This window comes from Sander vitreus, chromosome 17, assembly GCF_031162955.1.
Source record: "Sander vitreus isolate 19-12246 chromosome 17, sanVit1, whole genome shotgun sequence".
Lineage (NCBI taxonomy): Eukaryota > Metazoa > Chordata > Actinopteri > Perciformes > Percidae > Sander > Sander vitreus.
Genome location: NC_135871.1, coordinates 22,128,341 through 22,179,015, shown reverse-complemented (window position 1 = coordinate 22,179,015; position 50,675 = coordinate 22,128,341). Strand labels below are relative to the sequence as shown.

The 50,675-nt window shown below is 41.1% G+C and overlaps 2 protein-coding genes across 2 annotated transcripts; one reads left to right on the top strand and one right to left on the bottom strand.

Moving 5' to 3' along the window:
• Positions 1 to 17,552: 17,552 nt before the first annotated feature.
• adss2 (adenylosuccinate synthase 2) lies at positions 17,553 to 43,789 on the bottom strand. Its single transcript, XM_078272835.1, has 13 exons — positions 43,471 to 43,789; positions 35,230 to 35,332; positions 33,176 to 33,244; positions 33,034 to 33,084; positions 32,841 to 32,907; positions 27,448 to 27,555; positions 26,416 to 26,497; positions 26,204 to 26,330; positions 23,949 to 24,103; positions 23,161 to 23,285; positions 22,660 to 22,757; positions 22,276 to 22,425; positions 17,553 to 20,099 (listed from the first exon to the last, which is right to left on the bottom strand). Exons 1-13 carry the CDS (start codon positions 43,657 to 43,659, stop codon positions 20,047 to 20,049), a joined length of 1,377 nt encoding a protein of 458 aa, XP_078128961.1. The 5' UTR covers positions 43,660 to 43,789; the 3' UTR covers positions 17,553 to 20,046.
• Positions 43,790 to 46,693: 2,904 nt separating this feature from the next.
• Positions 46,694 to 50,198, top strand: LOC144532630 (uncharacterized). The gene is made up of 2 exons (XM_078273497.1): positions 46,694 to 46,974; positions 47,978 to 50,198. Exons 1-2 carry the CDS (start codon positions 46,794 to 46,796, stop codon positions 48,970 to 48,972), a joined length of 1,176 nt encoding a protein of 391 aa, XP_078129623.1. The 5' UTR covers positions 46,694 to 46,793; the 3' UTR covers positions 48,973 to 50,198.
• Positions 50,199 to 50,675: the final 477 nt, after the last annotated feature.

The window sequence follows — 50,675 nt, the reverse complement described above, 5'->3', positions numbered from 1 at the left end:
TGTTTACTTAAGGAAGGGGGACAAAGGGGCAGCTGCAGAACCATTTGGCTGTGCCCAAGGCAGGCCAGCTCAACATGTTGGGAGGCTGAGACCAGCTTGGGCTCCTGTCTGGGGGCCCGGGCCCCTTCACTCCGCTGCTTCGCGTGAGGGAGCGGCCTCTGCCAAGCTGCCAGTGAGGGCTCCCGTACCAGGAGAGGGAGGAAGGGGGGAGGGGGTGAGGAGATAAAGAGAAGAGTGTCATGTGGACTCAAAGTGTCCTGATGTTTGGCTGCTGTACCATGTTTTCAGACGAGTTTCCAGCTCGTGTCTCTGAACTGACATCGGCAGGTTTGGCTGAGAAAACAATCTCCATAACTTTGTTGCAACTTCTAAAACAGCTCAACACAGCTGTTTTCATCTAAAGCTCAGTTTTTAAAGAATACAGGACACACATTTTTATGTATTTAGCTTCTTGTAACAGTTTTTTGTGTGTATGATGTGTGAAACAATGCTCAAAGATTGTTGTTTTTTATGTTTCACCCAAATCTTTTTTTTTTTCGGTATGGATTTTCTTGTGCATAAAAAAAGATAGCTGGTCAAATGCACAGTAAGAACAAAGCTCGGTCACAAAGACCACAACAAACAAGACGGCCACTCCACAAAGCAATGCTAACAGTATTCATTCAAAGCTTGAACCGCAATGACGGGGAGAAAAGCCTTCTGTATCCTTTTCATGTCTGAGACTTGTTGATTCTCTGTGAAAAAAGGAAACACTCCCAGGCCAGGTCTAGCCATGGAAGAATTGACGGAGAGAGAAAGAGGAAAGCAGGGACAACCATGTGTGTGTGTGTGTGTGTGTGTGTGTGGTGGTGTGTGTGTGTGTGTGTGTGTGTGTGTGTGTGTGTGTGCGTGTGTGTGTGCGTGTGTGCAAGTGATCGAGGATTGTCTGCATATTTAAAAGAGCCCCTTTGTCAGGCACTCAGCACAGCAGGACAGAAGGCAAGCAACAAGCGGCCCGCCTGCAAGCAGACAATACAGTGGCACTACACTGGCTGGGAAGGGAGGGACGGAGGGGGGAGGCAAAGGGGGAATATTTTTTTGGGAAAATCGGGGGGCACAGTGTCCCAGCAAGCCATCCACCCGTCCAGTCATCCAGCCACCCACTACACCCTCCTCCCCTTGAAAACAAAAGGCGACGCAACTCGAACTTGAATATCTCTGTGTCTCTGTCTCTGTGAGAGGGGGGCCCCAAATACTACTTACCCATAACCCCCCTCTCTTCAACCCGCCTACACACCCTTTCTCATACACACACACACACACACATATATATATATATCAACGTACACTCATAAGAAAAACTCAGATAAGGGTGTCATTCAGCAATTCACATACTTGCAAGAGCGCACACACGCGAAGAACACCGGTTTGTATAACACACACACACACACACACACACACACACACACACACAACCACAAAAGCCTCCAGCTGGTCTGTCTTTAGGGCTGGGCTACGATGGGATTAAACAGTACTTGTCCTTTGTGTGATTCTTGTATGGAAGGAGAGCAGCCATGAACTCTCAACATAAGAGAGAGAGAGACGTAGAGAAGAGAAAGAAAAGAAAGAAAGAAGAGAGAACAGGATGAAGAAACATAAATCTTTCAACCTAAAGTATTCATTTGAAGAAGATGTGTCTGCGATAAACAGACAAATTAATTGGATTTAAGGTTCAAGCAACAATAAAGCCCTGCAGAAAGAAATGAAACCTCTTTTCATCCCATCCTTTCCCAGCTGTGTGTGTGTCCGTCAGATAAGGGGCATTACCAGGGCGTGTTCGGGGTGTTGTTGGAAACTGCTGGCACCGGGACACATGTGCACGACTCAGCACTTTATCATCGCCATGGTAACCTGACGGGTTCACACAGGGAGGGGTCCTTTAATGTCACCAACTCAGCTGTCTGCTGTGTAGATGTTAACGGCGTTACTGTATGTGTTGTGTTGTATTTGTTTGTGTGTGAGATGTGTGTGCTGGACTTCTGCTGCATCTGCCTGCTGAGTTGTACACATGTATAACACACACACACACACACACACACACACACACACACACATGATAAGCAGCAGTCCGCCAGCTGTGGTGTTGCGGAAGAGTCAAGTTCATTCTCCCCGTCATGTCTTTCCTCCTGCTGAAACACAGTGAAGAACTGATAAAAGAGACACACACACACACACACACACACATACAAACATACACAGTGTATTCTGGGTAATAGCTCATACTCTGTTAGCATCGTAAACTGTAAGCCATATCATTCGTAGTGTAACAAATCACAGAATATAGTGTCACAGTGCTGTCAAATAAGAAGCAGTATGTGTCCTACATCCATTTGTCAGTTTATAACAACCGTTAACTTGATTGAAGTTTAAGATTTGTAACTTTGGAGTGAAACATTAAGAGTTTTCCTGACCTATTTAGAGAAGTTTCTCAGCAGCATGAGACGTGGTGACAAAACCAGGTGACATCTTATCTCAACATCTGAACAAAAAGACTTGTGAATAAGTTGATTTGATTCTGTCATAAACAAAGAAAAGAAGAAACCCAAAACACAGACCAAATCTAAAATCAATAATAAAATGAAAATAATGAAACTGTAGACTGTAAATAGCATGTCACAGGATGAAAACAGTCTGACACAACAACATACGTTGATATGATGCAATGCGATATGATACAATACGGTTCAATATGGTGTCAGTTTGGGAGCAAAAGCAGCGTGTAAATTCTTCTTTTTAATTTAGTACAATAAAGTACAGATACGATAGTGAGATACAATACAATATGGGGCAATACGGTACGTTAACAATACAATCATTTATGACCTTATAAGAGGGACAATGTCAGATGACTGAGAATACTCTACTCTTTTGCATACTCAGATTAAAATCACTAGAGTTTGCTTATCATATATTTGCTTACATATTTTGATCCAGTCAAAGCACATTTAACAAAACAGCATATGATTGTTGCAGTTTTACTTCAAAGTGCTGTGCGTGTATGAAGACTCTTGTACTTTACTGTAAGTCATGTTGATCCCACTGACTTGCAATTTTGCAATGATCTTGATTTCTACGGTAGGAGAACATTGAAATTCTGAGATTCTGAAAGCATGAATTAGACTCAGCATACTGAAATATTATCTGAGCCCGCCAATGGAGAAATTGATTTCAAGAGCAGAAAATTAATTTATGTAAACAATATGTCAAAACATGTCCACTGCACCATCTATTTGTCTATTTATCATATGGTCGACGTTTTCTTGACACAAGGAAAGACATCGGAAACACTTCTGACAGCAGAGAGTGTGCATGAGGGGAGTTAGCTGGCGCACATGCATGTTTGAGTGCAGTTATGGTGTGTCTTGTGTGTGTTTGTGTGTTCTCTCACCCTGTGTTGCCAACCTCTCCGCTCCCTCCCAGCTCTGGCCAGGCACGACCCATCTGTCACATTCCTCCTTCCATCCCTTCTTCTATCCCTCCCCCATCCGTCGCATCCATCCCTCCCTCTGCGTACCCATCCTTCTTTTCCATCCCTCCTGTTTCTCTATCTGCCTCCATCCCTCTATCTCTTTCTGCCTCCGTCACCCTCCACCCACCCTCACTCTGTTCCTTCTTCTTTTTCCGCTCCTTCCTGCAAACACCAAACTCCTCTGTTCTCTATCTTTCCTCTTAAGAAATCCCCTTGCTCATCCTTTTTTCACTGCTTTCCTTCCACCTCTCTCTCTCTCTCTCTCTCTCTCTCTCTCTCTCTCTCTCTCTCTCTCTGTGTTTTTATTGTCTGTGTCAGCTCTTGTGTGTCTCTAGACGGCCAGGCTTAAAGTGATGAGAACGACAACATGTGGCCACTCCAGCTTGTGTAATAATAACAATTGTCATCATCAAAAGATAACACAATCAAGCCCAAGAGCTTTTTTCCATTGTAGCCCCAGCTACTTGAGGCCAACGTGGGACCCTGCAGGCCCATGTAGAGCCCTAAGGCCCAGTGTTACTGCTCCATGCTGAAACAAACTGATCCAATCTGGGCTAGAGAAACAGGGGTCCTGCCTAGGGAACTGGCACTGTCTCTGTGTATGTGTGTGTGAGTAGTGTAGCATTAGGGGTGTAGCCTGGGGTGTACTGGCATGGATGTGCATTGGATTATTGAAGGCAGCTTGGGACCATCTGTATGGTGGTGGGGAAGAAGTGAAGAAGGAGGAGAGGAGACTAACATAGCAAAAAAAAGAGTTTTCAGAAGAGATGCTGTCTATCTTTTTGCATCTTTGATTTTTTTCTGAAATAACCAGCCTCAGCTTCGTCACCCTGAATGTACTGTAGCCTATGTTGTCAGGTCTGCTCCTTACCGACAGAAGTTCCCGAATCTTGTCCTCTCCTCAGTTAGGTATTTTAGTTGGCGTCTTTGTGTAAATCACCCTTCTTCTTCACTTTCGGGTGTTTGTATTCTTCCGGTTTCGCATCAGAAAATATATGATAGAAAACGTCGGGGTAAAGTCGTGTCCGTTCCAACTGATTTAGACATTTGCGTTCTCATCTACAGCTCCTCTGAGTATTGTCTAGATAAGTTCAGGGTTGCACAACTATGGGCTAAGGCATGCTAATCAGTGACACAACATAATCAGATGTGATGTGAGTCTGTGGGGAAATTCTCACACAGGAAGGTTTTGAGGCTTGAAGGCTTTTGAGAATTCAGTGTTTTTCTATGTCTCCAGGGATGCACTGATCTGTTTTTCTCTCAGGTAAACATCTGTATTATTTTGTTCTAGAAGGTTACTAGTCGACAAATCAGTTCAATAGTTCATAAAGTCATGGCTAACTGTCATAATGGTAACAAAAAGTCTCTGAGGTAACCCAAGGAATCATCTCGATGACCTCTTTTTCTTTCCTCTGACATCGAAGCAATTACAGGGAATCAGGACATGGACTGGTGAAAGAAACCTGCAGTATAAAGCTTTCACACCACTTACTCACAGTCTTTACCTGGCAGCATGGAGCATTTCCCAGGACACATCAAGTGAGAGGTGGGGACAACCTGGACAGGTCACCAGTCTATCACAGAGTTGACACACAGACAAACAACCATTCACACTCAAACCTGTGGTTTCCAGTTCATCTAGCCTGCATGTCTTTGGACTGTGAAGAAACCAGAGCACAAGGAGAACATGCAAACTTGATTATGATGATCAAACCTTTTCTCTCCTGATACCAATTCTGATACTTCAGCTCAGGTCAATTACCACTGCATGGAACTTATTGGGATCATTTTCATGTAAGGTAACATGAGGCCAGAGATTGCTGTGGCACAAAAAGATTGACTTGATGGCCCACTGTGACGTAATGACTTAATGACTGTGACTTTAGTATGTATAATACATATAATATGAATATATAATCCTGATTTTCCATAGGCTAAGTACTATTTTTTTAAGATTATTTTTTTGGGGCTTTTGTCCCTTTATTTCAGAGTGACAGTTGATAGACAGGAAAGGTGGGAGAGAGATGGGGGATGACAAGCAGCAAAGGGCCAAAGCTCTTACTGGGTGAGCTAGAGGTCGCCCCTAATTGTACTATTTTGGTGTATTCTGTATTCACATAATCTATTGCATGTCTGTCCTGAAAGAGGGATCCCTCTTCTGTTTTTCTTTTTGTTTCCCGTTAAAAAGGTTACTGTTAGGGCGTTCCTTATCCGAATTGAAGGTCTAAGGACAGAGGGTGGTGTGCGGATTGTAAAGCACCTTGAGGTTTTGTGATATTTGGGCTATACAAATAACATTGACTTGGCTTGACACTGACAAAAAAACTGTATTTACTGTGGTTCATTTACATCAGCGCCAATACCGATCCTGTGTATCGGATCAAAGCATCGTCAAAATTCTTTAAGTTGACAGAAGACCAGCATGTTGTTCAAAAAGCTTTTACTGAAAATCTAAAGATGAAATCACTGTCCCTGCTTTAGAAAGTGTTTATTCATGTAAAAACTGAAAATTCCCCAAAAGTTTGAGCTTCTACCTCAGAAGGATGCAGATCAAAAACCCAAACAGCTGTGTATGTGTGTGTGTGTGTGTGTGTGTGTGTGTGTGTGTGTGTGTGTGTGTGTGTGTGTGTGTGTGTGTGTGCATATACTGTAGTAGGTCCTCCTTCTCCACCAGAATGTATTCTCAAGAAGGCAGACAGACAGCTGTGGTTTTAACTCTCTTTCTCACACACACAAACCCAGGCACCCACATGTGCATGCGCACTCTCTCTCTTACACACACACACACACACACACACACACACACACACACACACACACACACACACACACACACACACACACACACACACACACACACACACGAAACACAAGCTGTTGTTGCTTAACGACTGGGCTGCTCCGGAGCACATCTGCACTCTGCATTATCATTAGCTCTCTCCCGCATACACAGGATCGCTGACAAAGTGAACAATACCGACAATCACCCCATCAGCTGCGGCCATATGGGCGCCATCCATAGCCGTAGACCCCCCCCCTCCCACACACACACACACACACACACACACACACACACACACACACACACACATATACACTCTCCCCCCACCCCTCTGGTTGGGTGGGTGAAGGGGGTGAGGAGTAGAGTTGGTGGTGTTGGGGTGGGGGGGAAGCATAGCAGCAATTGTGCCAGCATCTGTTTGGCACTCACTTGCTCACTCGGCCATTTTGAAGATGAGTCGGGCCGAGCTGGCGATGAAGAAAGTTATTTTTTTTGCTGTTATCACAACAATCCTGATGTGTGTGTGTGTGTGTGTGTGTGTGTGTGTGTGTGTTATCTTTTGATCTAATTTTGTCGCTTTTCCCACCCATCTCATTTGTTACTCCTCCTTTGCCGACCCCCCCACTCCCACACACACACACACACACACACACACACACACACACACACACACACACACACACACACACACACACACTTTCTCCCTCCCTCTGCTCCCCTCTCTCACCCTCCCGTTTCCCTCCCCTGGACAGTTAAATGTATTGCCAGGTACGCTCCTGTCGGCTGCGTCTTGTAATTGCCACCACCTTACTCCTCCGTCCTAATGGGCTGAGAGGAGGAGGAGAACGGGAAGGAGTTGTGTGTGTGTGTGTGTGTGTGTGTGTGTGTGTGTGTGTGTGTGTGTGTGTGTGTGTGTGTGTGTGTGTGTGTGTGTGTGTGTGTGTGTGTGTGTGTGTGTGTATGTGTGTTTGTGGTGGGGGAGTCAGCCCAGATGGCACAACAAGGTGCGCTCCACCACTCTTCTGCTAGATCCCCAAATCTCTCCCTTCCTGTGGCCCTCTCTCTTTCCCTCTCTATCTTTTCTCCCTCCTGGACTTTGAACCCAGCTGGTGGAGGTGTTTTTTCTGGGATCAGCAGCAGAATCCTTCACTGCTGTTCTAATTATCTTTCAACTCCAAACCCCAACTGCATATAATTCTTTTATATCCACATTCCTCTCTTACTTCTCTCTCTTGCCCCCCTCCCTCTCTCTCTCTCTCTCTCTCTCTCTCTCTCTCTCTGATGGATCACAAGCAGGAGCTTCAGTCGCTCCTTGGAGATTTTTGGAAAAACAGTCACTTTACAAAAGCATGTGTCACCTTGAGATTAGTGTTTGTTGATGCATAGTTTTAGCCGACTGGTGTTTCCGCTGTTATTCTGGTGTAAAATATGAAAATGTTGACTACAGGTGAAGCTATTAATTGATTTATACTTGGAGCAACCTACTTTGCAGAATCAGAGGCAATCATAAATTCACTTTCAATTTTCTGCATCAGGAAAGGGTGAAAATGTGCACAAGCTGAAATACTGTTTACTGTACTGTTACTATAGGCTACTGACATAGCTTACTTCTAAGATCCATACTTACAGTTACCTACAGTAATACACACATACACATACACAATCAGGAACTTCCATAAATCCAAAGTTAATCTATTACTATACTAACTATACTACTATATAACTGAGCCAACTGGGAAAAAGCTATAAGTGGACTTTGTGTTACAGTAAGATTATTATTGTCATATCAGGAAGTATATTTCTACATTTATTTGGGTGATGTGAAATATTCTTTGACGCACTTTTTTGACCATCCGTGGCACTGGAACAAACTTTAAACACAACATTGTCTACACAACAACTATCACATCATAAAGTTGATATCGTGAACATGTTAGCTAACAGTGGTCTCCTTCTAGCTTTGTTTTGGTCTCCGCCAGTTCGTGAGAGAAAGAGCTGGCTCTTTGGCTGCTAAATGCTCCACTACGTTGAGCAGGTAGAGTTCAGTGGGTTTATTAAGACTTTCTTGTGGAAACAATACTGATGAGAACAATGAGATTGAACCGAAAACAGTAAAGTTTCAGCTTGTAAAAACCAAAACAAAGAGCTTGAAGGTGCTCAAGTGCCCCGTAGAGCTGAGGAGGACTGAGGTCAGGTGTTAATTCACTGTGGCTTCATCATTTAAAGCAACTCCTTTCATGTAGTCATTTGATCCAGTTAGGTAGTTGATACAAATATTGACTAATGTTACCTACGATGACTCAGACATTAGATATCTCAGCACACACTGAAGCGAGTGGACTTCACTACACGGAAAAGTTGAATGATAATTTGAAATTACTCAAATAGATTTGTTGCAGCTGCAAACAACATCCCAATTCTCTGAAGTTCCATCAGCTGTCAACTCCTGGTGTTTTTTCCCAGTTGCCAGCTGATCCCCATCAGGGGCCACAGATCAGTTGGTGAACTGTTTTCTTTCCCCCTGTTAGCTGGTAGTCTGCCTAATGTTGCTTTTATCCCAGTGAGACAAAAACAGGACAAACTAGCCTTCAACCTCCACCTATACAGGTGTGTGTGTGTGTGTGTGTGTGTGTGTGTGTGTGTGTGTGTGTGTGTGTGTGTGTGTGTGTGTGTGTGTGTACATGACCAGAGGTGCTCATATATATGTGCATATTGATATATAGAGAAAATGTTGTGTGTCAGGTTGTAAGCTAATCCTGCTCTTCTTCAACACCCCCTCCTCACTCCAAACAGAACATGCGCCTCCTGGGCAAATATTTAAAGTCAAAACAGGCTGAGCCCATAAAAAGCTGAGAGGTGGTGGTGGTGTGGCTACATCTGTCAGGGGGGAGGGAGAGATGAGAGGAAAGAACTGGGGGAGAAGAGGGGTGACAGCAGCTGCTGAAACGAGTCTGGACACTGCTGACGCCAACACCTGTCCATACTGGAGACACGCAGCGAGCAAATGTCCAGCCACAGCCCCTCAAACACACACACACAAGCACACACACACACACACACACACACACACACACACACACACACACACACACGCACAAAACATGCCTGAATCTATCTGTCTAATTGTGGAAAAAAAGATATTTGACAAACACCGTATCTGTGTGTTTGTCAAATATCTTCCACAATTAGACAGACACTCACAAAATACACACCTAACCCAGCCCTCTGTAGCCCACCACACCCTTTTCCTCTGGCTGACCCCCATCTGTTGCCTCCCTGGGGAGTGTGTGTGTGCATCTGTGTGTGTGTGTGTGTGTGTGTGTGTGTGTGTGTGTGTGTGTGTGTGTGTGTGTGTGTGTGTGTGTGTGTATGTGTAAGGGTAGGAGGTCAGGGGAGGGGACAGGCAGGCGTTGGCCCCGGCTGCCCATTGATCAACAGCTGCTAGGCTTCTCATGCTGGGCTGGACGGCTGGGAAGGCGACAGCAGCTGGGTTGGGGAGAAGGTAAAAGCTCAGGACCAGAGGCTGGGACACAGGGTTGGAGTTGAGGCCGGGGCCAAGGGTTGAAGTTTACAGGCTGGGATTGGGAGCAGGGTTAGAGCTGGGGCTTGAGTCGCGGTAAAGGCCAGACATGAGTGAGTTTTCAACTGAGGCAAGAGAAGCACTAGGGGCAACAGGCGAGGGATGGAGCTGCCAGGGATGGGCAGCAAGGCCCTGGACTGCAGCCAGATGCTGAGCAGGGGATGGATGCCAGAAAGAAACAATGAGGTTAGATAAAGTGGAGTTCAGGCTCAGTGTTGAAACAAACTAGTTAGCGTCATTAGGACACATCGAAAAGTGTTCCCAATGAAGACACTGCGATATAGAGACATAGAGACGTGCGAGACGCAATGAATCACACAAAAGGAGATAACGGTGTACACTTTCGGACAATCTGTCACTGCATGGTGTACCCATGAGAAGTGGTTCAGAGAGAAGTTTAAATCCTGCCTTCTCTTTCACCTCCACACAACTGGCCAATCGCTGCAGCAAGTTGGGATGAATGTTGGATTGTTGGTTTTGGAAAGTTACAAAACACTTCATTTGAAGCATTTGGACAAGATAGAGGAAAATAAATAATAATGCAAGTAATGCACTTTTTTTCAGGGAAGATCTGAAAAAAGGTTCCCGAGTAATATTGTAGAGCTTATAATGAGATCAAATAAAACACATTTGTGCGTTGTCATGCAACATGAGAAATGCAGTACATAATCTTAAAATCCACTCGTGGAAGAAGTACCCGTATTAGTATTAGTATTTACTACTAGTAAAAAATAGTTACTCTGTTTTAGTAAAGGTTTTCAAATATAAATATAATTATAAACATACTTAAAGTACAAAAAAGTGCAAAAAAGTAAAAAAGACTCATTATGCAGAACGGCCCAGTTCAGAATAATGTATATTACATTAATTATAATTATTGTTGCATTAATATGTACATCACTTTAATGTTGCAACTGGTAAAGGTGGAACTTATTTTTTTTACTGCTGGGTAGTTTGTGAATTTTACCAAGGGATCATGAAGTCTTATCTTTATCCATAATAATGCCTTATAATTTATTTGTTTATTTATTATTCGTGGATTTGATTGTATTTTGTATTATTAATCTCAATCCGAAAAAGTAACTGAAGTTATCAAATAAATGTAGTGGAGTAAAAAGTACAACATTTCCCTTTCAACTGTAGCTGAGTAGAAGTACAAAGTAGCAGAAAATACGAAGTAAGATACAAGGACCTAAACTACTCAAGTACCGTACTTGAGTAAATGTACTTAGTTACTTTTCACCAGAGCCAAGGTCCAAAAAAATACAACCTTGGGAACAATGACCATGGGAACTTGAACTCAGCAAATACAACCTGTTAATAAATCCATACAGATCAATTATTACACTCATTCATAGTTTTGTTTAATAGGAATGACAGAGTGACTAATTAATTATTGAATTGTCTTTGAAAGAGCTTCTCTTTTTCTTGAGTAGTTTCCAAAACAAGTAATCATGCTTTGACTTGGATAATATTTAAATCAAATAGGAGCTATTATGCTCTTTTACTCTCTTATTTTTATGACTTAATTCAAGATTTACTCAGGCTTTATCTGGTTGATAAAGAGAAAAGAAGGACTGGTGAGAGGGCAAATAAAATAAAAGGGTTTGCAAGACTGAATATGTATGTAGCTGCAGATGTTAAGGATATTATGTATTCAGGATATATAATTAGATTTAATCAAACTGAACCTCAGGACGCTAATGTATTTGTTTTCTAGATATCAAGGTGAATTCAGATTATTTCGTTTGCCTTTCCCTACAGGCAGGTTGAATTTCCCCCTTGAAATGTGTGCCACAACTGTTGGCGATCGTTGTGTGGAGTTTATATACTGCAGGTTGGTGTGTGGGGTTGAACAGAAGCTGATATAAGAGCTGACAGCTGTTCACAGTGTCGGCCGTCACACATCTGCTGCGTTTGGGGTCTTTTACAGAGTGGCCACAGTTCAGGAGCAGAGGAGAGGAGGGGGGCTGGAAAGAGGAGGAGAGAAGAATTGAAGCAGGTGAAGGAGGGTCAAGAGAGAAAGAGAGTAAAATTAACTTTACAGGCTTTTTACAGCCATGCATTCCACAGAGAGGTTAGAGTCACGGGTCAGCGGCAGAGCAGATCAGGTAGAGGTTTTCTGGGTTGCTCAAGAGCACTGTAGTGGTGCATGGCTGTCAACCACCCTTAAGTCCCTCTCATGAATACATTGAACCAACCCCTCTAATGCTACTGGCAGTGCTCGATTAGACATGAGGATAATGTGCTGAATTTCTTTCTTTTTTTTTTTTTTAAATCTGCTAGTTTCAGAGAGAATAAGCATGGCATTGACCTGACTGAATCTTCTCTTTGTTTCGCAGGAGTTATGACCTCAAGCAAAATGTTCCAAGCTCCAGTAAAAAGATAATATTTCAGAAGCTAAACTTTTATTTTCAACTCGCTTCGGGGTGGAATGTCCCTTTTAAATGTGAGACTGTATGAAAATGTGGCCTACACTCTCTCTGCCCCAAATAAAAACATTGGTGACAGCTAGCCTGGCTCTTATCAAAGGTGACAAATCTGCCTACCAGCACCTCTAAACCTTACTAAGTAACATGTTAAACCCGTTAACACGTTTGTTCAATCTACACAAGTTGTGGTTTTAGACTATTTCTTGGCTGAGAGCAGTGGAGGCCAGGCTATACTGTTTGCATTCTGTATGCTAAGCTAAACTAATGATCTCTGGCAGTAGCTTCATATTTAACATAATTATACAGGCACAACAGTGGCATTGGATTGCACGAGAAAGTGAATAAGCTCATTTCCCAAAATGTTGAACTATTCCTTTAACTTAATTTGTACACCTACTGAGAGATCCAAATCCCAGATAGCCACAGTTAATTGAACAATTAAATTAGTCGGAATTTAAAACATTGCTGCGGAAATTGTTCCCTCTTTTAGCTGCTGATGTTTTGGGGTATGCATTAGAATCTAGCTGTGTTTGGTTTCAACCAATTGATAGTTTTAGATTGGTATTTATTTTTAATTCATGGCTTTAGAACACTCTTAGGTCATCTTTAAACCTACATTGTGTAATTTTTGGAGTTGATTCTTAGCAAAAACCTCTTTGTTCTTTCACAAATGTGTGCTCATTCATGTGTAATTACTTCCACCAACTAATCAAAGTATTCTTGTAAGCGTATAATCTGCCATTCAGAATCATTCAGAATACATACGGGATGATGGACGGCATGTTGCGCCTCCATCTTTAAAATACATTAACCAAAGAGGGACATACCTCCGCATTTCGCCCTTTTACACTCAGTGGCACCCCGGACCGTGACGAATGCCAGGGGGAGATTACTTGCCAGGGAAGCGAAAAAGAGAATTAAAACGACAATGTGACAGGCAAAGCAACGAGACCAAAGTTGATTGATTGATAGATGGGAGAAATTCTTACACAATGTAGCTTTAAGGTGCCATCTTGTGATATTTAATATGATTTTCATATATTTTGGTGACTCTGATCTTGTGTTATATGTTATTTTCTATGTATGTAACTCGATTGATATCGCTGCTTATCTTGTGCGGACACTTCCTGAAAGATTAAAACTGTACTAATCAATATTTTATAATTTTATACAGTGGATAAAATGATTGAGTAATGTAAAAAGTTGTCACTTGTAGTGACGTACCTACTGATACACATCACCCAACTCAGCAGTACTGATTGTTTTAGGGCCTTTAAGCTCATTGATTTGGTTTTACAGCCCACACCTTTCCTGTTTCGGTTCACATTCACTGCTCTCGTCCAGCTGCAACAGGCAGCAGTTTTCAGTTAAAAGCTCACATATACTTGATTGTATGCTACCTGCCCAGCACCAAACGACAGACAAGTTAAACGAGTTAAAGTTAAAGTTTAACGAGTAGCTGGTAAACATAGTGGAGCATTTAGCAGCTAAAGAGCCAGCTATGTCCCCTCTGGAGCTTGTGGATACCAAAACAGCTACAGTAGAAGTAGAAGATGTATTGGACTTACAATCCTTAGGTGGCCAGAAACAAGACTGAATGGATGCTAATGTTACTCCATGTCTGCTGGGTGTGTAAATGAAGTAATTGTTTGCTACCCATTTGCCAAATCAGGTTATCACTTTATAAGGTGATAAAATGTCAAGGTTTACAGGTTACTGCGTTGCACTCAAGTGCCAAAAACATCAAATAATGCAGGTTTAAATATGACTTTACAAAATGTTTAAGAATTTCCTGGAATATGAAGGATCATATTAAAAAGCATTGCCTGCAGCAGAAGAGCTCAGAGACTGATGTAGGACATGATGGACACGATGATTTGTGAACACTCTGCTGTATGTCTTGGGTATTTCACTTTCATAAAGAGTCCTTTGTCTCCTGGTCAAAAGATCATGGTGGACACACAAAGGAAAGATATTCAGTTCAAGAAAATGTTTAAAGAGAAAGAAAGCTTCCTGAAGGGATGCATGTCTTTTTGTGTGTAAGTTTGTGTGTTGGTGCATGTAGGTGAGTGCATCAGAGCAAAACAGAGTGCAAATGTGTGTGTGTGTGTGTGTGTGTGTGTGTGTGTGTGTGTGTGTGTGTGTGTGTGTGTGTGTGTGTCCTAACACCAGGGTTGGCTGAAGGAGAAAACTCATTTGCTTGTCCATTTACTCTGCTTCCCTTTGCAGCACAATGCAGCAGCAGCCATTAGACAAAGAGGCCTCACTGTGGGATTCAAATAAAGGAGGGCGGAGGGGGAGCAGGGCACAGAAAGTATGAAGGGGTCGGGTAGTGGGGTACGAAGGTTGAGAGGGTTTGAATGAGTGGTACAAGAAGGGGGGAGGAGGTGATAGATGATGAGGGGTAAAGAGGAAGGAGGGGCGGCTGGTCACAAAATTAGCGCAGCCCCGACCCAAATCGTGGGGCAGCGGTGCCCTTCGGCCTGCTGTGACGCCGTCCAGCCTCTCATCAACATAGTCACACAATACTGAGGAAGGCCAGGCGTCATGCCAGATGCCACTGTGTGGTTTTTTGTGTGTGTGTGTGTGTGTGTGTGTGTGTGTGTGTGTGTGTGTGTGTGTGTGTGTGTGTGTGTGTGCGTGTGCTTCAAGGTGACACAGTTTGTTCAACAGGATGACCTCACTCTGGACAGCTGTGGAATTTGGTACACCAGGCAATAAATATCTTTATTAAAAAACCAGGCAAGATGTTTTTGCATTCATCTTGTTCTGAAAGCTGGACGCATCTGGGTGAATTCTTCACATTTGTGGGTTTTTTAGAGGTTGTTAGTGCATTCAGATGTAATCAAATAAAGAGAGGAAGCTGGGTGAAGGCAGGGAAATGAGATGCAGGTGAGGCTGTGGTCACAGCCAACCCCTGGTCACAAGTATTAATAGTAAACACTAACAGAGAGGAGGATTTTAGATGTGTTTGGTTGGTTTGGCTTTCAGTGGATTCATATATTAAATCATGTGTATCCTCTCTGTGTCTTTGACTTCATGATATTTTCCATAAAAAAATCCTGTGAAGAGAACAAGTCAGGTTGTTAGTTCCTTACACAAGTGTTTAGCATTCACTTCATTTACAGTCAAATGCCTCCCTCTAGTGCTCGTGAAGAAAACTAGTTTCTATATTCATATATGAGATTATTGCAAGGTGCTGTCCCTCAAAACAATCAAATACTGACCCTATTAAACTGAAAGAAAATAAACATGGTACAATTTTACTAAAGCAATTCATAAATATATGATTGATTTATGAATCAGTGAATGAAAATACTTACTGTAGTTTAGCACAAAGTAGCTACTAAAGTTTACTACACTGGACTGCTTCCTTCCATTTTTGGGAAGTTTATCTCAGCAGTACTTCAAACGAAAGGCAATTGCTGGCTTTTAATAGCCCCAATCAATACTATTGCAACTGTGGACATTTGTGTGGAAAATATAATCTGAAAAAAAACTGAACCACGACTCCAAACACAACCAAAGAACCATAACAGAAGACTAGGTTGTGTATGACTATGTTGCACTATTGTAGCCTACAGACAGTATGATCTTTAAAAATCAGCACTCAGTTTTCAGTCAGTATGTATTTGCAAATCATATAGTCGAGGAGTAAACAGGCCTCATTTATTGGAGCCATGAGGCCATGAGGCCATTCAAACATACTGATATAGTTTGTGGGCCAAATGGAATTAAATCTGCCCTCAAATTTGACAAAGAAATGAAGCGATTTGGCAGCTCACCTGGTAGAGCAGGTTCAAGTCCGACCTGCAGCCATTTGCTGCATGTCTTCCCCCCTCTCTCTACCCTTTCCTGTCTACAGCTGTCCTGTCTATTAAAGGCTAAAATGCCCAATGCCCAAAAATAATAATAAAATGTAGGCTATTCCAAGTTGATGGCCTTTCACACTTCCAGTCTTGTCTTAACATCTCTCTGGTTCTTCCTGAGACAAACATACTGTAAATACTAGACCAGACATGTTTGATTGAGGCCGTTTTCAAACAACAGCTCAACTTACTATAAGTAAAATAAAATGGGTTGAATGCATTACACAATTTGACCTTTTTGGTGTGAATGAAATCTCAATAAACTTTTGGTTTTGACATGTTACAGCAGGTGTAAATTATAAAAGAAATGATGGCTGCACTGTTATGACCGGAGCGCTTGAACAGAATGAAGCCATCGATTACAGTATCAGTAACACCTGGGCTTTTCCTGACAAGTCAAAATGTCTGCTGTGAAAAGGCCTATTATCAAAGAAAGAACTTATTTGAAGGTGCTGTGTGTTATCAGGGCCAAATGTATAACATATTGACCTGTGGAGTTTTATCAGCTAATGTGTGTTTTAACTGCTAAACACCACTTACATTACAAATTACTAAACATTAATAAACAGTTACAAACCAAACATTGTTCAGACCCATGGAACTTTATTTTAAATTCTAATGGAGATCCCAAAGTTTCCAAAGACGACAAATATGTCAGGATACATTTCAGGGAAATGTGATGATTTTTTACAACCTGAAAATTTAGTGGGGAAAAAAAAGGTGAAAACTGCATGTAAAGGGGGTTAAACAAAAGAGTGAACACAATAACTTATGTATTGAGGGTTTTAATTTGTGTACTGTGCGTACGTAGCCTAAAACATTCATTTAGTCTTAAAAAGATGTCAAGGTAGAAGTCTGCACTGAAAAAGTCAATGGGCTAAACAGTGAGTGAAGGAAGGACATGTTCATCATAAAAAGGGAAAGAAAAGAAAGACAGAAATGGACACTGCAGATTTTCAGGTTGTGAAAGGGCATTCAGTGAAAAGTTGGCAGTGTGAGCATGTAAAGGGGTAAATGTTCATTATAACACAGCAAAGAGAACAAATACAGTTCTGCTGAAACAAGGAGATACAGGGTCACAGATACCAAACTAACACACTTTTCACTAGAGCAGATGGAGATACAGTACATGACTGAATGATCCTGGTTACTGTTTCCCTTTTAACCCCCAGTAGGGAGGCAGACAGGAGCAACCGTGTGTCAATGAATCAGTACATAATAAGAACGACTTACTTTCTTTATCAATAGAAGCTGCTTTGCAAAACCATTGTTCAGGATTTAGAAAACAACACCATTTTAAAATTAAGATTTTTTTTTGAGATTATACATGTGGTTTTTCCCCACTGGTTTCAGCAGTTACAAACAAGACAAAACTAGCATAAGGAGTTATTACATTTTTAATCAATGTCCTGAGAAAAATGTTTCAGACTGAGAGGTCATTTTAGGTCACCAGAGAAAAACACGAGTTTTATACCAAAGTTACATATCAATAATCTGACTAAATGCTTCCCAGCAAAATTGACTTGATGACTCACGGCTTCTTTCAAAATACTGAATGCAAAATTGCTGCCATCAAACCCATTCATGTCATGGTATGCTTAGTTGTGTTGTGGAATTAAACGCTAAATGAAATGTGTAAAGTGCAACTGTCTTGCTGCCACTGCAAAACACGTTGAGTTTCTAATATCTGACATAAAAACAGTAACACATCCAATCACATCTGCAAATAATTGTGGTAATGAAAATAGAATATTTTAAGAATCTGTTGGGGCTTTCAAACTACCACGTTATGTTTTTAAAGTGGAAAGTATACTTAGTATGACAACTGTGTGAAAATATCTGTGATTTTCTTCCACTAAAGCTTGTTCAGCTTTACCAAGAGTTGTTTGGTTTTTGGTTCTCCTCCTCCAATCTAACAAGATGTTTATTAAAGGAGCATGCTAAAAATGTTACACAAAGTTGAGTTTACTCCTCACAAGGAGCATGTGAACAGATTATTGTCTTCTGTGGCTCTGGAGGAGCTTTCTAAAGTTTGGTCTAATGCCATATGACGTTATCGTAATAACAGTTTCCGGCGTGTAAATAATGTTCACGTCAACATCCAAGCATAGTGTGTTTATCCTCCTTTGCCAAAAAGACTCCTCCATGGGAATCTTTCCCGTCTCTATCTTCCATCCCATATGGCGTCATAAACATAGCATAATGACATTTGAGAAGCCTGACTCCAAACTATAGACTTAAAGTTAGGACATTTTGGCCTCTGCTGCTTCAATAAATAAAAAAAACAAACATTACCAGTAATTACCAGCAAGAGTCGTTGTAATTCCAAGTTGGATATCACCATCGAACCTTTAGCAAAACAGCTGGAAAGCCACAGTTGCTGGCATATCTAAATAAAAAACAATAACACTTATACAATTGATTCAGCAAATTTAAAGGGAGCTACACAGTTTATATGTATGTGGTTTCACTTGTTAACAAACTGCTACGAGTACGTAACACAGCAAAAGCAGCTTATTAAGGCTATTTAAATGATGTACATGACATGAACGCTCCCAAGTCAGAGTAATGGGAGATTTTCTTGTTCTTCCATTTTGCTGACATTGCATGAATGCAGCATAAGACACAATGCCATTTTTACCAGCAGGTAGCGCTAAATGGCTTATTTGGATGGGGACATTGAATTGGTGAAACAGGAAAGAGTACCAGCTTTTCTTTCTGAAGGCAAAATGCAACCCACAACTTTCTATTCAAGCCTTATTTTTCTGGTTTTAAAGACCTGTGTTATAACAATGGCAGAGGAGTGGACGAAAACAAAACGGAGAAAGATGAACAACTGTCTTATACAGCATTTATCAATCCATATTTACACGTTTCTTTGTGCAAAAGTTGTTACCAATTTCCTTTCTCTACACTTAAACAGAGCATTATACTGAGTGCAAAGAAAATCAGTGATAATAAGATAAACCATTACGAGAATGTGAGTGGAAATATGCTGCCCTCGTGAATTGATTTCCATTTGAAAAAGGGATAGTTACACTAGTTATAATCTCTGTATTGGTTCATGGAAAACTCAACTGCCAAGGTTAAAGTGAAAAACACGAGCCTTGCGATGCGATGCGTTCAGTGGAAGCAGTCGCTAGCTACAAGAAATTTAAAAGCAAATGTTTTGGTAGAATGACAAGGCAATATGAGAAGTCTTTGTCCGATGACAAAAACAAACAAACACAAAAAGACATGTTAAAAATATTAAAAGGATCCCTTTATAATGTCAGGAGGTGGTGTACACCTGGCAGAATAAAACATAAAGCAGATACAGTCCAAAGCATCTAAAGTGCAGAGGTTAAAACTGATTTACACCAGACTGGCACAGTACATTTAAAACACAGCATAGATCAACAAAAATACACTTGAACAAAAGTTTGACCAAGCAAACATCCGATGGAGTTGATCCGTGGAGTGATCACGTGTGTGTGTGTGTGTGTGTGTGTGTGTGTGTGTGTGTGTGTGTGTGTGCGTGTGTGTCTGTGTCTGTTGAGTCCATTCCCTCGTGTCATCTTTCAGACCTGATGGCAGCTGGTGTTGCTGAGTGTGTAGTATGTCTGGAATAAACAGTTACAATACAAACAGGAACAAATTAAAAGAGGGGACTGTGGAGCTGTTATGCTGAAGTTTAAAACTGTTAAAAATCCAGATGGAGAAGCTGGAAACCATTCGTTCATGGAGGTCAGTCTGATGGGAGTCTGATCCAGAGAGGTCCGGTCTGTAACATGGGACAGTCTGATGATTCAGAGGTAAAGCATTAAGGGTGTGTGTGTGTGTGTGTGTGGGGGGGGGCTGTGCATTCTCTTTGCTCGTGTTTCTCCTCCCTTCGTTTAGAACAGCTGGATCATGGACTCCCGAGACTTGCCCACTCCGATCCACTTGACTGAGGAAACAGAGAAGCAGAGGTAGGAGTTAACAGGGTCCTATTATATTGCCCCAGGTCTCGGGTCTGTGTGTCAATCCGTACGTGCAGGTCAGTCATCAGATTTCTCGCCTTCCCCTGACCTTATTTTGGAAGCATGGCTTCCTTGTTTTAACTGATAGATGCTGTGTTGGTCCTGACTTTTTTTTTTGAATACTTGTGTGAGGACTGACAGAATGAAAAAAATACTTAGAAACCTGGTTACACTTTTTATTCAGAAACAAAATATTGAATCTGTAATAACCTGTTCCAATTCTATAAGCACAGCAGACCAGTTGACGTAACAGTTAAGTATCTGAGAAGCAGTGTGTGGAAGTATTTTGGGTTTTACGCCATAAAGGGCAGATTTACCAACAAATAACTAATAAAATAGTATTATACTATTAAAATAATAAAATAATTGCGACCCTAACTCAGACCCTTTGAGGTTTACTAGGTGGAAGCTCCATTAATAGTCATTGAGAAAAACAAAACAAAAAATCATTGGGATTAAAAGTGATAACACTTTGGGTCCTATTTTAACAATCTAAGCGCACGGCGTGAAGCGCATGGCGTAGCTGCGTTTAGGGCGTGTCCAAATCCACTTTTGTTAGTTTGACGGCGGAAAAAAGGGTCTGTGCGCCGGGTGCATGGTTCAACCGGGTTGTACTTTGTGGCTTAATTAATCATAGGTGTGTTTTGGGCGTAACATGCAATAAGCCAATCAGAATGAGTCATCTCCCATTCTCTTTAAAAGCCAGGTGTGCTTGTACCTTGGCGCATTGCTGTTATGATGGCGGATTTGCTGAGCAGGAAGGAGAGAAGAAACGGTTTTACTCGTGCGTAAACTGAAAGCGCGCGAGCAGATCATATAATACTATTTCACATTGCAGTATTTTTATTTTTAATCTTTTCTTTGTGTGCTGCTCCGCGCCCCTGTGTGCGCGCCTAGGCTCGCGCTGTTAATATAACAATGAAATGCTGCGCTATTGACTTTAGACCAGGTTTTTGTTGGTCAATAATGCGATCACTTCCCGCTGCCTCATGATAGCAATACACCAAGAATTCACCTGAACACACCTCCCTGTAAGACCAGCATGCCCGTTGCACACAGGTGCATTTGCTATTTAAAGTGCTCATATTATTGTTTTTGGCTTTTCCCCTTTCCTTTATTGTGTTATATATCTTTTTGTGCACATTATAGGTTTACAAAGTGAAAAAGCCCAAAGTCCACTCCAAAGGGACTTACAATCTTCCAGAGAAAACACTGTTAACAAACTGCTCCAAACAGCTCTATTGTAGTCCAGCCTTTACTTCCGTGACGAACGTGTTTCACTTTGTAACACACGTTATAATGCTCGCCTAGCTGCTAGCGTGGCACTCCATCATGCTCTGCAAATGACTAGCTAGCAGTACTTACTGCGCATGTGCGACTCCCAACAAAGATGGTACACAAGTGAGATGTCTCACTCTGTAGCTAAAACAGAGAGCTCAACACACAGGGTGAAAAGAGGAGCTGCAGCAATGTGCAGTACAACAAAAATATGGTGTTTTCTGAAAATTAAACCACATAAACCTATTCTGGTACAACCTTTAAATACAATTAAGAACCTGAAAATGAGCATAATATGAGCACTTTAAACAACGTGGGCACTGGATGGTCTTAAAATAGCAAAGACACATGCGTCAGGCTTTGCGCCGGGTGCAACATAGGGCCCCATGTCTCAGAACCAAGCCGGACAACAAGAAATTAAGACAAGACTGCAAGAAAATATCACACACAGAATATAACACATACGTATTGTACTATAAAGTGCCCAAATGAACAATCGCTGTCTGGTGAAGAGTTTGGTTCTCAAACACAATAATAATTGAGGAGGTAAGTTTAATTTAGTTGACAAAGTATTTTTGATCAGCGAGACAGTTAAAATCATATAATCTATCAAATGAATCTTCTGTTCTATGCATTAATGTGTGTGTGTGTGTGTGTGTGTGTGTGTGTGTGTGTGTGTGTGTGTGTGTGTGTGTGTGTGTGTGTGTGTGTGTGTGTGTGTGTGTGTGTGTGTGTGTCTGTGTGTGTGTGTCTGTGTGCGTGCGCATGTCTGTGTCTGTGTGCGTACGTGTGTGCGTGCGTATGTGTGTGTGTGTACGATCGTACCAGGCACTCCAACATGCCCCTCAATGAAGTGGACATATTTCTGGGCGTTCTCAGGCAGCTCCTCAAAGCTTCTCACAGCCGAGGTGTCGCTGTTCCATCCCGGCAGTGTCTCATACTGGACCTCCACATGCTGCAACACCTCCTGATTGGCTGTCACAGAATCAATGTGAGCATGGGTTGGGGAGGAGGGGCGGGGGTAATATCACACCATTAGCTTTACAGGAGACCGCAATCAAACAGATCAATATGTTTCTGCCTTGAAATGAAGCTCTCCATAAATAACAGTATAGGGTAGAGGAAGAGGAAAAGCTGGAAACGATCGTTCAGACAATATCCACTGAAGGCAGAGATGCATCAACTCCAATTTTTCACACACAGGCTCACCTGGAAAGTAAGGTATAGTTTGGTTGTCGACTTTGTACGATACGCCCACTTTGATCTCTGCAAACACGTCAAGTATGTCCAGTTTGGTGAGTGCTAAACTGCGGGGACAAAGGGGACAGGAAGGTTAGAGGACAGCAGGGCTTCTTGCTGAATACATAGGTCGCTTTGCTAACCAACTGATAACCAAAGATTTCTTATGAATACAACAATAAAGTGTTGTAATCCATATGGAGTTTGGCATCTTGCGTTAAAATAAGTGAATAAGACGACAAAAACAACTACAACTCCTCTCTTGTTTGCAAATTCAGATGCAAAAGCTGCTTACATCTAATGAAACTTGGCAGCTTTAAGAAAAAATATAGCAATATGTAATATAAAAAAATAAATAAAACTAAATTGCTCACCTTTAACTCCCATGATTATCTACTAAATGCACTTCAGGGATCCTCGGATACACCCATACTACACAAATTAATACAAACACGTGCACACTGAACTTACGCAGTAAAGCCATTAATCATGTGTGCATATTTGATAAGCACCAGATCCAGCCAACCACATCGCCTCTTCCTGCCTGTGGTCACGCCCACCTCCTTCCCCCGAGTCTGAAGTAGCTCTCCGATCTCCTAAAGACAGTAAGACGAGCGCAGACAGTCCATCAGTTTCAGATCTTTGCTTCTTACGGACTTCTTTTTGTAGATGTCTTAGGGACCTCCTATGTTTATACATGACTTGAGTAATGGTCGTCCTGGCACAGACACCAAGAATGTTCAGCCATAAACGATCGGGCTTAAGTTTTAGACATGAGCAGGTGTCACAGACAGATTTATTGACCTTAACAAATAAGGTTTACTACATCTGGTACTTGATTGCAGTTTAGCCAGACCTCCTTTGGGTGGTGCTGTTTGAAAACAAAGCTACTCTTCTGCTGTATACTGTACATATCAAGTCATTACACCATGTTTTGACCATGGCGAATACCGCATGAACCTGTTGACGGTATGACATGTGGATGAACACTTTTTCACAAATTTCTCATTTATAACTAGTGTGACAACATACTGTGCAGGTTTAAGTGACACGAGTTGAAAGTTGTACACCTTTAAACCTAGTAGTAAACCCACTGCTTTTTCTGTAACATTCTATCTATCTATCTTTGTAGCAAAAAGTCATTTTATCCTTATTAAAGGACTTAACTCTTATGTCAAGTTTCATTATGGATCTGTGGTATGAGTAACTGCGTGTGTGTGTGTGTGTGTGTGTGTGTGTGTGTGTGTGTGTCCTCTTACGTTGCTCTGCTCTGAGGGGAAAGCGCCAATGCCGACTCTGGTGGTGTAGGCCTTGACGACCCCATAAACCTCCCCGACATTCTGAGGCGGCATGCCAAGACCAGTACACACCCCGCCCACCGTGCAGTTGGACGATGTCACAAACGGGTACGTCCCTGCAATGACACCGGGAGTGAAGAGTGATCGAACTTTTCATTTATACTGCAGATACAGGTTGAACAAACATGCAACTGAAAAAAAATAGTGGGAAGATTTGTGTAGAGCAGGGGTTATCAACGTCTGACACTGTTGCCCCCACCCCCCTCAACATTCCTGTCAACCCTCTCGCAGTGCACAGTTTAAAAAACCCAGGTCTCGAGGACGGCATGAGAGCATGTTTTGTTATCCTCTCGATTCATTCATCTTCAAATTGATTTAATTTTTCCTCTACATCACCGACAGTGGTGTGGTCATGGCACTGTGTCTTACACAGGGGATAGGTTTGTTTTAGCACCTGTCCTAATATAGTTGGCTGACTTGTTCCTTCTTCAAATCACTGGACACTACACCTCACTAGACAAATACTTTTAGAAATGCTCACTGGTCAATGACAAAACCAGCAAGTTCACAAAAACAAGGGAAATGTTCTTCAGTGCTGTGACAGAGTTTGGCTTGAGGCTAGTCTATATCCACGACGTTCCACTTCCGGGATTGCTCCGTTGTCGACGAAAATTCCGCCGGATTTCACTCTTTTCGGTCGGATGTCCGTTACCTTTCACTTTCTTTGTTTTTTAATTTTAAACTCCAGTGGAGTTATGAGGACTATGGTTAACTGCTCCTCAGATCTCTGCAGGGTAAATCCAGACAGCTAGCTAGGCTATCTGTCCAATTTGAGTTTTCTGTTGCAAAACTAAAACAACTTTTGAATGTACGCATTCCACCAAAACAAGTTCCTTCCAGAGGCTATTTTGCAGCGGCACCGTGGCTCTGTCCAGTGCTTAGTGCCAACCATGACGATTGTGATTGGTTTAATAAGAAATGCCAATAAACTAGAGCACGTTTTTCTCCCATCCCGGAATGCTGTGTGGACTGGCCAGACCTTCCTCCGCAGCGCTGTGGAGGAAGGTCTGGCAAAGTGAGACTAGCTTGAGACTAACTTGCCTCTCGATAATTTAGCTGCCAGAAATGAAAGAACCATCGTACATCACTTTTCGTATCACGTACGACACTTTCATTTGTCTGTCTTCAGTCTAACCGTACCTGAAGATGTACCTGAAGTAAAAACCACTTACAGACTGACACAGATATTCAAAAAAGGTTGTGCTTCAAAAAAATTGTGTTTCAACTACTGTCATAAAAGCAACAAGGAATGATTTTCAACGCCTTGATGCTGGAAGCTGCGCACATGCAGAAGGCCTGTCCTGTCAAAGTGCTCTTTTGGCTAAACACTGCCCTACATGCTCCCACATATTCCAAACAAGTCTTGATAAGAGTTTTGTGAACACATAAGCATAATGTAAAATGATACAGATAAAGTTGAGGGTTGATGCTACTGTGACATTTGCCACAATTTCTAAATCCCGTATCAGAGATGTTGTTTGCCTATCAGTGGGCAGGACACTGTGCCCTGATACCACCAGAGTTATTACGTGCATGGTGTTTTGATAATAACAAGCGTTGAACCTCCACTGTAATTTAATCGGCTCAGTGCCGTCACTGCTCTCAATAATCACAAGTCTGCTTTGCTTCAGTGACATATATCTAGAAGATTAGTATGTTGAGTCTGTGGTGTCATTATCTGAAAGCAACAATACAACTGCCATCCTTTCATCAACCTTTTCAGAGTATTTCTGGATTTAATGATTACTCTGTGATTCTCATCGACTGACTGACAGACTGCTGATACAGGATGCCTTCGTGCTCATGCACAGTCAGGTGGCATTAAATGGTTGAACTGTGAGCGTGCACGTCAAGCCTGGATGCCAGAGCGCGTTGGTAGCAGTTAGTAAACTTACCATCATCCCTAGTCTGAGCTCCGAGCAGGCTTTTGTAAAGAGCATCACAAAGCTTAAGTGTTTCAGAGCAACAACACTGGGTCTCAGTAGATACACTGATCAGTGCTTGGCAATTAGAAATAAAAAGTCTCAGAGACAAAGGTTAGCACAAAAAAACTGGCTTATTTCCAATAGGATAATTGGAAAATATAACGAAGTTAAGAGTAAGGCGTGCTTTATTGTGGTGCACTCTCACACATGCACACACAGTGATGTACTGACCAAAGTCGATGTCCAGCAGTGCTGCGTTGGCTCCTTCCACCAGGATCTTCTTAGGAGGGCCGTGAAGAGCCTCGTACATGTAGTGCACCCCGTCTCTCACCATGTGTTTGATCCGCTCCACATAGTTCTAAAAAAAAAAACACAACAAAACCTTACTGCAAAAAGGACAATTTATGTTTCTAGAATTTTTTTTCTTCTTTTTTCTAGATTACCTTTAATTTGATCAGCTCTCCCTCTATGTCAATCTCCAGAGTGGGGTACATACCCTTGTACTGCTGGGCCAACGCTTTATACCTGTAACAGGCAACATTGATAATTTGCCATGAATTTCCAACTGGGCTAGTATGATACCATACTACGTTATGTTGGAATGAGATTAGAAACACAGGAGCCTCACAAACAACATATCTTGCCATTTTTACTGTGCATTAAAGATTCATTGCCCTTTATCAACCATAAATCCCAGGAACTCAGGAGGAGGAACTAAAGTCTTGTGGGCATATTTTGTGTGTCTGAAGAACTTTAAAGATCAGGCAAACCGAGGCAATAATAGAAGAAGCTGTTTTTTAAATTCTATACAATAAGTGGTGTTTGGTTTGACTAGTCAGTGAAGTTCCACTCCGATAGTCCTGGGCTATCAGAAAGCATTGCCACTGGAGCAGCAATTTTTGGTGGGGGAGCAGGAACTACATCCCAGAACCACATTTAGGCCACTTTCAGCCCTGCTTAAAAAAATTAAAAAACACACAGCCTCCTGGATCATTTAAACAAGGCCAGTCTGGTGACACAGCGTGGGTTCCAAAGGCTCAAGAAAAAAGAGAAAACTTTTGCTGGATCGCAAACTGACATCATCTGGCCAATAAAATACACGCAAGCATTACTTACTAACTTAAAGACAGTATTTCTACTGTCTACCTTATGATCGTCAATGTAAAGATAAAGTAATTACTGGCGTGCCAACATTCTAAGCTAAGTTTAATAAGTTCCTGGAAAAGTGCCTGTGACTGAAACAGTCAATACAACTGAAGCTAAGTATGTGTGGGTAAAATGCAGGTAAAGTTTCTTGAGTTCCTTGGTTGAAGGAAAACTTTCAGCGAGGGAAAGGAATTGTGGCACGAGGCATGAAACAAACCATTACATTACTCACAGACTCATTGCCCAGTGGTCTTTTTAGAAGATATACATAGATACAGATTACATCAAAACTCCAGACAGAGATATATTCCTGTACTATAGACACAGACCTTTCAGAGAACTGAGTGAAGTCAGCCAACAGGTCACATATCCTGAGACCGCTACGTGCTGCTTTGGCTGAGTACACTGGACCAATCCCCTTCTTTGTTGTCCCGAGGCTGGGCAGGATCGAGAGAGGAGGGAAGGGGGGAAAAATAAAAATAGCATTAGTATGTGATCTCATTCTACAAAATACCTTTTTCTTTATGTCATTCATCGAAATCATTGTGAAACTCCAGACCCAGTTAATTAGAGGGAACTCACTGAGTCTTAAGCTGCGTGCGTACACACACACACACACACACACACACCCGATTATCTATTGCAATGATTCCCAAACGGGGTACTTGTGACCCAGGGGGTACTTCTGCAGTTGCCAGGGGGTACGAAGAACGATTGTAAAGTAGCTTAACTAATTTGAAAAAATGTAAATTATGATTCGATTAAAGAATACTGTAACACACACGCTTGCTGTGACACCTGCACACTACATGTAGCAGTTATGCAACAAGAGTGTGTGAAAACTAGTTAGCAATAAATGGTAATGAATAAATGGTTAAGATAAACGATTGAAACATTCAAACCAACCTAAATATTACACGTTATACATTTGGAACATGCATTGGGAATCGATGATGGGAGTACGTGAGTTCATCCGATAGGGCTGTGGGGGGTACCTCAGACTAAAACGGATGGGAACCACTGATCAGCAAGTGACCAAAAGCAGATGTTCAACACTGTCATTGGGCCTTTTTTCATCTCCAATAGACATCAGTATCAGACACTCAACATGCACTTCTTGTAACACGGCCTACGACAAGGAAGGCTGCTTACCCCACATGCAAATTACAGAATGGAAATAGCCTAACATCCTCCATAGTTAAGTTTCATCATCAGCACTGACCGATATAACAGCAATTAGCGCATGAGTGAAAAGCATAAGTACTCCAATCCACTAATAGTCCGTAGCACCTAAACTTGAAATGCTGTGCCTCCACACTACGGTCTGCTGTTTCTGTGGATTCTTTTAAAAATTAAAGCTGCAAGCAGCGTTGGACGGGCCCTCGCTCCTCTGCACGTGTCGGGGTTACTGGCGGACACCGCTGCTTTCGACCGTGCATTAGCGCGGCACTCAGACACTGCAAATTGTCACCAATGAAAAGGGAACTCCCTGCTGAGTTCAATGATATCTCACACAAGAGTCAAGACTCTACGTCATACAGTTCATTAGATTGTGAAAGGGGACGTGGCCAAAGCATATTTTTCGCCGCGAAGGCATGATCTGTTCTCTGGAGGACATCCACCAGACCACCGGGCGCTAGGGGGATTTTTGTCCGCTGCCGGAGGTGAGGAAGCGGGGACGAAGGCTGCTTGCCTGGCTAAGGGAACTACCACCCAGATCGACACTGACAAGCAGGGCATGGAATTAACACCTGACCACCCGCCAAATGCGGGTGAATTTTGCAATTGGCGGGTAACACTGTCAATCTACCTGCCACATTGGCAGGTAGCCAATGAGAATTGAGTGATTCAGACGCACAACTATCGGTACGCGAGTACGCGGTTGCTTACGGGCCTGGTCCAATCAGGGGCCCGCATCACTGGAAAACATTGATTGACAGCCGGGGCCCCCGATCGCATTTTCATTACTCACACAATCCCAGCAGTCCCACGTGCAGCCACTGACCAAGCGGGAGTGAGAACGGGTCAAATTAATTTCCTCGTTTCTGTTATGAAGACGAGACGCGTGTGTGACTCGAACATCTCACATTTACCAACAAAACGTACAGCGAAAGACCGTACAAAACATTTCAGACCGTCCCGCCAACCTGTATACATTTTAACATCAATGTATGCTGTAACAATTTTTCACTCTAAAGTCAGCGGCTGCCGTTTCAATCTTGTCGGCTGTCTGCAGCGGACGGGGCTGTTGCTCCGTTTCAACCGCGACTGACGCGCACACACACACAAACACACAATCACACACGGTGGATGCAGGAAAAAACACAGATGAGATGTACAGGATGACCTAAACTGAGGACAGCAACGCTCGTTATTGTAAGTGCAACGATAAGTTAAAGTCCAATAAACCGTAATATTAAACCGTATGAATGTGTGTCCCAGCCCAGGATAGGAAATTAACTAACAATGTAAAAATCAACAAGCCACTGACAGTGACGGTTATGTTCATATTTGATTAATTCAATAAATTATTATTTTGTGTCTTAAATCCACCAGCCGTTTTCATATTATACCAACATTTGCAGCATCCTGAGCCTTTTTGGTAAGGTTCCTAGAACATCTCAGCCCAGAGTAATTAATTAATAGTAATAATTATGCAATGTCCACGAGTAGGCTACCATGAATAGGACAGGATAGGACCAGTGGCTGGTGGTCAAAAAAGTTAACTTCATGCCCTGCTAACAAGCCTCCAACTCACCAACACCAGATCGATCACACACAAAATGGATGAGCTACAAATACACACGGAACTGCTGCGTGATGATTTTCACAAAAGCCTGGCTGAACACATTTATCACGGAAGGCATATAGCAGCTAACAGCTAGCACCTAGCAGCTAACAGGCCACCCACCGGCAGGATCAAGACAGTGTAGGTGAATTTAAACAATGTCTGAGTTGAAAACACATCTTGTTGTCACGTTAGGACCCTGTTCATGTTGCACAGACATATTAATTGCATTTTGTGTCTGTTAAGAGGCACAAAGGCACTCTAAAACTTGCCCCGACAACTACCGTTTTAGCTCAGTGGAAGCTCATGGAGGTAGCTGCAGCAACTCCAGTTTGCTAGGACCGATCCAGGGAATTCTTTTTTACTCCACACACACGCACGCACGGATGCTGAGTGTTTTGGGCTTTGGTGTCTGAACTGGTTAAGACAACCCAGCTTTGAACAGGAATACACTGGATCTCTCTTGGGCTTAGTATTGTGAGTGCTTCACAGACTCAGCTTAACATTCCTCTCACATATGTCAGTATGGTTCACTGCCCCGGGTTAATTCATCTTTGGAATAAAATTGTTTTAAAATGGTGTGAATAAAATAGACTGCTAAATACCTGGATTAACTACATTAAATACTTGTGTCTTAAAAGAAATGCCATTTACTTGGAAATGCTGGTTTGTTCAGTTTCTTAGTAATGAAGCACTGCTACTCTGTCATGCTGTTCATAAACTTCACCTGCTCCAGGGCTGCTACTCTCTGTCTGAGCTCTGGGAGGACGCCTCCAGGCAGAGCAGCGTGGAGATCATATGCATGTGTGTGCGTCACTGTGGAAAGATATTTCTGCCCCTATGAAAAGTGAGGATGGAACGAAATGTCGATTTCCGTTCCATCCTAATTAAGATATAAAAAAAAAAAATTTATATATGGGGCTCAATTAAGATAGATCAACGGCCATAAACCGGCCACCAGAGGACTTTTGTTTGTTTTGTTGAAAATCTATCTGGATTTGCTTTGAACTAGTGTTTCTCAACGGGGGCGGTAACGCCTCCCAGGGGGCGTTCAGAAGATGACGGGGGGTGCTGGAAGCAATATTTTGGAAAGGGGGGCGTTGAGGTGCCCTTGGGGGGGCATTTGTTTGAAAGCTAGTTTAAACCAAAGATTCACAATAACAATACATGTTTACACTTTAAACTACTAAAAAACAGTGGTCTGCAACATCAAAACCTGCCAGTTCACGGCACTGCGACTGGACGAGACGGGTATCATAACTCTTCTGTGCTTCTGTCAGCTTTCCTTCATGGAAACGGGACGTCAGAGCATCGTCTTAAATGAGCTCTGTAGCCTACTACGTGAAGCTGCGTTCAGATTAAAAAAAACAAAAAACACTTGTTGTGTTCCAATGTAGCACAAGTAGACTTTATATTTCAGTTACAGTTTTTCGTCGGATCATTTATAGAACAATGTTTCCTACTGCAACTGAAGGCAGCTTCATTTCACGGAGAACGAGAGAAAGAAAAGAGACGAGCGAGAGATATCGACTGTGCTTTGTTGTTTCGCAAACATTTAGCTGTTTCATAAACTCCCGGGCAGTTCAGGGCTTGTGTTTGGTATTTTAAAACTTTCTAGTGGAAGCGATAGAGGCAGTGATATAACTGTTTACTGCAGGCTACAGGATTATCACACCTCAAAACGCAGCGCGATATGGGGTTGCGTTTCTCCAAACGTTTTTTTCTGCCATTTACTCGCAAGACAGGCGATAGCAAACCTATACTCTTCTAACCTATACTATTCTAAGCATCAACAAAGGGCTCTCACTAACTTTCAAAGGTTGTAAACTTATTTCCATTCTGCAGTAGGTGTCGTTTTTCAAGTTGGATGTCATTCTTCAAGTCGTTTGTCATCACCAAAATACTTAATGGATAGGGAGCGCTGACACAAAAAAGGTTAAGAACCACTGCTTTAAACCAACAATTCGCAGTTGCTGCCCTGTGACTTTGGAACAGTTTCCTCCCTTACATTCACACTATTACAGACGTAGCTAATCCAACCTCAAAATGTATTTATTTAGAATGGCTTTTAATACATAGTCACGCTGTGAAATTTTCCTTTCTTCCTTCATGCTTTTATGTAACCTTTTTCTGATTTACTGTATGCTATGTTTTATTCTTGTTTCTTGATGTTAAGCACTTTGCATACCTGCTGGTGGCTGTAAAGGGCTATACAAATAAATGTTGATTGATTGATTAAACGCTTGATTGAATCATAAAGAGCGGTGTTTAATAAAAGTGGTGCATAATTAAACTCAGATAAACACCTGTAATTCTTCCAAACTTATAAATGCTGTCATTTGGTACTCCTGCCATATTTTTATAAACAGTTTTAAACCTGCAATGACTGGGGGCAGCAGAAACAAGCGGTGAACACAACATATCACAAGCGAACCTTTTTACATTGTCATTTTATACTTTGTTTTTATAAAAATATTGATTATGACTGATTTTTAAGTTGGGAGTGCAAACTAGACTATGGCTGACACTACTTGCTGCACTGTATATGTGGAACAATATCAAGGCTCTGTGTCAACAACACTGCTTAATCTCCAAAATCAGCCAGATGGCAGGACATGGACCTCACTATAATTCACAAGAGAAAAATTGACTCACTGTTAAGATGTATGCTTTTAAAAATACAGGAATTGTATTTTATAAACATATTTTAAAAGGTGTATGCATGTCCTTGGGTGTTCATCTGTGTGTTGGCGGTGACTCATAAAATTCAAAATAAATCCAGGAAAATAAGTCAACGATGGGAGCACTGATCTGATCTTTCTCTCCATGTTTGTGAATATTCTGTGTGTGTGTGTGTGTGTGTGTGTGTGTGTGTGTGTGTGTGTGTGTGTGTGTGTGTGTGTGTAGCCATTTTAAAAGCAACAGGTTTCTTACTTCTTGCCTGCTTGCTCTTGTCTCTGCTGTTCCTGAACACCATCAACTGCTTGGTGGAAGTCAAACACTGCAGAAGAGGAAGAGAGGGGACACACACTCTCACACACCTCAGAGAAAGCAGGGCTCACACATCCTCAAACACACACTCATCTTTGCATACATACATACAAACATTACAACATAGAGGACTTACCAATATGTGCTCTGTCTGAGATGATCAACCTTTTCTCCCAGTCTTTTAGACCTACACACACACACACACACACACACAAACACTTTGAGTCTCCACACATGAAAGTCTTGTTCTGTTACTGTACGCCTTTAAAACAACTCACCTTTTCCTTTGCTTTCATTCTTTTCTGCCTCTTCAAACAGGCCTGGCAGGTGAATAACAACACCGTTACCTGAGAGGGGAAATACATTAGTTGCTGTTCAAGTTTACAGTCTGTTAAAACAAGGTTTGATGGATGTGTGCAAAGACACCTGCTTCATATAAATCCATGATGAATGTTCTTGGGCCTGCAGCATGTATCAACTAAAAATGATGTACAGGTCAACTCTCCTCAAGGGTCATATACTGTACATAAATCCTGGAGATGGGAACAATTTTAGCAAAGAGTGATTTTTCCTAAAACAATTCTGAGATCCTTTTTTAGAAGTAAAATCAGCAGTGGAAGAAGTACTTTTTTCACAAGTTTCTTTATACTTAAATGAAAGCATCAATATTACAGTAAAAATGTTACAAGTAAAAGTCCTTCAAAGACTGGCTATAAGTGCCAAATGTAAAAGTACTCATTATGCAGAATGGCCCATTTCAGAATAATATACATTAGATCACTGGATTATAATTGTTGATGCATTATTGTTTAAGCATCACTAATGTTGCGGCTGGTAAAGGTGGAGCTACTATGCTGCAGGTAGCTTAAGCCAAAATAATACATCATCGTTTATCAGTTGATTTATATTTTGTATAAATAACCTAAATCTGCAAAGAAACAAGTTACTAAAGCTGTCAAATAAATGTAGTAAATTAAAAAGAACAATGTTGGCTTCCAGAATTGGAGTACAAGTATAAAGTAGCATGATATGGAAATACTCAAGTGAAGTACAAGTAGTTCAAAATTTTACTTAAGTACAGCACTTGAGCAAACGTACTTTGTGCAATTCCACCACTGCATCTTGCACAATGTTACGTGCAGTAAACGTACATGATTGTTGTCGCACAGTCTAAAGGCATCTTCATCATCTATCTGAAGTCTAATTATAAGTTACATCTAAACCCGAGTTAATGTCTGTCATTGTGAGGCAGCCCCAGGTCTGTACCGACAGCCTAACTCTGATTAAGTTAAGGGATCAGTTAAGGGATGTGTCCCGTCAGACAGAGCTGGCCTAAACGATGCATGTTCACAAGAGGATTCAGTATAATAGCTGGCACTAATTATTTTTTTAATTGGGTTGCATTAACTGGAGGAGGCAAGGTAATTACTTTCACCAAATTAAATGTAAGAAATGTGGAAAAAGGCTAAAAAACAAAACAAAAACACAACCAACAAATACTCTTTCAGTGACAGTGTAGGAATACATTTGGGAGATAAAAACCATTTGCAGCTCAAGAACAGGAAAGACCTGAACGCAAAATTACTCCAAAAGCTGGAGGCCATGACAGTGTAATAAAACAGCAACATGTTTCCACTCTGAGACAATGAAACAATTATTATTATGATGATACAATAATATTATTAATAAATTATCCATGTAGTTCCTTTTTGTCAAGAACAGCTGATAAAAAGTAGTGTTTCTTTAGGTAAGAAAACACATTTTTTTTGTAACATTTGTATTTTGTATTTCTCTTGGTGGTTGGTTGGTGCAACATGCTTTGAAACACCATAGATCCAAGTGCATGTCACACATGCTGAAAGTCTTTCTGAGCGTCCGAGCCAGCAGAAGCATTAATGTAACATATATCAAAAAAGAAAAAGCATAAATGTGATTAAGTATTGACAGATCATACAGCTGCAGATGTTGAAAGTATAGATGGGCAAGGGGGTTGGACGCCAGAAAGAAAGAGTAAGACACCATTAGCTAATGAAGTTACTGCAGATGAGTGGATGTGATGTAGCCTGCAGTCTGGCTCTGAGTCAAGCTGATCACACTCACTGTAGCAGTCATCAAAATGGAAGCTGTTCTTGCTGGCGATGAAGAGCGCAGAAGGCTAAAAGAGTCGATCAATTCATCAAGAAAATAGCGAGGAAATATGGCCTTGGAACGAGAGTCTGTGCATAATGGTGTGTGAGCAAATGGTGTGCGTGCTTCAGTGAGTGTGTGTAGATGATCGCACAAATATTGAGTGTGAATTGAAAGTGTTTCTGCATCTGTGTGCATTACACACCAATGAAAGCAGTGACCTTGGGGTTGATGATGCCGCTGGGGAGGAGGTGAAAGTCGTACTCCACCGAGTCGACCACCACTGTGTGTCCTGCGTTGTTGCCGCCCTGCAGAGAAGAGGCAGAGCGATGAGGAGAGACAAACAGAAACACAAAGAGGCCTAATTGAGGCTCTGCGACTCTCTTTGGCTGTGCTGGAAGGCAGGGTAAATAGTTTGGCGAGTAGCAACAAACATCATACATAAACCGCTGGCCACTGTCTGTTAGTGTGTGTAATGCTCTGTGCTGTTGCTTAGAGACTCCTGCTCACTATGCACTCAAGTGAAGGTCTCACTCCAGTGTAAACTTGCTGATAAATGTGTCAGCAAAGGAAAGCTTATATGGATTCAACATTATGCAAGTAATGTTCTGGAACCACACCCAGAAACGCATCCTGTCAAGACATAATGCTCCAAACTCCTACATTGAAAAACAAACCGCAGCACAGTCTCAAACTTAAAGCCACAAGTTGCCATCATTCTCCAACAGAGGACATGTAGCTTGAGGAATAATGTATTGTTTTGAAACCCTCTTACAAGCTACCCTGCCTTTTTTGGCAAGTCCAAAAACCAAGACACCTCTCTTATACGAGTGTTGCAAGTCGGATTGCTCAAACTTTTTTAACTACACAAACTTGTCTGAAATTGCTTGTTTCAGCCTGATGAATGTTACCTCTTCATGAGGAGGTGTGTTTGTGGGATTTTATCACTTGCACAATCTATGCCCATAAAATTGCCATGTAATATTATATTTTAATATAGCCTGTTCAACTCCGTTTGTGGGTGAGAAGTTTCATTTCTCAAAAAAAAATCTCTCTTTAGAGTAAAAAGAATTTCAACCGAGTAGCTTCCAAGTCCTGCTGGCAGACAAAAACAAACTCAATTTAGTGGTGTAAGTACAGCGGTATTAGAGGGAGCACAGCGGTCAACCATGTGTCATCAGAGCTGCATTGGGACAGAAATAAAGAATAGTTTGACATGAAGTTATCAGGTCTTTCTTAAGCACAACAGTCCAAGACTAATATGAGAGGCGGTCAAGGGGACGTGACATCAATATTATAACCTACAGTAGGTAATGTTACACTGTTCAGTATCATACTCTGCACGATACTGGACAGCTCATTAAATCGGCAAGCCACAATGGTGAACAGAATATTAATTTTGCATCAAGTTTTAGTGTTTTCTGTATCATATTTAAACTCTAAGTTCATTCAAAATAAAAGATTGGTAAAATTGATGAATGCCACAAATTCTCTTTCATCACTCCTACGTGCCACTTATGAACAAATCTATTTGTACGATTGGTTCTTGCATGAGGCCCAATGACACTGGTTAACAAGCTCAAATAATAACAAATAACAAGACCTGAGAAGATGACTTTTTAATGTAGCTAAAACAATTAGACATTAAAGAAGTAGGGGTGTAAATCACACGTTTTGTTCTGCCTAAATACTGAACCAGCCTGATTGGTTGATCAATAGGAACAACATTTTCAAACAGTCAAAGACTGTGTTCAACGGTGACAATGTGTGCTTGCTGGGTGTTAATCTGGATGCTGTATACAGTACAGGCCTGCTCATGATTAAGCACAGCTGACAATGGGAGATAACAATGCAAAGGGAGAACAGTGAGTCCTAGGACGAGAATGTCACAATCTGACCTGCTTTGCTCCTCCCTGATTAATTTTCACACTCAGAGGGGTTATACTCTGCAGCTCATGGACTTACAGATGGAAAAGAAATGAAAGGATATTAGCAGTGTCACCGCTCACTACCTGAGGAGCCAATTCAACTTTTAGTCCGTCCTGTGACCAGGATGTGTTCCTAACGCTGTAGCCTGTGGATGTAAATCAAGCACAGCATGTGATTCGAGCACATGGGGTTATTCCTGGCCACAGCAGTACCCTGAAGGCGGAGAGGGGGACAGATTTACAATCCATCCCATCCCCCACAGAACTAACTGTGGTTCTCATACGGTCCTGTGATCGGCCTCTTATTTCCATCACGAGAAACTCAACTTTTAATACCCACCTGCTAGTGTACTGTGTTTGTGCACTGCTATGGCAACGCTGATTATCCATTGTGTGTTTGAGATTAAAATAAGAGGTCCAGAGGATTTGATTTAACAGAGTGGTGTCAGGAAACATAAGGCACAATTAATGGAGACGTATTCTTCACACATCCCGATTGTCTGTATTGTAATTTTACTATGTTGGTTTATTCTATTCGCCGTGGGAGAGGGATCCCTCCTCTGTTGCTCTTCCTAAGTTTCTTTAATTTTCCCCCGTTAAAAAGGCTTTTTCCATGCCCAAATCGAGGGTCTACGGATAGAGATGCTGTACAGAACGTAAAGCCCCTTATGGTTAGATCCAGCGTTCCTTTGAATCGAAAAAGTATAGTTGAGGGATTGTTTCTTTTAGTCCTAGATTATGGTGACATAAGCAGTCAGGCTGCTGCTTCCACTCTCAAACCCAGAGACTCAGTTCATCGTTCTGCCCTCAGATTCATTACCGGAGATCCCTATGACACTCCCCATTGCATTCTGTATAAAAAGGTTCCCTCTCTGGCACAGAGGTGGGACAAACACCTGTATCTTCTTATCCACAGATCCCTTATTGGACTTTCACCACTCTACTGTATATAACATCTATGCTGGACTGGACCACTGGATACTACCATACCTGCTCTACGAACTGTCTTATGCTTCAAGGCAATTTATTCTGAACTCGGAAAATCTGCCTTTAGTTTTTGTGCACCAAACACATGGAATTATCACTCTCACTACCCCTGGACAATTCAAGACAATAATCTCAAACCATTTAATTTCAGTGTGCAATTGTTTTCACTGAGTATTGTCCTCTTTGGATTCGTTTAACTGTGTATTTCTCTGTATCTCGACATCATTGCAAACGAGGGAACGTCTCCGAAGTTTAAATAAAGGTTTGAATATATGAATGATTGAATGAAAAGGTGAAATATTGGGCAATACAAACAGAATGGAATTGACATTCAGAGAACTAAAGTGCGGAAAGATACAGAACTGAAGGGCTAATTAAAGTTTCTTTTCTACCTTTTTCAGACTAAAGCAAGGACCTGAGTTTCCTGTTGGTGTTAATGGATCAAGACAGGTTCTGGACCTGTGACCGTGCTACTGACCAGGGATGAAAATGGGCCTCACACCCTTCTTTGAAAATGAATAATTTCTCAAAGCAGCTATAATCCATATTTTTATATTAACAATGGATCAGACGACTTCTTGCATGTGAAAGGTGTGGCCTGTAGTGAATCTACAGGGAATTATTATCCGACTCTGCAGTTCCCCTCAGCTCTACATTGATTTACTACAATCTTTATACTGTAGGAACCTGTAGTTAGATATTGGTGAGTACTTCAATCATTATCAGCCAACGATTCCGCTCGTTTTGATAGCAAATACTATAATTCTTGCATAAAGCCCCGAAAGCCCAAGGCAACATATGTAAGTTACCTGTTTTGTCAAACTTACACCCCAAAACACAAAGGTATTTAATTGACTAACATATGTGACAAAGAAAAGCAGCAAATCTTGACAATCGAGAAGCTGGGGCCAGATGTTTTGCAAAGCAAACGAGTTGAACGATTAATCGATTATCAAAATATGAAAGTTGCTAATTTTCTGTTGATTGACGATTCAGCTCAAAAGTATTTATTTATATTTATATATGTATTATCATATTAAAGCAGCACTATGTAACTTTTAGCACGAGCTGTAGTTCCAATGAGACAACCTGTAGGGGGACCAAAGCGGGAAGTTACATAGTGTTGCTTTATTTAACACTAGTAGAGACCCCTGTACTTAACTTTGCAGACAGTGAACTGCCCATGCAATCACAAATTAAACAAAAGTAATTATTTTGTGACTGTTGATTACATTTTCAATGCAATGGATACTTACTCATTACACATGATAAATATTGAGATTGGTCTCTCATTTTGTAAGATCATCACACATTCATACTCATCTGTGGCTAGAAATCAGTAACTAGAACAAACGGAACCATCTTCTATTCTGTTTCCTGTTGTTGTGATAGCAGTGCTGGGTTTAAAATCATTATTACTATTATTAGCAGCTGTGACTTTTAACGCAGCCAAAGCTTGTGTTAACTTTGTTTTGGATTATTCAACCCCTACGGTCTTTGAATTGAGTATGTAGGAGCCTTTACGGAGGCTAATGAGCAAATGATCTGCACCACTTTCTTAGTAAAGCCGGTATGGATAGGCTAAATGATATTCCACAATAATGACTGCTGACTCTCCTGCCAACAGTCTCCAGAGATGTGTTTTGCTGGTAGCATGCCCCCTCAGCTACACACCCCCTCTTTACTTTCTTGTAACCCCAACTGTAACTTTAAGGATCTTAGAGGTCTGGACTGTAAGGAACACCGAGCAAGACTGCTGGCAAAGCTTATGTTATAAAAAGATCAACGCTATCTGCTCCAGCAGCCCCCAACAAACATATACACATACATCATGATGTATGGAGGGGACGCTGTGCAGGACCACTGCCAGAAAGTGGTTTATTTTTACATGTGTCCTGCCTCAACAGGACTGCAGTAACAAGGAAGCTGCGAGGCTCCGGAGAATCCTTGTTATGTCAACTTGTTATCAACAGAGACAAGTAATAGTCCACAGAGTTAGTACAAGCAGTCACAAGATTAGCAAGATTGTCTAGAAAGCTGAAGAACATGGTGTTAAGTAGGTATACACTAATATCTTATCGTAGGTAAGATGTCGATATCAGCGTACATGTCCCCCAATAAGTTAGAAGAAATTGCAGTACAGAAATGCCATAATTTAGTCTCCATAAGATAGTTTGTCCACCAAAAAGCATTGACGAAATGAAAAATGTCAGTTCATATCTTGGTCACAATTCTTTAAAAAAAACTTTAGGGAGGCATATCTTTATGTTGGGGGAAAAAAAGAATGCCGCCTGATAAATCATTGGCGGATTTTCAATTTCTCAAATATTGATATACAGTAGAGGGGTTTCCGGGTGGCCAAGTGGTGAGGATGCATACGGTATAATCACGACGTCCCCAGTTGGATTCCAGCCAGCTACTTTTGGTCCATGTCATATACCCTCTCTCACTATCTGTGGAGGACTGTAGGCTGTCAACTAGCATATAAATAGGAACAAACGCCTAAAACATTATTATTGGTATTGCCTAATGAGCCTATAATTGCATAGATGTGAGGGGAAAGGGTGAAATTGTGTGTTCCTTAATCAAGGCAAATAAGCAGACTTTTCAAATCAGTCTGAGCTTTTATGCAACTCCAATGTAGCAATAAATAGTATAAAATAGAGACAGTTTCAAACCTTTACAATTTTATTTTCATACCATGCTGAAATTAATGGAAACCAGTGGCTTCCTATTGGCCTGAACTTTATTGTGAATGCAGCAACATAAAATATGGACAGCCTTATTTGTAATAAAAAGGTTGACATGCAAAAACATTGCAATGTACAGCAAGCTTGTCATTTTGACTTCAACGCCTCAGTTGGCTCTTTTACTACCGTGTACTGTGCACACAGACTGTATAGCAGGCAGGAGTCAACAGAAACTACTGAGAGCTGTGAGGGTTTAAGGTCTACTCGACAAAAATAGGAAGTACTCCACATTGTTGTACTGCTACTAACCCAAAGCCAAACTGAACTAAGTTGTTTACACATGTTTTGTTGCCAAGACAAAACATTAAGTGATCATCATTTTGAGTTGAGCCAGGCTGACTGAATACGCTCTATACAGTTACACGCATTGGTACATCAGAGACTACCAAATATGACCAATCATCCACAGGCTGGCAGGACTTCAGCTTTCTTAGAGTAGATGTGGTTTAAGTTCATGGCTCTAGGCCATTAGAAGAGGGGCTTAGTCATCCCTCGACTGCTTTCACTCAACTGTTCCTGTTCAGGGAGATCAGGGACAGGAATATTTTCACTACACTGTGGGCTAAGAGTTGAGAAAGCCCTGGCCATGTCTACAAGACAACAACTCATTGCATTTCAGAGTCTCCAATCCACCTGGTTTGCACGAGAAAACCAGAGTGCATGCAAATTCAACACAAAGTGCCAGAAGTTGAACCACCAACATGCTGACAGAGTCCAGATAAAGAGCAAGTGGAGGGGTCACATGGATGTCACTAAATATACAGCTTGATAAGCTAAAATAACAACAATCACAATCATGTGATGTGTAATAACAGTGAAGGTGAATAACAACTCCCCATTAGCTGCACACTCACATCTCTTTATACATCTGTTTGTACATCCTGACATAGTGAAGCATATGTTATCAACACATGTACGTTGTCTTGTTTTGCATCCTGTCCATAATGATAAGGTGGTGTATATATTAGGGGTGCGAGATATATCGACTCAATGTCGTTATCGCAATATATCGAAAATGTCGCAACGACGTAAGTATGCAATATTTTTTTTTATTTTGTTGAGCGCTGAGTCCCGTCCGTTGGCTGTGTGGCTTAGTTGCGTTTGATTTAGAGCTCGCTTGAAATGCTATAATGATCATGTTTCACGTCAGCGCAAGGGTCCACTACGTGTCAAACCCTATGGAGCGTACCATGTGACGTGTGTGTATATTTCAACAGAGTGACAGTGTAAGTGAAGAAATAGATAGAGACAACAAAACAGAACGAATCAGAGAAGAGAAAGAAAAGTTGTGTCCTGTTCTCTTTATTCATTTATTTCATACTGTACGACCAGTAAAATATGTCCTATTCTGTAAACGTGGTCCTTATTTATTCATGTTGTACTAGTCCAATATGACAGTCAGTTGAAATAAACCTTGCGTTGTAAGAAAACTTGTTTAATTTGTTATGAATCTATTTTGATGCCTTTTCCCGTAACTTTTGTAATTTTACATATGTTTAAAAATATCGAAATTAATATCGATATCGCAATATTCATAATCGATATCGCAATATCACATTTTGTCAATATCGTGCAACCCTAGTATATATGGGCCCACAGAAGCGGGATAATGTGTATGGTAGGGCTGCAGCTAACGTTTATATCCATTATCAATCAATCTGCCTATTATTTTCTCGATTAATCATTTTGTCAATAAAATTTCAGAAAATAGTGAAAAATGCTCTTTGTAATTTCCTAGAGCGCAAGGTGACGTCTTCAAATGGAATATTTTATTTGACCAACAATCCAAAAATATTCAGTTCATTATCAGGTATGACAAAAAAGCATCAGATTATCACATTTAAGAAGTATGAAACCAGCAAATGTGGGGGTTTTTTGCTTAATAAAAAGATAAACAATTTTATAATTGTTGCCAAAAAAATTTTTTGTCGATGACCTAATTGATTAATTGACAAATTGTTGCAGCTCTAGTTCACGGTGTATATGGATATGTTAAAGTGCAGCCTGCAAGATTAGGACAACACTAGGTGGTGAAAAATGATTTTATTTTTATTTTTTAAAAAGCATCTGAATGCACAGATCAATATATCAGGTCAATAATCAATAACTGGCTCAATTGACAATGAAAAACTCAAATTTTAGATTCTGCCTGTAATATTTATACCGGACTCCAGTGAAAAATTATATTTCATATTGTGTATAGACAAGTAAAGGCATTTATTGCCCATTTCACACAGCTACAATAGTCTGATTAATTCACACATTTTCTAACTTTATTGGCGCTGATGCAGCCTTCAACAGCAGAAAAAAAAGACCAGAATAATGCAATAAACACAATCCTGTATGATACAGTACACATCCTAACAATCTCTCCCAGCTCTGTAACTTGTAATGCATCGTTCAGCCAGAATGAATAAAAACCTTGCAGCCAACATTAGTCGAGTCTTTTTGCTAGCTAACTGACCAGCTTTGAAGTGATGCACTTGGTCACTTTAGTTAGCCAAAGGTGCCTTCAGCATCATGTGCACACGACAGGAGTCAATTCATCACAGACATTAAAGCTTACTAAAGAGTTAAAAGCAGCTAGCAGGAATTCAAGGTGACATTAGCAAAAAACACTGAAAACAACACACTGAATGAGATGTTGGTTAGCTAGGATATCTAACTTAACACCGCGCGGAGAAGCGAGTGAGTACTGCGTTACCTGCGGGGTTTCCGGGTAACTAGCTTACCCGGGAAACGGACGCATGACAAGTGAATGCAGCATGAGGGCTAACCAACCTGACATCTGCACACCATATCCGCGTCTTGTGCGAGCAGATCCACAACTTTTCCTTTCCCCTCGTCGCCCCATTGAGCCCCGAGAACCACGGTCACTCTGTTGCCGACTGGCGGTCTGGGTGCATATTTTGTCGGGCTGTCGCTGCCGTTTGCGGCCCCGACAGGTTCCTGACTCCCACTTTCCGACATTTCTGCTGGGTCGCTGGCTGACTACACTTGTGCGCCTTTCGCACCGTGCTGCTGCTGCTGCTGCTGCACCAAAGATAGCTTAGAGGAGTCAGAGGACTAGAGGAGCTTCCACAGCAACGTTAGACGCGAGGAAGTAACACACCACGCACATGCGTACAAGTGTCTGAAATTATAATTACCATACCATACATACATGTGTGAACAGAAAAAATACGCAGCTGCAGCATACCTCATGCAAATAACTTACTTGTAGTCTTAATTAGGATGAAATAAAACAATTGCCCCACCACATGTTTATTATTGTAATTGTATGGATTTATCCGGCATAGGTTTCTGTAATCCGACAGCACGTGAATCATCTTGATTGTTTCTGCCATAGATATGACACTCCCATTTCTCTGGAGGTGTATTCACTGCCCAAATGTGTGGTAAAGTAGTTTAGCCTACCTGTTCCAATATTTAGTATTTGATTGCATTCATTTTCAAAGTTCCTTTCTCTTTTCGCATTTTTTGAGTTTCTGTGTCTTTTGTTTCCTATTTCTGCACATAGTTGCATGCATTGCTATCCTCAATACATGCAGCTGTGATGACCAAAAGACTTCACAAAACTAGAGTTCAAACCCTAAACCTAACCCTCCTATGGTAAATCCATTAGTCTTGAAGTACCAGTAATAGCTGTGGCAGTTTTAGTTTCTTTATATTCTTTCTTAATCTCCACAATTTTCATTTTATTTTTTCCCAAACAGACATTAATTTTCGATTATCAAAAAGGATGCAAAACTCTCTAACATGCATCTTCATGTTAGAGAGTTGTTTTGGCTGGTATTTTGTATTCAGAAATTATTTGTTCTTAAATTAGCTTCCACAAAGTGGTTGCTAGTCTTCCTGGGGTCAATACAAAAACACCAACAAATGAACAATGAAATAATGAAAACATTAAAAAAAATGTGTATTTGAGGTTGACAGTTGACATTTTCAAACACCTGCATGTCATAACATGAACCACTGTAGATTACATATTATTGTCCATATAGTAGACTTAAACAATTATATTATCATACTAACTTACACTGCTCTGTTTTCGCTCAATAGGCTAAATCAAAATACACTTACAGAAGCTCTAGTCTCGCTTTGCCAGACCCTCCTTCAAAGACTCTATCAGATGTGTTGTATCTTGAATTATTTGGCTCCCTCTGGTGGTAATAAGAAATGCATGCACATGGCCGTGTTGGATCATGATCCAACACGGCCATGTGCATCAGTGGGTAGAGCAGGCGCACATATACCGAGAGGCAGAGGTCAAGGGTTTGAATCCAATCGGTGACGATTTCCTGCATGTCTTCCCCCTTTCTCTCTCCCCCTTCTCACCTAGTTGTCCTGTCAAATAAAGGCAGAAAAGCCCAAAAAATAATCTTAAAAAAGAAAGAAAAAGAAATGCATGCACGCCCAATTGCCCACATTATGGAGCATCAGGCCTATGTCCATATGGTCCTGCTCTTTAAGCCAGTTTAATCCATAATGATGGCTGCACATTGAGAGGTGACATCAAAAAAAGTAACATAAAACAATAGAACTGACTTATTTGCTAAAACAGAGTTAAAAAGTGTTGATCACAAAATGTTTAAACAATAGCATGTACAATTGAAGGCTGATAATCCATTCATTCTCAGTCATCCTCAAACGTTTCTTATTTGCAGACTTGTCGTTCTTGTGTGTGCCTGTTTGGACCTGCTGCAGATGGAGATGCACAGTGCCAGGTACAGCTCACATCACGACTGTCCTTTCATCTCCTTTGAGCTCAGACAAATACGGTCCACAGCGACAAGAGGAGTGCTGTAAGTCGAGGTCAAGGTTTCCCAGCAAATTCTTCACTTTACAACAATAAGCGACACTGATTTGAGTGGTTGTTTCTGTGCAACAGACCATAGCGCACTGCTTTACAGCCAGTTTGCATCCGCTTCACCGTTTTTTTTTTTGCTCCCTCCATCTCTTGTAAATCACTTTATTGTTTCCTCAGTTTGTTTACCCATCAGTTGCATAGACTGTTAATATTAATATTTACATGGTCTATGGTCAGTTGGCAGCAGTGTGTCACTTTTCTTTTTGTTAGATTCTTAACTGTTGTTGTCTAACAACTGTGATTCTTTCTTTGTCCCAGATTCCTCATTTTAATTTGGCTGCCTAAAATGAAAGTAACTAGTAGCTGTTCAATAAATGTGGAGGAATAAAAAGTGTAATATTTCCCTTTTTATTTTTTATTTACAGTGGTGGAAGTGAAAAGTAGTCATGTAGTCGTGCAGTCAAATGTTCCCTGTCAGTGTTTTACTATTATCTGATGTTTCTTGATTAATATTACTGCTGCTGCATTCATTATTTTGCATATAGTTGTTTAAGGCTGTGCTTATTTTAACTCCTTTGTTGGGTAATCTATACAGCAATACATCATAAAACTGAATTATTAATTACAATTATAATTAGGGCATGAAATAGAAGAACATATTCTATTCAATTTCTATTTGTCAGTTGTTTTCTGGAGCTATGGGCAGAACATAATTCCACTACATGTTACTGTGTATGATTGTGTATGGCAAATAAACGTGATTTGATTTGAAGATCATCATATGTTTGTATCTAACAAGATTTTTTTCAACCAACAAAGGAACACGTACTCATGCAGTTCCTCACGAACTTCAAATTTAAAATCACCAAACGTGGCGATACATGCATTCACTGGACAGGAAATAAGTAACTAAAGCTGTCAGACAAATGTAGTGGAGTAAAAAGTACACCATTTTGCCTCTGACTTAGTAAGAACAGTAGCCTACTACTGGAAATATAGTGTAGCAGAAGAATAACGTAGCATGTATTGGAAATACTCAACTAAAGTATAAGCACCTCATAATTGTACTTAATCACTTGAGTTGACCACTGTTTAATTAGAGGTTATGCTACTGTTGTCCTGCAGGGGGCAGCAGTTATCTGACATGCGTTGACTCGACACTCTTTGTTCTGTGGTTTTTTTTTCATTGTTACTTCCGTAGCTGTAAGCTAAGCTAATAACTACAGAAAACCCGACTCTGTGTAAAATCTCTTTTCGGGGTCATTCACATTCATATAAAACCGTTATCTTTAAAATGTCTACTCCGCTACTTCTCAGGGCTTTTGTAAACGAGCGACTGAAAGCTGCTGTCGAGGAAATATTTCAGGTTTTTGAACAAACAATCGCAAAATACGAAGAAGAAGCCTCCAGCTCACACCAGGAGATTGATCGGCTCAGAGGGCTGCTGCTGGAATTTGTGTCAAACGACAAAACAGGTGTTTAACGTTATTGATTCGTTTACTTTTCATCTGTCAGTGTCAGACTCGATTAATAATAATAAACCCTAAAGGGTTGTTGATTTCCTGTACCGTCACTTAACGTTGTGGCGTTTTTCTTTAATCAACAACGGTGTTTACTCATGTTGTGTCATTATGTTTTGTTTAAAATAATTGAACTAGCATTTTTGCTCTATACACCGTATCAACGGATGCAAAAATAAAGATAAACGCCCGTTACAAGAAACCAGCAATGTGTTTAAATGATTCACCTTTAATATTTATTTTAAAAACTATTGTGAAGTTAAATGAGCAAAACTGAAGGCAAACGTGTCACCATTTGTCCTAATTAAATGAACATTAGTTTAACATTTTACCATGAGATATTGAATACCAATCAATATTGCAATTAGAGTTGCAACAATTAGTCGATAAATCAATTAGTTAATCGAAAGAAAATGAATCGCCAACTATTTTGATGATGTAATAATCGTTTTGTCATTTCACATTCATTGTTTCCAGTTTCTCAGATGTGAGGATTTTATGCTTTTCTTTGTCATACATGATCGTAAACTAAACGTCCTTGGATTTTGGGCTGTTGGTCGTACAAAATAAGACATTTGAAGATGTCAACCTCAGCTGTGGGAAATTATAACGAGCATTTTTCTCTATTTTCTGACATTTTATGGACAATCGATTAATCGAGAAATTAATTAGCAGATTGATGATACTGTTAATATTGCCAACTTGGCAACATAAACAACTTATTCACTATTTTGGTAGTATATATCCACGACGTTCCACTTCCGGGATTGCGCCGTTGTTACCGGAAATCCAGCCGCATGTCCTTCTTTTAGGCCGGATGTCCGTTACCTTCTGCTTTCTTTGTCTTTGTGGTCTGGCAATGTAAGACTACTCTTTTTTTTTTTTTTTTTGGTGATAAAACTGATAAAGAAGGCAGAGGTTTTTACTCTTTTTTTTTTTTCTTTTTTCTTTTTTCCAGACTCTTCTCAGTTGTCCATCTGTAAAGAGGAAACTCCCCCTGAGGAGCACAACTGTGAACAGGAGCTGAGCGTCTTTCAGAGGGACCCAGAGCCTCGACACATTAAAGTGGAGCATCATGAACTGTGGGCCAATCAGCAAGAAGAAGACCAAGAGTTTAAGGATGCTGATGTCTCATACCTTCCTCATTCATCTGTCTGGGAGAAAAACGAGCAGGGGGACACAAAATCGACTTTGCAACCTCAGACTCAAAACAGTGAAAGTGAGGAGCAGTTTCAGGATGAAACTAAATCTGTACAGTTCATGCTACCTCTTGCCCTAACTTCGTCTTCACGAACTGAAAGGAAAAATGAAAGTGTCCAAGATGGTAGGGTAAACGAAAGATGTGCTGCAAGTTTATCGTCAAGCCAAACACAGACGGAACAAAGTCAGCGTTCGTTTATCACTTCCATAGAATCCACTGAGTTATCACATTTGAATTCAGTTGCACCTGACTATTGTTGCTATTTGTGCGATAAGTCTTTTTCCTCCAACCACCACTTGATAAATCATGCTTTTCGCATGCATTCAATTGACGCAGATGTCCTCTGTGCTGTGTGTGGAAAGACCCTGGAGTCCACCGAAAGCCTTAACGTGCACCTTAATTCACACAAGGGCTCAAAATATTGTCACGTGTGTGGTAAACAGTGCAACAGCACCACCGCTATGACGGAACACATGGCCAGCCACGCCGGGGTGAAACTGCATCGCTGTCACGTTTGTGGGAAAGAGTGCAGCCGGAAAGGAGATTTAAAGATTCACATGAGGATTCATACGGGCGAGAAGCCCTTCTGCTGCTCTTACTGTGATAAAAGTTTCACCCACAGCGGACATCTGAAGAAGCACATGAGAAGCCACACAGGAGAGAGACCACACCGGTGTGACATCTGCGGCAGAGGATTTCTACAGAAAGCACACCTGAAATACCACTTGGGGACTCACACTCAGAAAAATTGACTTTTTCATCCACCTGGGCCTGTGTTGATCACAATGTTATTCGCTCAGGGCGAGCACTAAAGAGGCATTTATGAAGCGACTCCTTACAGCGAAGCGTGAAAGTAACATTTAAGAGCAGCTCTCGAGTGATAATCAGAGCAGGAATACCCAATCAGAGACAGCAAGTTACCCTACATCTGCCATATTGTTCATTCATTTAAAGCAAAATCCTTACATTTTACTGAGAGATGGTTTTATATTTTTATTAAATGAAAAATGTGTTAGTGTAAAATTCTCCCGTCTTATTCCGTCCCACCAAGGAAGCATGGGAGAGACACAAGGATATCATGGGAGGAGAGAGGCAACGAGGAAATGTGTTTTAGAGCCGATCTCATGAAGTGGCGTATGTATGACACGCCAATTCGTATGCCATTATTGGCGTGTTATCAAGACGCATACTCGCTTTTTAGCGTGTTTATCAACGCCGATTGGCCTCCATTGACTTACATTACCTTGCGATTGCGTGTGAATTTACGCCGTAGCGAGTAGTATGAAAGGGCGAAAATCCGCGTAGGGAGGTTGGTTGGGGTGGTGGATGGGTCAAACACAGGACTTTCACCCAGGAGACCGGGGATCGTGTCCCGCGTGTCACGTTTCCTAAACTCAACTGTCGCTTTCTTCTTTTACTGAACCCAACCCCCCTCTTCTTTTCCTAAACCCATTTTCAGCGTGTAGCTTGTTAGCTTGAAGTTTGTTGTTCTTTCCCAAAGCGCAGGGATTCTGAGACAGCAACACAGAGAGCGGAAGCATAGGGACATCCCGGATGTCTGACAATTATCCTGGAAATCTACTTACAACTACTGTTGACATGACCTGTGTCATCTGGTGGGAACTCATTACTCAGTAACCACTGACAGGAAGAGTCACTGTTTTCTGTAATAACACTGCTGTTAACATCAATAAACTGTCATTATTCAGTTTAATGTTGCAGAATTTGATTGATGTTAAATATGTGTGTGCGTGTTTGTTGGTTTAGCTCATATTTGCTGTAAACAGTGAAACATACATTCTGTTCTATTCTGCTCTTTTCTATTCTAAGTAAAGCTTTATTTAACAAGTCCGTAATATGCTTATAATAATTTCCTAGGGAGTTTCTTGTAAAGAACTGTGCAATTTGGTACTAATTATAGCCTGGAAATGCTCACATTGATTGTTACAGTAATATGATATAAAATATTAATATCCACCAGAGGTGTGCCAGTTGTATTTTATTAGTTATTTAATTTTAGCATGTCATAACAGGGTTGTTTGACATCAGCAAGGCAGTTTGTTATTCATGCTGCAGATGAGGTCACATGCGTCCATGACTGTGTCTCTGAAAGTGATGAAATTTACAATTTGGGCTTAATTCACATGTGTGTTTAGAGCTGTCCCTTTGGGATTGGATCACCCGCAATACCACCCAAATGATATAAGCCGACTAGTGGGACGAGAATATTGCGGTGGTTACACAACGTGAACTTCTGGGCAGAAACAACCTTGTGAATGTCGGTGGTTTCAATCATTGTATTCTCTAGTAGAGTATACTCTGCCTGTAGTGTCACTAGGGTTGGGTATCGTTTAGATTTTAACGATTCTGATTCCAATTCCGATTCTTCCTTTCGATTCCGGTTCTTATCGATTCCAATTCTTTGAGGGGTGGAGTTGGAACAGGTCACATGCCT

Bases quoted from the DNA above. Each gene is read 5' to 3' on its own strand.
- adss2 (XM_078272835.1), bottom strand. From the start codon at position 43,659: ATGTCGGAAAGTGGGAGTCAGGAACCTGTCGGGGCCGCAAACGGCAGC. The intron at 26,498-27,447 runs GTCTGTGTCTAT...TGCCTGTTACAG, and splicing joins TTCACTCAGTTCTCTGAAAG to GTATAAAGCGTTGGCCCAGC. The intron at 20,100-22,275 runs GTACGATCGTAC...CTGTTTCCTCAG, and splicing joins GGGGCATGTTGGAGTGCCTG to TCAAGTGGATCGGAGTGGGC.
- LOC144532630 (XM_078273497.1), top strand. From the start codon at position 46,794: ATGTCTACTCCGCTACTTCTCAGGGCTTTTGTAAACGAGCGACTGAAA. The intron at 46,975-47,977 runs GTGTTTAACGTT...TCTTTTTTCCAG, and splicing joins TGTGTCAAACGACAAAACAG to ACTCTTCTCAGTTGTCCATC.